Here is a 64822-nt window from a genome sequence, read left to right as displayed (position 1 = left end):
CCCGAGCCCCTTCAGTGTGCCTGCTCTTCTCTTGAAAACGTTGCCTTGGTTGAACTTCCGAAAAATCCAGCTGCTAAGCTGTGAGACATGAGTGTTCGAGAGATCATTATTTCCTAATTAGAAATTAATTTATCAAGGCAGGCGAAGAATCAAAAGTGCAGTTGTGTTTTGGGGATGGGGTTGGAAAGAGAGACTTCACTGTCTCTAAATTTGCATTTGCCTCCTTTGGACTTTCGCCATATGGATTTGATGCCCATTCAAAATGCCCTGGACAATTTAAAGGCTCTGCAGAATGCTCGTATTATGATATTTCTATGCTACACACGGTCAGGGAGGCCGACCGCTTTCTTTTCCAGGGTTACCCACTGAAAAGCCTTATTTCCCATTCATTGTCTTAATCCTGCTTTAAAATGCTGCAGTTTCTATACTATGTTTTAAATAGAATTAGAATAGTTTTAAGAGATCGGGCCTGTTAAATTTCATTCCTTCTAAATGTGTGTTCAGTTCAGTCAGCATTTTTTTTATCTTTGTGTGTGTGTGTGAGTGTGAGTGTGTATGTGTGTGTGTTCCTATATTCATTTCTTAAATCTTCCTGCTGCTTCTTTCTGTTTCTTCTGTGCTTGGCATTCTGTGTGGTCATTTTCACTAGACTCTAAGTCAGGTGTGTAAGCACTTTTAACTACGCTCTCTGCACACCTGCCTCATGACAATAATGGGAATGTTTTCTGGAAACGTGGAAAGTAAGTGCGGCTTAGACTGTTGAAGGAGGCTGCTTGTTGGTTCCCGGCTGCTCAGTCCCAAAATAACCACATTGAAACTGTAGTAATTAAATCAGTTCTTGGCCCATAACTCTTGGACGTTTGGTGAGCCTCCTGAGTACTGGTATTACAAGAATGTGTCACTGTGCATGGGATATTTTATAGTGCTATTCTTTATAAATTTTATTTAATTTTCTTTTATATGCGTTAGTGTTTTGTCTGAATTCATGCCTATGTGAAGGTGTCAAATCCCTTGGTGCTGTAGTTTGACAGTTGTGAACCGCCATGTGGTTGCTGGGAATTGAACCGGAGTCCTCTGGAAGAGCAGCGAGCACTCTTAACCACTGAGCCATTTCTCCCGCATTTTGGAAAATCGCAGGGGTCAACACATCCAGAGTGCAATGGATAAGCCTAGCCGTGGGAAAACCTCCTTCGTGATCATGGTGTCTCCCCTGCCAAATAAGTATGCTATTTTTAAAATATGTGTGTAATACGTAAATTTTAGGCAAAGAGAAGCCTTTTTTTTCTATTGTACAGCTTGTTTTTTGCATTGATCACCACTAGGTGGCAGTAATGCCTTCCTAGGCAATAAGAGGCTTGAAGACGTTTGGGAAAACAGGAGCTCAAAGAATTTGAGGTCAAATGGTTAAGCTTACTGGCTGAGGCTAAACGCCTTTAATCCCGGCACTCGGGAGGCAGAGGCAGGCGGATCTCTGTGAGTTCGAGACCAGCCTGGTCTACAGAGCTAGTTCCAGGACAGGCTCCAAAGCCACAGAGAAACCCTGTCTCGAAAAAAAAACCTAAAAAAAAAAAAAGAATGTGAATTATCAAACCAGCTGAATGACGAGACTAAAATAAAAGGGAGGACATGATTACTCCGAAGGGGTGAAAGTGAAGGTTTATTATAGATACGAGGAAGAAAACAGACAGAGGCAGAGGAATCTGGAAGAGTTCACAGTGAACAGGACTGGCTAACTGAGCCGGACCATGCCAGGAGACAGGGAGCGGGAAAGGGAGAGAGGGAACCAGGAGCAGCAGCCAAGAGGGTCAGAGAGCAAAAAGGCCGAGTAGCCAAAATGTTTGTGTTATATAGGGAAGAGCATCTGAGGGGAGGGCAACCCAGCCCCTGGGCAGGGGAAGTTTAGGGTAGAGGACAGGGAATGCCATCCGGGAGGACTCTGAAACAGGTAGGGGCTGAGAACAGCACAAATGGGCTTATGTCTTCCCCATTTGGTCCTCCCTGAGTCCTAGGGAAGTTAGATAAGCTATTCTTAATGTTCCCGAGCATATAGTACCTGTCTGTCTCACTTCTGATTGGCTCCCTGCAGAGTACAGTCTATGGTTTTCCTGGTTGTTGTAACGGTGAGGCCTGGTCCAAGTGTGGTCAGCCTGCAGCCTGTCATGGCCTCACTGATGCTAAGTTAGGCCTCTTCACAGCCCACGTCTGGCCACCAAAGGCCAACACTGTCCTATGTGGTAGCTGAAGATTTAATGTTGTCCCATATGACAGCAAAAGTCCTACAACCACTGACCCCAATGGGGCTATCAAGACCACCCGAGTCTAAGGCAACCATGTAGGTAATGGGTTTCTGTCGATTTAACTGATACACAGGCCAGTCAGAGTATGGTTCCTGCCTTTTCAGTTCTTTGGTTGGGTTAATGGCTAACTATAGCTTCATCAATGCAGCAACTGCCACACATTAAAAAAAAAAAAAGGCCTTACTTTCCTAGAGCTTTTAGGTCACTTGATAAAAAAGGAAAACTCTCAGACAGCTTTGCCTTACTACCAGGCTCCATATTAAAGGCAAAGAGGTTTCAGATATAACTTTTACTATTTAAGGAATTTGTTTTGCAAATACTGTTAAAACAATGGCATTGAAGCAGGACATGATGGCACATGCCCTTAATCTCAGCACTTGGGAGCCAGAAGTAGGCGGATCTCTATGAGTTCGAGGCCAGTTTGGTCTACGGAGTGAGTTCCAGGACTTTGTTACACAGAGAAAAACCTGTCTCAGAAAATAAATAAATAAATAAATAAATAAATAACCTACTCCCTCCCACAAAACACAAACAAAAAGCAAAACAATGGGCCGGGCGATGGTGGCGCACACCTTTAATCCCAGCACTCGGGAGGCAGAGGCAGGTGGATCTCTGTGAGTTCGAGGCCAGCCTGGTCTACAGAGCTAGTTCCAGGACAGGCTCCAAAGCCACAGAGAAACCCTGTCTCGGAAAAACCAAAAAAAAACCACAAAAAACCCAAAACAATGGTATTGTAAGTTTCATGGAGTGAAAAAAAAAAAACCCATAAGACTTAGATCCACCTCTCACAGGTCGAATGGACTCCAGATAAATGCCCTGTCAATCAAAAGTCTAAGGTCCCCTGCTTCTTGCCGATTCCAGCGGTGGGGAAGCTCCACATCTAAGTTCCCCTTTAATTCATTCACTTTCACTGCTGTCCCTGTGTAGATCTGTCGTGGCAGAGTTCCACTAAGCTGGCAGACACCATCCAGAAATCACCTGCGAACTACCAACACCTCCAAATGCGATCTACATCGCCCAGGTAGTCCTATGAAACTGGAACCCCGAGCTTGCTGAAAGCTGATGCAAGCCAGTCTAGTCCATGTGGCTGCTCCCTGTCTCTTCAGCTGGGTCAGCAAACCGGAGGCTTCTGATGAATGCATTGCCCACATCCCCTCCTGGTTGTTGGCTGATATTCCAGCCTTCCTGGGCCCTGAAAAAGCCATCCTAATTTCAGCCGGAGGTAGTTACAGAGGAGAATACATCACCCCTTGTCCTCAACAAAGGGCTGGAATATTAGGTCTAAGGAAATTTTCTGGTCAAGGGGACAAAATGGCTACCTCTAAATATACCAAGATTTTGAGGCCTTAACATTTGTTCTTTTTATGCCAACCAAAAGGTACAATTTGTAGATGAGCAATGCATCTTTTGATGCATTTTTTGTTTCCCCCCAAATAAAGAATGCTTAGACCCTATCAAGGGTTTACCAGGAACACATAAGACAACGAGGAAATGAAGATCCAGGCTATTTCCATTTTAGGCTTAAAAGTCATCTAATTGTAAAGACAAACTAGGTTCATGCCTGCTTATGATTAAACCCCTCTTTCCCAAAGATAGGACTATGTTCTGCCTGTAACTTTTTCTTCAGTTTCTCAAGACAGGGTTTCTCCGTGTAACTGCTGTGGCTGCCCTGAAACTCACTCTTGTAGACCAGGTTGACCAGGTTGGCCTTGAATTTACGGAGATCCACGCGCCTCTGCCTGGATTACAGTGCCGGGATTAAAGGCGTGAGTCCCCACTGCTGGACCACGCCTTAACTACACATGGCTCTGCATGCCTGTCCCAGGAATGGCGATCATGTCTTTCTTTCATGTTTATAACCATGTTGCACCCCCATCTTATCTACTACTTTCTCTGCTCTGGACTCTTCCAGATGCATCTGGATGTTTTCATCTTCATATCTACAATAAAAGAACCTGCTTGCTGGGCAGTGGTGGCACATGCCCTTAATCCCAGGACTCAGGAGGTAGAGGCAGGCGGATCTCTGTGAGTTCGAGGCTAGCCTGGTCTATAAGAGCTAGTTCCAGGACAGCTAGGACTGTTACACAGAGAAACCCTGTCTCGAGAAACCAAAAAAGAAAGAAAGGACAACACCTTCTGCTACCCATAACTTGGAGCAGTTACATCATCAGTCTTGGTGCTGAAGATGGAGTCCAGGACCCTGTACCAGCACCATGTCCTGAACCGTATTTGGTGGTGGGGCACAAGTGTGCAAACAGCTGCAACCAAGCCAGCGTGTTGCAATGTTGAGACGCTGCTGCGTGTTTGTGAACAGGCAAGCCCAGGCCACTGTACCGTGGTGCAGAGACGTGGCAGGAATGCAAACATGCATGTTCAGGCCACCAGGTGGTGGCATGGGGACATGAAAGGCATATGAGCAGGCATTCTCTCACAGCCACGTGACAGTGCCAGGACGATGCCTGACTGTAAACGGGTGTGCCCAGGCCACCCTTGGTGACATCGGGTTACAGCAGGCATGAGAAAGTGCAAGCCTAGGTGGCCAACTGGCACCAATGAGATGCTGCTGACATCCGGGCCCAGAAAAGTCCGGAACTCCAGAGCTCAGCCTGTTTATCTTGAACAAGTAAGAAAGAAGGGCCTACAAAGGGTGGTCTCACCTAGGTCCTGCAGGGCTCCTGTTCTCCCTCTTCAGGACTCATTTATCCAACTGCACACAATGCTGGTGGCTGATAAAACCAGGAATGTGGCTTGTGTGAAGACAGCCCAAGAAATCAGGATAGGAAGCATGTACCTGATCAAGCGGTTCCACTGCACGGAGCCCCACGCCTGACACCTACTGAACTTCATCACACCCAGCACACAAACTTGAGACCTGTGAGAATCAGCTGGAACAGGCTAGGGGTAATACACACACATCCGGGTGCACCGTATAGTAATTGGTAAGGATGTGCATGTGTCAATTCGCCCACAGTCTACCCTCAAGGAGATGGCCAAGGGCTTGTGGCTTCCCCAGGGCAGGTAGCTGAGCTTTGACTAGAAAAAGCAGCCTTGTGCCTTTCCAAGCCTTTATGTCTAAAGAGACTGCTAACAACCCTAAGACACAGGACAATCGTGGTAAAGACGGTCAGGACTTGGATTTGTGTTCCTGCTGCAAGTAGTTACCTTATGATTTATTGACCTACAATTTCGTACATGTATATAAGACATTTTGATCATCTTCACCCATTTACCCCTCTCATTCCCACAGCTGCCAAATAACCATTTCTCTAAGTCAGAAAATGTGCTTGAAGGGGGGAAGTTAAGGAGCAGGAGCCCTGAACATAGGGCCAACTGTGACGGCTTGCATAGGTGCGAAGAGCTTGAGACGGTGTCTCATTGCAGTCCAGAGGGGCTTAGACCACGTTGCCCAGACTGGCCTCAAACTCAAGGCCATTCTCTGGCCAAAGCCCTGGAGCACAGAGATTACAAGTACGAGCCACCATTAGAGATTTTAAGTACCAAGTATTTATTGCAAGAATGGCTGGACAGCTTTGAAATGGGAACAGTACAGGGATGTGACCGGTTAGAGCTGTGCTCCCAACTTCTTGTTTTTGTCTACTTTGAAATGTAAAATTTCGCCGGGCAGTGGTGGCACACGCCTTTAATCCCAGCACTCGGGAGGCAGAGGCAGGCGGATCTCTGTGAGTTCGAGACCAGCCTGGTCTACAAGAGCTAGTTCCAGGACAAGCTCCAAAAAACCACAGAGAAACCCTGTCTCGAAAAACCAAAAAAAAAAAAAAAATGAAATGTAAAATTTCAGAAAAAGCGTCAAGACCCTTCTCCCCGCCTGAGCACTCATTGCCCTTCACACCGATCCCAGACTGCCGACACACACACCTGCAGCCTCAACTCAGTGAGCTGTGGAACACCAAACCTAACCAGGGCGTTTTGTTTTGTTTGAGACGAGGTCTCACTCTGTAGCCAAAGCTACCCTGGAGCTGTACAGTTTAGGCGAGCCTGGAACTCCTAGCAATCCGGCTGCCTCGGCCCCCACATGCTGGGATTGAAGACATCAGCCATCATGCCTGGCTTCAGCTGGCTCTCATTCACACTCGAGGACTCGGCTGCTCTTTAGACTGAGTGCACTCCTTAGCTGAAGTAAACGGGACAAAGTCTCCTCCTAAACCCTCAGGTCCACAGATCCTCAGTACTAAGCCGCGTAGATCTCTTACGCAGCCGCAAATCGATCGGAGAGGAAGGGGCATGGTCCTGAGCGGAAAAGCAAGGCCCCAGAACGGAAGTAGCGGGAACTCGGAGGCGGCCGGAACGGGGACCAGTGAGAACGCGGGACTAGCCGGAGCCCGGAAGTGCGGACTAACTCTACGGTCGTTCCTGAAGCTCAGGTCTCAGCATGGCTTTGGGAGGGAAGGCACCCAAGAGGAAGAAGGGCCAGGAGCGGAGGTGAGCGGAGCGCGGTGTTGGCGTGGGTGCGGGGTGGCGAGTGGCTCGCGGCCTGGAAGAGACTGTGCCTGTGTTTGCAGACAGAGCCCTGAAGATGGCGTGGGGGACGCGGCCGCCAACTACCAGGTGGGACAGGTCGCCGACAGCCTGTGGGGCGGCCAGAGACTTTCCGAAGGCGCGACGGGGCGGCTGGCAGCTCTCTTCAGCGCCGCGGAGTCACAGGCTGCACCCGTGTTTGTGCCTGTGCCCCAGGTGAGTCCCCGGACTGCGGCTTGAGTGTCCCCTTAGAGCTAGTGTAGAGGGTAACTCGCCTGACAGACAGCATTAGCTGTCTGTCCGCCCCTGGAGCAAGACAAGCCTTTCATCCCCAGCCCTGTTTATTGGTTGACAGGGTCTCTTATAGCTGTTTAGGCCTCAGATTCTGTAATGTACCCGAGGACGGTCGTCCTCCAGCTTCTTGTGCTTAGATTGCAGGACTGCTCCATCATATCTGACATTACTTTTTAGTTTGAGAAAGGGTCTCAGTAGTTGCCCAGATTGACTTTTAGCACACACTGTAGCCCAGATGCCATACTGCTGCCTCAACTTTGCAGTGAAAAGTGGAATCACAGGTGTGTGTGTGACCAAGCCCATCAAATCTGGGTTCACGACTAATGAATGTCAAGAATTCTCTGCTTCTCTTTAACCAGTGAGGAAGTAGTATCAATCTAGAAAGAGCACAGTGTTGCTCAGGGATTTGGAGACGAGGACTTTGCTATGTAGCCCTGGTTGGCCTGGCATAGCTCCTACCGCCTCCACATCCTGATAGCGGCATAGGCCACAACACAGTCATAGGGCCAGAATTCTTAAGAGCTTGACGTATTAAGTGTGACTTGAAACTCTTGAAAGGAAACCCCTAAGAAAAGAAAACCTGATGATGAAGAAGAAAGTACATCCCAGATTAAAAGGCCAGTTGTGCCAACCCCTGCCAAAAGGATGAAAGTGAAGAAACTCTCTGATGCAGAGGAGAGGCTGGCAAACAGGTTGGTGAAGTTCTCCTTACTGGGTTAACTACATCAGGCGGTTTTGAAAAATTAATGTTCATCTTAATTTTTTCTTATTGCATAGTTCTCAAATTAAAAAAAATACATTATATAAAGTCTCATAGTATAGATAGCTAAAAAATACAAAGACCCCGTTTATCCAAAGTGAACAGCCTTTCAGGTCTTTCCTTTCCATCTCTGCCTCTTGTTATTTCTGGGCCATCCTTGGTAGGTCTTTACCCCCATGACTGTAACCCTGTGTTTTATGTCTTCAGTGTTTCAGGTGGCTATCAAACATGAATTTGGTTTTTCATGTGGAAACCAGATTTCCATCATTAGCTTAAACTTTTTTTATAGAATATTTGAGTTAGTATCCAGATAGCTACACCAGTACTACTTTTTCAGTTATTGTTTCTCGCTGTTTTGGGGAGGTGAGTTAGGGCAGGGGTTTCCTTCCCTTTCTTCCTTTTTCTTTTCTTTTAAGATTTATTTATTAGGGCTGGAGAGATGGATCAGAGGTTAAGAGCATTGCCTGCTCTTCCAAAGGTCCTGAGTTCAATTCCCAGCAACCACATGGTGGCTCACAACCATCTATAATGCGGTCTGGTGCCCTCTTCTGGCCTGCAGACATACACACAGACAGAATATTGTATACATAATAAATAAATAAATATTTTTAAAAAATTATTTATTATGTATACAGTGCTCTGTCTGCATGTGTGCCTGCTGGCCAGAAGAGGGCACCAGTTCTCATTACAGGTGCTTATGAGCCACCATGTGGTTGCAGGACTGGCTTTGTCAGCTGCTGTTGTTTTTGGTATGTTGTTTTGTTTTTGACTCTTTTCTTTGGTTGTTCCTTAAAAACTAGGGAGAGTGCCCTAGCAAGTGCTGACCTAGAAGAAGAGCTTCATCAGGATCAGGGGCAGGAAAGGAGAAGGTCTCAGTCTCGTGGTAAAGCAGCAGGTGGAGAAACACTTGGTGTGAACCTCAGCCACGATGGAGACCAAAGAAGAAAAATCCCACTCAACCCTGAAGAAGAGCGGTTGAAAAACGAGAGGACTGTGTTTGTCGGCAACTTGCCTGTCACGTGTAATAAGAAGGTGAGCGGGAGGGGCAGTTTAAACCTAGGGGAGTTGTCGGCTGAGGTTGCTTTTTTATTGAGCTAATCATTGATAACTTGCTGCCGTAGCTTCGCTGTGCTTCCTGCTCACCACACCATAGATGGTTATGGTGCCGACACCTCCTTTTTTTTTTTTTTTTTTTTTTTGGTTTTTCGAGACAGGGTTTCTCTGTGGTTTTGGAGCCTGTCCTGGAACTAGCTCCGACACCTCCTTGATCCTAGAGTCACAGACACAATCTGGGCTGTGTGTTTGTGTATGTGTGTGGTCTAATTCATGTTTGAAGCAGCAGTAGCTTTTCCTGGCTTTTTTCTCTTCTGCTTCCTTTCTGTTAACGCCACTAGGATGTAAACTGGATCGTTCTCTTCACTACTCTGTGTGGAGCATAGGAGAGGACACCTGACACAGCACAGGCTCAGTGATGCCTGCTGTGTGGAAGAGTGAGCACCCAGGTGCCTTTCGTGCTGCAGGCTTCACTGAAGCCGTACCTTTGCCTTCTATGAACATGTGGTTGGTCGTCACTGCCTGAGCAATCCTCAGGCCCAAATCCTGCTCACCTTTGGAAGGATGGGTTTATAGTCTCCTTCCTTAAAAGCAGCCTAGGAAACACTGACTTTTATTCTGTCCCCTAGTGTTTGATTCATAAAGATATCATGTACTATCTTTTAAAAAAATCTTTTCAGATTTGTTTCATGTGTATGAATATTTTGTGTATGTATGTGTACTAATATGTGCCTGTGGTGGTCAAAGAAGTAATAATCAGATCCCCCGGAAGGTGGAGTAACTTGATTGTGAGCTGCCATTTGGGTGCTGGGAGTCAAACCCAGGTCCCCTGTAAGAGTAGCAAGGGCTCTTAACCACTGAGCCATTTCCCCAGTCCTCCTTTCTGTTTGTGAGATAAGATGTCTTTATGTCTTCACTCTGGCTTCTAACTCATGGCAGTCCTTCTGCCTCCACCCCCAAAGTGCTAGGGTGAGACACCTGCCCAGTCGTTTTTTGTCAGTTGGGTACGAGTCTCCCTGAGTCACCCTGTGTACCCTGGTCCAGCCTTGAGATCAGGCATTCTGCCTTAGCCTCCTATATACATTTTGCTGTTGGTTATGATCTCCCCTTTATGTCATAAGAACTCAAAGGAAAGGTACTCTGCAAAAATATTCCTACGGTTTAAGTTAGAATTATTATAGAGATTATTGTCCTACCCCTTAAAAATGTATGTTCTTGAGACTGAGATTCTCTTGAAGTAGTGTTCTGAAGTAAACAGTTGGCAGATTTCCCTGTGGGTTGGCGTCATTAAAAGGCAGTTTGGGTTAGCCAGTGTAAAAAGATCCGAGAATGTGTGCAAGACACAAGTCTGACCTCAGTTTAAGTGTCTCACAGACTAAGCATTGGAGCCTACAGCTAGCACCGGCCGTGAGTAGATGCTAATGTCAACCTCAGTTTAAGTGTCTCACAGACTAAGCATTGGAGCCTACAGCTAGCACCGGCCGTGAGTAGATGCTAATGTCAACCTCAGTTTAAGTGTCTCACAGACTAAGCATTGGAGCCTACAGCTAGCACCGGCCGTGAGTAGATGCTAATGTCAACCTCAGTTGTGTTCTTCTCCCCAAGTTTCTGTAAACTCTTCTTGTCCATCCCGCTGAGTAGTCACCTGCTTTTCTGATGTGCTCTTTGGATTTTAGATGCCGGATGTGAACACTAATCTCGCTTCCACTTTGTGTTTCTAGTGCTGGGATAAGAGACGTAGACTACTATAGTTGGTTCTGGAATGTTCTTAAAGTGTAGCAGTGAACACAGATGTTCAAGGTATTAACTAACATGTATGTGTTTATTGTTTATTTTAGAAGCTGAAGTCATTCTTTAAAGAGTATGGACAGATAGAATCCGTACGATTTCGTTCTGTGGTAAGTGTCTTCTCCCCCTGAAAAATGCATGTCACTGCGCTTTATCTGTAAATCAAAACTGATGGCCTCATGGTGCCCAGTGTCTGCTACATTCAGATGATTGTCTCTGCTGTCAGTAAAGTAGACAGAAAGGTTGCTCCTCACCAGGCAGTGTCCTTCAAACTGCAGCTAGCCTGATTTGTGTCGTGTAAACAGAGATTTTTGTCGGGACCACCAACTTTCCGATAGCCATGTGACTTCCTATTAATCATAAATGCTTGACCAGTAGTTAAGTCTTGTTACTATCCACCCTGACAACTTACCCCATATTTTTAATTTATTCTCTGCCACATGGTGGTACCTTTTTTTCAGCCCAGCATAGTCATCTTGCCTCTCTATGCATCTTCTGGCAACTCCATCCTTCTTCCCAGAGTCCTCTCAATTTGGCCGTCCTGCCTGACATCTTTCTGCCTAGCTATCGGCCAGTCATTTCTTATTAATCCAATCAGAAGGCACCTTGGCAAAGACATATCTTCACAGACTTACAAAAAAATTAATCCAAAATAGTGTGCGGTAGATGAGTGTGACTGTTCTAGGCAATGCGTAGGCACTTGTAGAAGGCATTGGTATCTACTCATTCTCAACCAATTATGCTAGCGTTCTCAGGATGAAATACACAGTATAGTTTCTGTTTGCTTCCTCCCTACTGTCCTGGAACTCTAACTACATAGACCAGGCTGGTCTAGAAAGTGCTGAAATTAAAACTGTAAGTCATCACAACCAGTAATGTGTATTTTAATATTTCCAGTGTAGTTAGCATGCACAGGTAGTGTTTACCTTCTTTCTTACATGATTCTCTCAGGGCTTCTCAGGGCTAAAAGCGTAGATCAGCGGTGGGAGGCTTGTCTAGCATCTGTAGTTTCTCAGTCTCCACACTGTTAGGTGTGGGCTGGGTAGTTTTGTTGCTGCTGCCTGGGATGATCTTTAAATGCCTGCAGTCTTGCCCCATCCAACAAAGGCATCCCTGAAGGATGCCAAGTGTCCCGTGGGAAAAAACTGGCTTCTTTAAAAGTATACATTTTCACGAGCAGAGTGCCCATCTTTAATCCCAGCATTTGGGAGGCAGAGTTAAGCAGATCTCTGTGAGTTTGAGGCCAGCCTGGTCTACAGAGTTAGTTCCAGGACAGTCAAAGCTACACAGGGAAACCTTGTCTCTAAAAAAAATGAAAAAAAATAATAAAGTAGACATTGTCTAAGATTTTGACAGTCTTCATCATTTCTGTTGATGTGTTTTTTTCCCCCACAGTTATTATCACCTATTTTATCTGCTCTTCTGAGCTCCATTTCCCAATATGGAGGTCTTATCTGACCCACTAACTGGGGTGTCTTGGCCCACACTCTAGTTATGGGATGCCTGTTTTTAGCCTCCAAGATGTGGCATTGCCTTTAACTTCTTTGAACCACCTGGCCTGTTACTTACTCTGTTTGCTTTTCACATGAGTATAGTTAGAGTTTTCCCATCTTAGCAGCTGCTTCCAAATTACCACACAGAGACTTAGCATTATGTATGAATACTTGGCCAATAGCTCAGGCTTATTACTAGCTACCTCTTACATTTAAATTAACCTATTTCTATTAATCTATGTATTGCCACATGGCTTGTGGCTTTCCCTCTCCTATAGCATCTCTTGCTCTTTTGGCAGCTGCCTGGAGTCTCTCTCTGACTCCATCCTTCTTTCTCTCTGTATTCTCAGTTTGATTACCCCACCTATACATTTCGCCTGGCATTGGCCAATCAGCTTTTATAAGCCACTGAGAGTAATACATATCAATAGTGTAGAAAAGGGTTGTTCCACTGCATTTCCCTGTTTTCGTCTAATTAAGGGAGGTTTTAACTTTAACATAGTAAAACTATATAATAAAAACAGTTATTGGGCTGGAGAGATGGCTCAGTGGTTAAGAGCATTGCCTGCTCTTCCAAAGGTCCTGAGTTCAATTCCCGGCAACCACATGGTGGCTCACAACCATCTGTAAAGAGGTCTGGTGCCCTCTTCTGGCCTTCAGGCATACTCACAGACAGAATATTGTATACATAATAAATAAATAAAATAAATATTAAAAAAAACAGTTATTAAGCAAGAATTACAGTAATATCCGATCTATTTATTTGTATTTGGCAAATTAGAGAAAATACTCTATTATCTATTTTATCTTGGTGAGTCTTAAGTTTTATATCTAATTTATCTTTCATTATAACTAAGAAAAACTATAACTGACAATTTAATCTTCAATTCTGTCAAAGACCCCAGAAGATGGTGGGGCAGCCAGCTTTGGCCTACAGGCCTAGCATATCTGACAGACTTTCCTGTGAAGCAGGGAACTTTGAAGGACTCTCCAACTGTGTCTTGGCAAAGTTTGGCAGTCGCCTTTTTGGTGTCCCGCTGGTCCTGTTTCAACAGTGACTGTTATAGCCTTGAGGCAAGGGCAGTTTCTTTGCCCATGTGACTAGGTTTTGCCAGAAACAAAACGAACGTCATACAGAATTTCTTCAGTGCCCATCATCTTTCTTTGAAGTAAATGTGTGCTTTTAGGAGCAGAGGTGACTCATTGTCATGAAAGCCTTAGGTTATTAGAACATTTTAAATGCCATATTCGGTCTTTGAAGTGTTTGAAGACCACCTGTCTCATCGAAAATGTATGTTTGACCTTGAAAGCACACCTGACTACATTTGATTGTAATAAGTGACTAACTACTAACTGGTATTTTTTAAATTATACATTACATTTTTAAATGAGCTATATAAATACAATATTCCAAACAAGAGTAGAAACATAACACAAATAACTAAATTAATAATAATAGTTACTATTAATAAACTAAAATCTATAATAATGTGAAATACTTTGAGATTAACAGTTGTTTTTTGCATTAAAGTAGATTTATTAATCTACTGTTTTATCTCATCTTTTCTATATCCTAGCCCCCTTTTCCTTTAGAAAGAGATCTTTAATTTTAACTCCTTTGTTTAGCTTTTTTCCTGACTATGACCCATAACAATTTGTAACCAAACCCCCTAAACAATGACAAATACCCATAATTCATTTTGGAGGGATGTTGGCATTGTTCTCCAAACTACTTTCTGTTCTTTTGGGGGCACTGAGGGACACTGAGAAAATTTAGGGTTATGATCAAGTGCTGATTGTAGTATTTTGTGTAGCTGGATCATCTCAGCTAGTGGCCTTGAAGCTGTCGTGGACGTCGAATCTGGGAGCTGTATCAGAGGCTCTCTGGGCCATCTGCTCCCATTGGAGATTTTTCAGGGAGTCTTTCTTGGTCAAACCCGATTTTTTTTCTTTTAAACCTGGAACAAATCCATAACCTTTCTTTCCCTGTGCAAACAAAAGTATAACCTCTCCTTAAAAACAACATATCTTTTGACTTAAATTTTGAAGTCAAGATAATTTAAAAATATATAGACTGGTTTTCATATAGTTTTCATAATCAAATCTCTTTTAGCAGTTATTTGCTCATTAACAGTCAAAAAAGCTAATGACAAAACAGTAGCATACAGATCCAGACTTTGTGTATTTCCCATATTTACATGGTTTATATTTTTTATTACTCTATTTCTATTTAAGGACTTTATTTTAAAACTTTTTCTTTGTTTTTGCTTTTGTTTTTCTTTCTTTTTTTTTTTTTTTTTTTTTTTGGTTTTTCGAGACAGGGTTTCTCTGTGGTTTTGGAGCCTGTCCTGGAACTAGCTCTGTAGACCAGGCTGGTCTCGAACTCACTGAGATCCGCCTGCCTCTGCCTCCCGAGTGCTGGGATTAAAGGCGTGCGCCACCACCGCCCGGCCCTTTGCTTTTGTTTTTCAAGACAGGGTTTCTCCGTAGCATTGGAGCCTGTCCTGAAACTAGCTCTTGTAGATCAGGCTGGCCTCGAACTCACAGAGATTTGCTTGCCTCTTCCTCCTGAGTGCTGGGATTAAAGGCATGTGCTACCACCACCCAAAACAATATATTTTTAATCCAAGACTGTATATATTCTTCTTCTCCCTTCCAAGCCTATGCACATTGATAAACACATAATAGATTGGTTAGAGGCTCTTTTTGTCTGAGTCTGTCCTTATTGTGTATCTGTAACTCTGTAACCTTTTCTGTCTGCATGAGCAGAAACCCTAAGCCAGCCAGGCAGTGCACAGCTGGGAGAGGCCTCTCTGTACCACAGCCTGTGTGGGCCTGTGGGAATCGGCCATGCGACTTAGCTCAGGGTGAGCTGGCAGTTACCAGGAGCTGTGTCTCTCTACTGCAGCAGGCCTTGAGAAATACAAGGCTAAGGCGTCGCTCCAGGCTCTGTTTCTGTGTGTTTAAGATTGTTTTTGGAGCTTTGTTAGGTCTTATGTGGAATTCCAGTCCCACCTTGAAGTGCCATATGTAGGCAGAGTTTCCCATCCCAGCAGCCACTTCCAAATTACCACACAGAAACTTAGTTTTGGTTTTTTTTTTTTTTGGTTTTTTGAGACAGGGTTTCTCTGTGGTTTTGGAGCCTGTCCTGGAACTAGCTCTTGTCGACCAGGCTGGTCTCAATTCACAGAGATCCGCCTGCCTCTGACTCCCGAGTGCTGGGATTAAAGGCGTGCTCCACCACCGCCCGGCAAACTTAGTATTATTTATAAATGCTTGGCCAATAGCTCACGCTTATTACTAGCTAACTCTTACATTTAAATTAACCCATTTCTTTTAATCAGTATAGTGCCACAAAGCTTGTGGCTTTTCCTGTCCTCTAGCATCTCTTGTTCCCTCAGCAGCTGGCGGGAGCTCTCTCTAACTCCACCTTCTCCCATATTCTCAGTTTGTTCCTGCCACCTGTTTGTTTTTCCTGGCCTTGTTCAGCTTTCATAAGCCAATGAGAGCAATACACAGTTGTAGTGTTCCACAGCTCCTGGGGTTTTTCCATCGTTGAGTCATTCCTTTCTTTTCTCCTGGCCTATCTCTACTCGTTGCTTCTTTTTAAATTTTTTATTTTTATTGGGAATCTCTTTTTTTAAGATTTATGTGTATGGGCGGGTTGGTGTTTTACCTTCAGTTATATGCATGCAGTGCTCGTAGAGGCCAAAAGAGGGCAGCAGATCCCCTGGCAGTAACTGGGATCCAGGGCTCATGCTTGTGTTGGGAGACCAGCCTGGGTCCTCTGGAAAAGTAGTGAGTGTTCTTTACTGCCGAGCCATCTCTGCAGCCATCTTACCGATTCTATTTCCTCATGTTAGAACAGCTGACCATGCTGTGGCTCTCCCTTCAATCTTCCTTTGTTGATACAGCACCCCATGGTCTGCCGCATGCGTGGTCACCCTGTGGGTTCTTCAGCCTCGTCTCAGTGCACCACTTACTGCCCTGAGCTGAAGCCACTTGTTCTGTTGAGCTGCTCCCTTGTCACTTTGCTTATTGCTGTGCTGCTGGTATTATGTGCTCGTGGGTCTCAGGGACTGTGTTCCCAGGACCAAGATCATCCTCAATACACACTGAGTCCACGGCTTGCCTGGGCTACAAAGGCCCTGTCTAAAACAAAGACTCCAAAATATTTTGGGGGCCCGGTGGATATATAATCTCTTAGATGCGAAGGAAATTACATTTCCTCCTAACCAGTTCAGACGTTTTAAATACAGAGAGCGGAGAGGAAGGTTTAATTTATAAATGCTGTCGTGTCCCCCCCCCCCCATTTGCTTTATAAAACTGTTTTCATCCTGTTTCTCGTGACTCTTCGCTGTGTTGGAGTCATCCTGCAGTCCGGGCACCCAGTGTCTGTGCTTGTGCTGTGTCGTCTGTGAGTAGCTGTGGACTGTGAGGCTGTCTGGGAATTCCTTGTCTCTTCTCCCTTCTGTCTGAGATAGGGCTTCCTGTATCCCTGTGCAGCTCAGGAGGGTAGCTGTATTCCTCATCTTCTTGTCTCAGAGCCGGGATTACAGGACTGTAGAGTGTGCCGCAGCTCCTGGCTCACACGCATTAGCATGATTGTCTCTGATTCAGTTTCCCTAAGGTGTTTTGAGCTGCATGTGGTTAGCTACACAGTTTGGCTTTTACTAAAATGTAACTTACGTGGCTGGAGGTGTAGCAGAGGTAGACCACATGTTGACATGTATGAAGTCCTGAGTGCAGTCTCCAGCCCTGAGAAAGGGGAGGAATAAAAGTGTTAACCAGTTTGAAAAATACTCCAAAATCAAATTTGTAATGTTTCTTTTTTCTTCTTAAAAGATGCCAGCAGAGGGAACACTAACCAAAAAATTGGCTGCAATAAAGTAAGTTTATAATTAGATTACTTTCTTTTTTTAGACTATCCTAGTGTTCTATAAGGTCTACCCTGATTTATTTCAGTATACCTGCTCGTGGCTAGTTTGTTTGTTTTCATCTTGTGGTCATAAATAAGTGGAGTGAAGGAATGGTTTGGTTTGGTTTTTTGAGACGAGGTCTCATTATGTAGCCCTGGCTGACTGACTGACTTTGAGCTTACAGAGATCTGCCTATCTGTGCCTCCCAAGTGCTGAAATTAAAGGTATGCACTACCGGGCCCAGCCAGACCTTACGTTTTTAAGACAGTGTCTTGCTATGTAACTCAGTAGGCATGGAACTCCTGATTCTTCTGCCTTTGTTTATGGGTGCTGAGCATATAGGGGAGCACCACACATCTGGCCACTTTTAGGACTGTGACATTTGAGCCTGGCGAAAGCATTGCCACAGTCTGCATCCTGAATGCCTCCTTAGCCCAGTCTGCTGGTGTGCCTGTGCGGTGCGTCTGCCTCTGCTGTAGGCAGTGCTCTCTCGCCTACGTTCTGAGCTACGTGTGCTAGTGTGTTTGTGAGCAGACCCCACACTTTATGATGCTCCTCCCCCTTGATTCTGGGGTGGCACGTGGGGCCTGGTTTGTGCTAAGCACTCACACTACCTCTGAGCACACTCCAGCCCATTCCGTCCTGGTCTGACTTTCCTCAGCAGGGTTTTGAGATCTGTGCTATGTACATCAGTGATCTGTTCTTTGTCAATACTGTTTCCTCGTGTGGAAAGTGAGCATTAAATTTGGTCATTCACTAGCCCTTTAGCATCCAGTGATTCCAGATTTTACCTTTCATGCATAAAGGACTAAAACCATTTGTGGACAGGTAATATCTCCAAAGTCCCTGAGGGAGAATGTCTGTGCCGTACAGTCAGTGTGTTTTAGCTTCCTAAAAGGTGGCCCCCTACTGCCCGTCTTGCATGGTTTTCATTCCACCAGCACTCGGTGAGAACACCACATGTCCATGTCCTCCGCAGCCGCAGGACACTAGGGTCAGCCTTTCTGAAGACTCCTTGCTATGCTTTTGTAAGATAGCAAACATCTTTTTATGTGCTTACTGGGTTTTTACTGTTTGGTCAAGTACTGGAAAACTTCACCTGTTTACTGCTGTCTTTTTTCCCTCGTTTCTGAGGGAGAGAGAGATGGACGGCGTGGGGGAGAGTTACATATTCTGCATGCAAAAGCTTTGGTGTCTTTTAAAGGATCAAAAGGATAAGAAATTTCACATCTTATTGAGGATCCAGTGTGGAGGGCTGCCATTGTTAGTGAGCTGTAGTGTAGTGGGAATGAGGGCGCCAGGCTGTGCTGTGTCCCCAGGCTCCCCCGCTGTAATGTTTATTTGTAATGTGTGTGTATGGGCGTGCATGTGCAGTGTGCGTGTGGGAGCTGCTCTCTACCACCAAGTGGTACTGGAGGACCAAACTCAGCCTGTCAGTCTTGGTGGCCGGCATCTTTTCCCACCGAGCCATCTTTTAGGCTAGACTTGGCCTTTTGCCTTTGATGGGTCTTAATGTACCGTGTTGCTGACAGGAGGTTCCCTTTCCTCTTCTAGCCCTGGAGTCTTGGCTCTGCCCCAGTGGCAGGCTGACTGTTCCTCCCCGCAGCATCTTCACCTTTTCCTTCACCTGAGGGGAATCCAGGTGGGCTTGCACACTCTCCTCTAGCCTGTTGTCAGTGTAGATGTTCTCTGGGGCTCATGTCCAGGTTCCGTCTTCTGTGGATGCCAGCTCAGATCTGAGTACACCCATAGATGGTCCCCTTGCAGCATCAGTGAGACTGAACCATGCGGGTATTGTCTCTCTTTGGAGAGAGGAGCCTGGCCTTAGTGTCCAGGTGCTTTCCTCCAAGACTCTTGCTCTCTGGGTTCCACCAGTTGTGATGCTGTGGATTAGCTGCTAAGGACAGGAGAGATGGTGTTTATGGCTTCTGTGCTGTAGTGGAGAGATTACCTGCCATGAGCGGTTCATAGTCCCCTTTAGTCTGATGTAAAAGTCCACTGAAGTAGACCCACCTGCTTGCCGCTCGTATTCATGGGACAAAGATCTTTCTGTTCTGTGTTGCTGGGGTCAGCGTTGGCTTTGTTGGCAGCTGTGTCCTGTAGGGCGAGTTAGGTGCTGGAGAGCACTGACTGTCTGTCTGTCCTATAGCTTGTCAGCCTTTTGACCACCATCAACACTTCTCAGACCTCAGTTTCTTCATCATGAAGTCAGAAAACAACACCCACGCCAGGTGAAAGGTCTAGGTTAGTGCTGGGCAGTGTTTTGGGTCTAGTAAAGCATAGCTGTTTTCCTCAATAGGAAGGTATCAGATTGTGCATAGGAAGTCACAGAAACCATGACAGTGCCGAGGTGGAGAACGGGCATGCGCCCCGTCTCTAACCCAGAAGCTGTCTATGGTCAGCTGGTCACAAAGGAAAAATTGTTTTTTTCCAATGGTGTCTCACTGGATATACCACATTTAAGTGAGAGCCTGTGACTAACACAAAACAAACTCAGTGGCATTTTTAAGATTTTTTTGTCTCTATTTTGTTTGGGCATTTTTTACCTTACTGGTTTTTTGCTTATATATTATAGTTTCTACACATCTCTCGTGCTTTCTTTCTTTTTTCTGTTTTGCTTTACTTATCTATTTTTTTTATTTGCCTGTTTGTTTTCCAGAGAGAGAGAGAGAGAGAGAGAGAGAGAGAGAGAGAGAGAGAGAGAGAGAGAGAGAGAGAGAGAGAGAAGGCATGGAGTTGGATGGGTGGGGAGGATGTATAAGTCCTGGCTGTCTTGGAACTTGCTCTGTAGACCAGGCTGGCTTCGAACCCACAGAGATCCTCCTGCCTCTGCTTCTTGAGTGCTGGGATTAAAGGTGTGTGCCTCCATACCTAGCTTGAAAAATAATTTTTTTCAACAACAATAAAGAAAAGACTCAGTGTGCTGCAGCACGCTGTGTTCATGCCTGGCCCTGCTCACTGGGGTATCTTCCCAACAGTTCTCATTCGTGTTTTTGCCTTTGATGACCTCAGCAGCAGGCTGGCATCTTTAGGCAAGGACCAGTGATCATTACTAAGTCTATTTTACTGTTTTGTCTAAGATTTATTTATTTTTATTTTTTATATATTTGATTGTTTTGCTTGCATGTGTATATGTGCACTGTGTGTGTGGTGTCAGAGGAGACCAGAAAGGATGACAGATCTCCGGAACTAGAGTTGCAGATGGTTGTGAGCTGCCTTGTGAGTGCTGGGAATTGACCCAGGTCCCCTTCAAGAGCAACAAGTGTTCTTAGCCACTGAGCCATCTCCTCAGCCCTCGTCTGTCTTACCACTATCATTAGTAGCTATTTTCTACTGAATCGCATCCATATTATATTACCCTTTGCAAGTGTAGGTCTTGAGCAGCAGCCATAATCACTAAAGGTGAAAAGCCAGCCTGGGGAAATGGCTCAGTTAAGTGGTTGTCTTGCAAGCATGAGGACTTAAGCTTGATCCCTTGTAAAAAAAGCCGGGCATAGTGGTTGGCACACTTGTAATTCCTGTGCTGGAGATTAAGACAATGACCATGCAGTCTAGCCTGTGTGGTGAGACCTAGGCATGAGAAACCCTGTCTCAAAATGTAGGTAGTACCTGCAAGATGGCTCAGCAAGGAAAAGTGCCCGCTTCCAAGGTCAGTGACCTCGGTTCAGTCCCTGGAACCCACATAGTGGAAGGGAAGGATTGACTCCTGTGAGTTGTCCCTGCCTCCACCTGAGTGTTTGTGCTCCCCTACCTACAACTAAACACGTGTTTTAAAAATACACACAAAAATGGCAGACAGCACTGGAGGGGTGACAGATGAGGTTGACTCTGGCCTCCACACATGCATGCACGTATGTGTAAGCACACGCACACACAAAAGTGATGAGCAGCTCTTACATGTCTTGCTTAGAAAGAATAGCCTAGACACTTACTGTGGTCCTGCCATAGGGGCCGTGTCTGGGCCAGATCAAACCTTTAGACCCAGTAGCAAGTTTACCAGGTACAGAAGACAGAGGCGCACGTCAGACTGTTTTCTCACAACAGCAAATTCAGGCTGTTGGAAATAATGCAGGTCCAACAGATTTGTTTGAATGGACAAGTGAAGTGTAATGGATAGCAGTAGATAGGGCTGTATCGTGAGAGAGAGAAGCAATCGTGTGGAAGTCGGGATGGTGGTGCCCATCAGCAGGATGGCTGGGTTGCTGGGTGGGTGGTGGCTGTTAGGGCTTTTGCTTCTGCGCTGAGCTGTTTGTCGATGTGCACTTCCTAGGTGTGTATCCTACAGTGAAAAGGAAGAGTTTTTCTAGGTTCGGAGTTGGAGCCAGGATGCTGACACTTGTGGGAGTCCTGTTCTCACCGTTCCCTCACAGTGATGACTCCTGAGATGATGTGGGCTCGTTGCTCCTTTTGCTATCTTTATATATCTCTGTTCCTTTTCAAACTACTGGATCTTTTCTTGAAAATGTGGAACTTCCAGTCTGCAAATTTTATCATGTATTGGTTATAGAAAACAAAACTAGATTTTTCTCCTGAGTTTGAGGTTAGCAAGTTTTACATGATCTGTTTTTCCTTCTGTTCTCTCTGCAGACGTAAATTTCACCCTGACCAGAAAAGCATCAACGCGTATGTAGTGTTCAAGGAAGAGAACGCTGCTGCAAAGGCGCTGCAGAGGTGACCCTGCTGGGGACAGGGGGACCGGGCGGTGCTGGCCTCTTCCCGAGAGGGCTTTACATGGGCTTCCTTACGGCAGACGCCCCATAGCTAAGTGCTGATTTTCAACAGCCACCCTCACTTGTCTTTATATTAGAAACGGGGCCGAGATTGCAGAAGGATTTCGTATTCGAGTTGATCTCGCATCTGAAACCACCTCTGTAAGTAGAATGTGATTTGTTTAAGGATCTTAACAAGACAGCTAGATATGGTAGCTCATGCCTGTCATTCCTGCATCAGGAGGGTGACAGGAATTACAGGCTCTCCTGGCATGACAGTGTGAGACTGTCCCAAAGAAGTGGGAAAGGAAACAACAAAAAGATCTTCACATGAGCCTTGTGAAAAGGTGGACCAATGGAGGGAGCAGGGGGAGAATGGGAGAAAGGAACCTTTGTTCTTTAGGGACACGGTGTTGGTGTCCAGGGGGTCACAGGACTCAGGTGAACATTATCTTCACAAATAGGCCACTTTCCATTTGAAGATACTCTCCCATGACCAGCTCTTTAGAGAAAGTAAGAGGTCACCAGAGACTAAAGTCAGGAAAGTTGTTACTCATTTAGGCTGCTTGCTCATGCCTATGTCGGAGCTGGGGAGGCAGAGGCAAGAGCAGCACATGTTTTGGGCAGTGCTGGGCTGTACAATGAGACCCCGTCTCAGAAACCAAAAGCAGAGTTGTTATTTGTTAGAGGTAAGGAGCAGTCTGAAGACTCTGTGTGCTTGGTATGTTGCTGGAGACGCAGAGGGCCAGGCTGTGGCTCTGTTTTATGGTAAGTGCTGTCATCTGCACAGGGGACTTTGTCCACTCAGAGTGGTGCCCCTGGGACAGGTCGACAGGAAAGGACAAGAACCGTTTGCAGGAGAACAGATTCAATGAGTCTTGAAAGATTTACCTGGGCAGGAAAGTATTCTCAAAGCACAGTGGCAATATCTGTGAGGTGTTATGGGAGGCCGCTTGTTTGCTCCCGGCTACCCAGAACTGAATTAATCACACAGAAACTGTATTTAAATCACTGCTTGGCCACTTAAGCATATTGCTAGCTAGCTCTTATATCTTTGGTTAACCCATTTTTATTATTTTATATTTTACCACGAGGCTCATGACCCACCAGCAAGGTTCCAGCTGGCAGCTCACCTCTTTCCCTTCTGGCAGCTACTTGGCTTCTCTCTGACTCTGCCTTCTTTCTCCCAGCATTCAATTTTGTTTTCCCCACCTAGCTCTGTCTTGCCCTGCTACAGGCTCAAAGCAGTTTGTTTATTCATTAACTAATAACAGCAGCACATATATAGAAGGACTCCCCACATCAGGGGTGTGTATGGCAAGAGCTTTGTGTGGTCAGTGGGTGTACGGTAGCTAAGAGAGCTGCAGGGTAGATAGGTTGGCAGGCAGACTATGAAACCCTGCTTTGCCTCACTTCATGCAATGTCTGGGTCTTGTCCAGTGTGGGTTCAGGAGCATTCAACATTTCAGTGCTGGAGCAATGTGACCAGACTGCACATGGCAGCTGCATCTTCAGACAATAAGAGAACTGTAGAGTTAGCCTGCAGAAGTGTGCTTCTCTTAGATGAGAGAGAGCAACAGTCAGAGTCAAACCTCTAGCTGGACCACAGAGGGTCAGCAAGCTGTGGTGCTTGGGCCATATCTATTAATAAATTTAACTGCAGGGCTGGAGAGATGGCTCAGAGGTTAAGAGCATTGCCTGCTCTTCCGAAGGTCCTGAGTTCAATTTCCAGCAACCACATCATGGCTCACAACCATCTGTAATGGGGTCTGGTGCCCTCTTCTAGCATACACACAGATAGAATATTGCATATAAAATAAATAAATAAATAAATTTAACTGCATACAACCCACAAGTTTGTTTTTGTATCTTAAGCTATTATAGCCGGATGAGACGTTGCAGTGGAGATCATGTAGCCCTTAAGCTCTAAGTCTCCTTCCTAATGCTGCGGCTTTTAATGCAGTTCCTCATGCTGTGGTGACCCTCAACCATAGATTATCTTCATTGCTACTTCATAACTGTAATTTTGCTACTGTTATGTATCATAAATATCTGTTTGCTGATGGTTTTAGTCATCCCTGTGAAGGATCATTTGACTACCTAAGGGGTCACGACCCACAGGTTGAGAACCACTGCCTGATGTGGTTGCTGATTGGCCTCTCGCAGGCCTTCCCTAAGCACTGCCTGTGAGTGCTGCTGTGATCAGGTCTCTCCTGGTGCTCACATACTATGCAGCAGGAACATAGGAACAGACGAGGGCAGGGTATGATCAAATCAGGGAGTGGAGACCCTCAGCCTGTGGAGGGGATGCGGCAGTGGGCGGGGTGGGCTAGCTCCTGTTTTCTAGTGTACTGACTGTTTCTGTTCATCGCTGTTTCAGAGGGACAAGAGATCGGTGTTTGTGGGGAACCTTCCTTACAGTAAGTGTGCTTTAACAAAAGTATTGTTGTTACTACATGATAGGGAAAGGAGCGGGATGTAGTTCCGTGGCCAGGGGCTCACCTACATGCCTGAGAGCAGTAACAAGTACAGTAGTTGAGAACAAAAGGAAATGGTGGCATAGTGAGTGTCTTTAATCCCATCTAGTTGAGGCCAGGCAGGAAGACTGGAAAACGAAGGCCAACTTTAGCTGCCTCTGGGGAAAATTTAGAAAGAGCTCCTCCCTGGTGCTCGTGCGGCTTTGTGTTCCCTTCCCTTACAGCAGAACCGTAGAAACAAAGCTCGAGTAATGTGAGGATTGCTTAGGACAGCTTTTAGAGGCAGGCTGTGTAGTGCTGTGTTCTCGTGGGCTTCGCTAAGCGTTATCACACAAGGACAGTCCACACGTTCACCTCATTTGTGCTTGGATTTGTTTGTAGAAATTGAAGATGCTGCTTTGGAGAAACACTTTCTGGACTGTGGGAGCATTGTGGCGGTGCGGATCTTGAGAAACCCACTCACAGGAGTCGGTAGAGGGTTTGGCTATGTGCTCTTTGAGGTACGGGGACCAGAGAGAGCGCTGCTGCTCTTGGGAATGAAAGCCTGTGCCCCGGGGAGGTCGTCAGTGCTGTGTCGTGATTCGAATTCCCAGCTTCTGACTCAGGAAAGCTCAATTCATAACCACCACAACAGAATGCCATGGCTACAGCTGTCCAAGCATCCTTGTTTGTGCATGCTAGCAGTACTGTATAATACTCTAGATGCTGGGTGTTAGAGGAACCTTACCTTCTGTAAGATGGAGCAAACACAAGGTTCCTGCATTGAGTTCAGTGACTACTAGTCAGTGTCTCCTGACATTCCTAAGCAGTAGAGGATACCTCTGCTGGATAGTATGTGGATTTATTGTTGCTATTTTTAATGTGTATGTGAGTATAGATACCCATGCCAGGCATAGGGGGTGCCCTATGAGCTGGTGGTCATGAGCCACTTGGCTTGGGTGCCAGGAACTGAACTCCAATTCTCCTTAAGAGCAGTCTGTACTCTTAACTACTGAGTCAGACATCCGTCCAGTGCCCAGGCTCTCTGACTCTTGGCAAGTATCCCTGGGAGATGTTAGAAGTCTTGTGTGTGAGGTCTGTGTTGCTCTACTGCACTGATCTTGTTACTCTGTCTAGATGTAACTCACCTCTTTGAGAAGTCTGTAGAGTTCTTTCAGCATCTCAGCATTCAAAATAGTATTAGTCATTCTGTGCTGGAATAGGAGTTTGGACTCACAGAACGTTCTAGAGCCTCTAGTCCCACATCTTAGGGACTATAGGAGAGTTTTATGTCTTCCACTTACAACAGAAATTTTACAGAAAGTTGGCTTCTGAGCTGTTTTCTGTTTTAAAGAAACCTATGATGACAGAAGTGAGCCCGTGGTTGTGGCTGTTAGCGTTTGGGGAGGTGACCTGAGTGTGACATGAGCAGCGGGGGCTCACACAGGGCTGGGAAACCACAGAGTAGAACTCAGACTTTACCGATCTCGTTACATAGGAGTTTCTGGTGGAAATTAATGTTTTTTTATTATTATTTTTGTTCTTACAGAATACAGATGCTGTTCATCTTGCTTTGAAGTTAAATAATTCTGAGCTAATGGGAAGAAAATTGAGAGTCATGCGTTCTGTTAATAAAGAAAAACTAAAACAACCAAGTTCAAACCCAAGCTTGAAGAATGCCAGTAAACCTAAGCAAAAAGTTACTTTTTCTTCCAAAAATGCAGGATGTTCCAAAAATGCATTTATTGGAGAAAAGGCAGTTCTCACAAAAAAGAAGAAAGGACAAAAGAAAAAAGTAAAAGCAAAGAAACCAAAAAATCAGCAGTAAAGACAGAAGCTGCCTCCTTCGTTTCTATGCTGAACACTTGGAATGAGTGTCTGGGTTTTTTACGAATTGTGTGGAAAATGTGGAGACTCACACAGTGGTGTTTTGTACTCATATGTAAGGCTTTTTTTTTTAAAAGCATATTCTTAGATATGAATTTATAGAAAATAATAAACATTAATACTGATTACTGTGGGAACACCGATTCCAGATGTGGTCGTGAAGACAGACTGTGAGCTGTCAATCCATAAATATTTTTTTAAAAAAGATATATTAGATTGTGTGTTCATATATGATCTGTGTGCATACATGCATACTTTGACTCCTGTGAGTGAACAGCTTAAAGCATAGTAGATATTGTATATACATATATTGTAGAGGACTGGCCTCGACAAAAATACCTCTTGCCAGGGTAGGGGCGTGGGAATTGAAGAAATGTAAGTAAAGAATATGAAGATGCATAAAAATAATAAGACAGAAAACAAAGTGTTGGGAGGGCATTCCAGTGACTGAAATCCTCGTTTATTTTTTCAGTTTATTTTTTATTTTTTTTTTATTTTTTTATTTTTTATTTTTTTTTATTTTTTTATTTTTTACACCCAACATAAATGGGGGTGGGGGAAGCAGGTAACAAAGGACTTTATTAACATGATACAAAGGATAACTCACACAGCCAATGGCTTTATCACTCTGAGACATCCAATCATTAGCATTCTGTTGTCTAGGTAGTAAAGGTGCTGACAACTACCTTTCCCCAGGTGACCTCATAGTTGCAAAGAAGGAGCAGAAACTACACTTGCATATCCTGACCACCTGTCAGGGTGGCATGGAGCTATCTTAATTTCAAGCAATCACATCCTGAGTTTGGACAGACAACTATGGCCTGTCGATCTCCAGACTCTGACGGTCAGACAAGGTGGAAATGGGCGTGCACAGCTTGCACAGAGCTCTGAGAACTCAAGCTCTCTCCCACAGCGTGCACTTCTATTCACAGCCAGCTCACAGGCCCAGGTGTTCCGGAATTTGTTACTGTGTACTCGCTGAACTCTCCTTTCACAAACAGAATATGTGTGTGGTATTTACTGTTTAAAACATGAAAAAAAAAAAAGGATTTTGTAGAACATTTTCCTTAGACACTCTGTAACTCTTCTTTCAACCTGGACAAATACTTGCCTTGTTATATCTGGGTAAATACTTACAGCCACAAGACTATGAGTGGCCAACAGTGGTTAGAAGTAGGTTTTTAGTAATAATAAAAATACTGGATACATGCTTTTTAATCATGAGAATTAGTCACTTTTTTTTTCTCATGAACAGTTTTTCCCTAATTTGTCCTCAAATGCTTTCTGCTGGGCTTACACGTTAAGGAGTTCTCAGGATGAGAGGCGTGGGGAAGCTCTGGCCGCCTACCCTTTGCCTTGTCACTGCGGACAATTCTGAGTGACTGCAGCAGAGCTTGAGTGTGACCCAGGTCAGTGACTCTAACGTTAAGCACGTCTCCCAACTTCCCTGTGAATACCTCCCTCCCTCTGTTGGTTGATGTAAGAGATTGGATGTGGAGTCTGATGGAATTACCTTCAGATTGCAGAATTCACTAATAATTATGAACACATTTAACCGAAATGAACTTTTCACATGCCTGTTTGTGTTGCAGACATTTAATTTAAAAACCAGTAATGTGGCAGAGCACCAACCTAGCGTGCCTGCCACTCCTCCTTTAATCCACAGTACCACAAGTTAAACTGGTTTCCATTCAAGTCATCCGGAACCCACTGTCACAGCTACAAAGACGACCTACTGTCCCGTGTTCAAGGCCTCGCATGCCAACTTCATGGATTTGAGTAGCTGGTTTCTGTTCTGTGTACCCAAGGCTCAGGCGGCTGAGGCTCACAGGTAGTTTTAGGGATGAGGAAAATCACAATGTGTGCTGGGTATAAGAAAGCCGCTCTCCTGCTCTGTTGTATGTGTCTTGTCTGGGTCCTTGGTTCTGCTGTATCTGCACTTCTCTATCCTTACCCCCTACCTTTCCCCCACACATACCTTCAGGGCTAATTCCTGTTCTGACGGAGGGCTTTCCCAGGCTGTGTTAGGTCCTCCAGTGACGTCTTCTGGTATTGTCTACCAACTACTCAGACCAAGTTTCATAAGGGAAGGGTGCAGTGTTCGACCAGATTGCCTTTCCTTCAAACGCTAGCCAGTGTGTGGTGTGTGGGCCTCACCATTGCTAATGAACTGGCTGGCATTCTTTTGCTCAGATGGAAATCCACTAGGCAAGGAATAGCTTCTGTGGAGTTGGTAGCTCTAAGCCCTGAAGTGCAGACAGCTTCTTAGCTGGGGCTTACTGATCCAGAGGCTTCTAGTTCCAAGTCCCAAGAACTGGAGATTAGGGTTTCAGGCCTTGCAAACCAGATAGCTCTGACTTCTGATTGCCAGCAGCCCAGCGCTAGTGAGGCGGCAACACCTTTTATTACCCCTGGGAGGACCTCAGACCTTGGGACCCTCATCCTCATGCAGTGTTACAGCTCTGGGGTCTCGGGTGTCAGGATCCTTGTCTGTAAGGTGTGGGTGTTTCCTGGAACTCTGGCAATGACCAGAGGCAGCACCTTCATCTCTCCACAACCTTCTACCTTCTGCTCTGTCATCCTATTTCTCGCTTGCTGCTACTGCCACAGAAGGGTGGTGGTGTGGGCACGGTCGCCGCTGTCACTCTCTACTGCCACCCCTCTCGTTGCTAGCTAAAAGAAATCAGTTGGGAGTAGCGTTTTTATCGGGTCTAATGTTGCAATACTAGGCACCAATACAAGGCAGCATCTCCTGGCTGACTCAAAAATGGAGCTGTCGGGTGGGTGCCTGGTGCAGACCCGGAACCGCAGCAAGCGGAGACTGCTGGGGCTTGCTGATTAGAGAAAACGCCAGCCCCAGCTTCATGGGGTGGCTGGTCAGCTGAGCCCCTGGTTTCTCTGCACATACATTTAAAAAACACAACCTGGGGCTAGAGAGATGGCTCAGAGGTTAAGAGCATTGCCTGCTCTTCCAAAGGTCCTGAGTTCAATTCCCAGCAACCACATGGTGGCTCACAACCATCTGTAATGGGGTCTGGTGCCCTCTTCTGGACTGCAGGCATACACACAGACAGAATGTTGTATACATAATAAATAAATAAATATTTTTAAAAAAACACAACCTGGTTGTGGGAGAGGAAAAGGGATGAAGTGAGTGCTTGCACCAATCATAACTCTTCATGCAAAAGAAGCCTTGTGCTTTGCACTGACTCTGGAACACGAAGGGACGCGTCTCACCCTAGCCTTGGTGGGAAGTCATCCAGAGTCCCCTCTGGCTCTCGGATAGTAAAAAGATTGATACAATTGCTCTAAAACAGAGCCTCCCGGTGCTGAGTCGGTCTTCAGCAACAAGAGGCTACAGTGTGTACTGGGGATAGCAGGGGTGTGTTTAGAGCGTGCGGGTGGCTTCGCTTCATTGACAGAAAGTCCCAGAACGCTGTCTACAACAAAGACTCACTGAAAAGTCCGCACAGAAACACCCATTCGAATAGCGTTTAACACAGCTCCACAACATTCAATAGCGCTCAGCTCAGGTCCAGCTCCCAGGGAAGGCGTGGGTCCCTGCAGTACAGATAGGTAGCCTGGGTTTGGGGCTTTCCCCATTATTATTTAATTTCACTTAAAATGTCAAAGAATTGCTACTCTTGGATTAATGACAATTAATGACAGCCCAAGGGCACAAAGAGCAACCACCCCCATACTGTTTTTTTTCTGCCTTTCTTTCCTTCAAGGTTAACTTTTGTTTTGCTTTTTGAAGAATCACTCCATTTTTCTTCACTACGAATTAAGATGGGGGTACATCCTAAAATTATTTTGAAATCAATCACTGTGTCCAAGTTCGGCCACAGCTCAAAAAACAAATGCAGCCAAGCCGAGTAGTGCAGGCCGAGGTGGGAGGGTTGCAGGTTTCAGGCCAGGGCAGACAGACAACACTGCAAGTCCCAGGCCTCTGGCTAAGTCACAAGGGGAGAGCCGGGCTCAAAAAATGGAAAAAGGGAAGGCACGCTCTTCACGTCGTGGGCTTCCTGACGGGCACGGTGGGGTGGGGTGGGGTGGGGTGCTGTGCTAGCAGGCTCGCACCTCTGTCCTTCACGAGAGACGATGGCGGACAAAGGATCCTGACTCAGCGCGCCACCACCACGTGCAGCCACCAAGCCACCGGTCGTGCAGGGAGAAGGTTGGGGCAGAAGGAGCGCGTGATGACGCACGAACCCTTCCGCAGTGCGCGCCCCTCCCCCAGCGCGGCCGGCGCGGGCGACGCCGTCTGCGCTTGCGCACCAGGCGCTTCCGCGCAGGCACCGCCGCGGACGCCCCCGGGAGGGGCGGAGTAGGGAGAGCGGGGGGAGGGGGCGGGTCCTCGCGCGCCGGAAGCGCTGGCGCCGGGCCTCTTCCGTCCGGACGCGGGGCGGCGAGCGGCCGGCGTGCTCCGAGCGCTCGGAGCGAAGCGCTGCCTGGCGGCCCTCGGCGGCCCCGGCCCCGGCCCGCGCGCGCCCCCGCCGAGCGAGCGAGCGGACGAGCGAAGATGGTGGGCCGCAACAGTGCCATCGCCGCGGGCGTGTGCGGCGCCCTCTTCATCGGCTACTGCATCTACTTCGACCGCAAAAGGCGGAGCGACCCCAACTTCAAGAACAGGCTGCGAGAACGTGAGTGGGCCCGCGCGACCCCGCTTCCCGACGCCCGACGTGACCTCCGCAGGCCGCCCCGGCCGCGCGCTGCGCCCGGGGTCCCGCCCGTGCCCGCGGGCCTCCATCTTGGAGGCGACCTGGGCTCCATCTTGCAGGCGACGGGATGGAGGCACGCTTGGCTCCCGGGAGGGGAACCGTGTCCCCTCCCACCCGTCTGTAATGTTTTTTTTTCTTTCTTTTTAAGATGGGTCTTTAGTCCTGGGTGGGCTGGAGGTCATGGCAGTCCTCCCGCCTTCGCCTTCCAGTATTGTCACAGGCATGAGCCACCTCGCCCAGCCTCCATTAGACTTGTGGACGGTGTGTGCGTGTTTGAAACCGGGGCCTGCCGTGTCGTTGAGCCTGGCTTGAATCACTAGCCCAGGCTATCCTCGACCTCGTGGCGCAGCCGCCGTCCTTCAGCTCCTCGAGGGCTGTGCTAACAGGCACGAACCATCCGTTCCTCCTTCACTGTTGGAAGAGATTGTTCCCGTGTGTTTGCTGCAGTTTGGAGGCTGGCTTCGAACTCGTGGTGCCTCCCATTGCTGGCTTTACAGACGGGCGCCACCACATGGCTAACCCAATCCTTACCCCGAAATGGTTGCCTCTTGTGTGCAATCGTTCGCTAGAGCCTCAATCCGCAGACTCTGCGGGATCATCCTTGCATTCTTAAACCCTCTTGGCGGCTTTGCTCCGGTGCTTCCAAGATATGAGTGAATGCTAGAGAAAGTGCGGGGGAGTCCAAAGGGCTGCGCTCCTCACGTGGTTCAGCCTTATTTCATACCTGCGACATCTTTTAGGAGGTTTGCCGGATGGAGATAGCTAAGCGGGTTAATTCCTTTGGAAATCTTAAGAAAATAGTTTTTGGTTGAAGAAATTGAAAATTGTTTCGGGGAAATTTGGGTTGTTTGGGGTTTTTTGTTTTGAGCCTGGTTTTCCATCTGTAGACCAGTGTGGCCTCAGAGTCAAGAGATCAACCTGCCTCGGACTCAAGTGCTGGCATTAAAGGCTTGGGGCACAGAGCCCTGCTAGCCTTGTTTTCAGAATAACCTTTCCGGCATTTCCTTTTAGCCCTTCTGGCGATTGAATCCACGGCCTTTTTCAGACTAGGTCTTCCACCACTGCCTCTATCTATCACGTTCTGTTATATCCGCTTTGTGTTGTTGGTGGGTTTTTTTTTTTTTTGGTTTTGTTCTGTTTTTTCCTCCTAACTTTAGTCAGGACCTAAGTGAATTAGTAACTGTAGCTATGGCATAAAAGGCAGGAACGAATCCACACTTTCGGATCTCTAGTACTGCTGCTGACAACGCTATTAATGAATGCCAGAATTTCTTACATTTTTGCAAACAAATAGCGAGTAGTTCCAGTCTCTTTAAAGCCGTCTGCAGTTGAGTGAGCCTTAGGAATCTGAATAGTTGGTTTTGACTCATTTACATCTGCAGTAAAAGACTAGTTTCTCCCGTCGTTTTCTTTTTGATATTTAATGAAAAGGAGCTAAAATTGAGTGTTTGAAATTGGATTAGGTGTCTTAACCCCGACTTCTGCTTCTGTAAGCAGCTGATCCTCACTTCTCGCCCCGGAGGCTCGATCGGGCATCTAAATGGTGGGAAAGATGCTCCATTGAGGAATGTGTTAGAGAGGCAACTTAGATGTTCAGATAATGTCTTGGATTTGGGGTGTGTCTGAATTTTTGCACGGGTTTTTTTGTTTTTGTTTGTTTGTTTTGAGACAAGGTCTCTAATACCCGCTGTCCTTGAACTCCCTATCCTTCCTCCTCCCCAGCACGGGAGTGCAGGTGTGCACCACCTCTGCCACCCAGCACCCAGTGGATATAGTTACCGCAAGTTTACGAGTGCCATTTGAGATTAAAATCAGCAAGTAAAAAGCAAGGCCCGATTCTGCTGATTGGATGTGTACCTTGTTCCTGATGTGTTTTTCCCTGTGTCACAGAGACCCTTGTATGAAACCACGCCCATGCACGTGTTATGGCTGTGGAAAACTAATGGAGTTCATAGTCTTTTTATTTTCTCAAAATTCTGGTTTAGAACATTGTATTATTACACAGTTTTGCTTTGTTTTCAAGGTACTTTTTGTCTGAATGGTGTGTGTCTGTACAGTGTCTGAGGGCAGGAGATCTTGAACAGCTGCTTTCACGTCGTAGGAATTGACCAACAGGTCCTGTAGTCATGCGTTGTCCTGGATTCATAGAGTACTTTAAGGTTTTTAGAGGCTTTTCTTAATTTTCTTTTCTTTTTCTTTCTTTCGGGGGGGGGTGTTGGAGAGATAGGGTTTCTCTGTGTAGCTTTGGAGACTGTCCTGGAACTAGCTCTTGTGGGCCAGGCTGGCCTTGAACTCTCTGAGATCCTTTCACCTTTGCCTCCCAAGTGCTGGAATTAAAGGCGTATGCCACCACCACCCGGCTGAAGTTAGATTTTTCTAATTTATAATTTACCCAGTTAGTGCATAGAGAGCCCTTCACTTGGGCCACCTAGTTACTGTCCAGGTCATAGTATTGAGTTGATTGTTACTTTCTAGGTTTGAATATTTAACTGAGGTGCCAAGGCAGAATGTGAGCCTAGGCACTCTTGTCAGATGTTTGCATCTGTCAACTCACAAGCCTGGTGGAAGCCCCATAATTATGAGATCAGTTTGAATGAGGGCCAGGTTACTGTACCTTACTTTAGTGTAGATCAGTACAAAAAGGGCTGTGGTCCCCACACACCAATGCCCTTTCTTATGGAGCACACCATTACAGAGCAGTGAGGTCATTTTTATTTATTTATTTATTTTGTTTTTCGAGGCAGGGTTTCTCTGTGGTTTGGGAGCCTGTCCTGGAACTAGCTCTTGTAGACCAGGCTGGTCTTGAACTCACAGAGATCCGCCTGCCTCTGCCTCCCGAGTGCTGGGATTAAAGGCGTGCGCCACCACCGCCCGGCTTGAGGTCATTTTTAAATAAGCAGCCATAGGCAGCAGAATGCATTTTGGAGCATGACCTCTTACCCCTTTCTTTTATGACCAAACATAAATGCTACTGGGACCTTGTTGCATACCTGTAATCCCTGCACTTGAGCTGGAGCAGAAGGATCTAGAGGTTAGGAGCCTCCACTGTAACAGATCAGATCAACCTGGATTCACAGGACTTGTCTCAAAAAAAAAAACCCACTGAAGTCAAATATTTTATTTTTACAAAATCATGCTGTTTAATAGTAAAGCTAGAATCTAGTATAACTCAGTAATAAATGCTTAATTCTTTTACCTTGAAAAGGGAGCTTTGTTCTGCTGGGGGGCAGCTGTTGGAACTGTCTCTGTCCTGTGCATTGCTAGACCTGGTGATGGGGGGGGAGCTGCTGTCCAGAAATGCCGGTTCACTCACCATGGACCAGGGAGGCAGGGGTTCTAGGGTCAGGACGGTTTGTGAATTAATGATTGCTGAGTAGTCAGATGTGTTGATCCTTTTGACGATAGCCAAGTGAAATTTTATTTATTTATTTATTTTGCAGGAAGAAAGAAACAGAAGCTTGCTAAGGAGAGAGCTGGGCTTTCAAAGGTAATAAAGTGGTCTTTGTGTTTGTAAGAGCAGGTTATCTAGGCCTGCTAGATTTTCTTTGGTGGTGGTGACAACAAATACCTTACTAGAGAAGCAGCAAGATGGGGGTCTCTAGAGATGTGGGCACCAAGAGTTGTGTTCTCAGCCACTTAAGAATGGTTAAAATGCAGCATTTGAGTCCTTCCTCTGGTGTCCTTGGAAAGAGCCACACCTTGAACCCTAGTGTGGAGAGAGGAATTCACAGGCCAGGCATCCTGGGCAGCCCAGTGGACCCTCTGCTGTGGCAAAGGGAGCTCTGTGCATTAATCCCAAGACTCTTTAAAGTTTTTAAACCTATGGACCAGAACTGTACCAGATTCTGATGAATTTAAAAAAAAATCGTAACTTGTAGAATATAATTTCATTTTGGGTCCTGTGTTACTAATTTTTAATGACTACATAAGATTTTTTTTTTAATCTACTTGATTAAAACTCGCCTGGGCTGTGTCAGTGAACTGAGCAAATGTTAGTTCAGCTACATGTGGCTTTCCTTCTTGCTGACATTACTTCTTTGTAGAACATGAACTATTGGATCACGAATCATTCAGGCAGGGAAAATGTGATCGAAAAGTGTTAGACTTTGTTATTTTGAACCAGATGAGTGATCAGCATAGCTGGTAGTATATGGTTCTAGCGAATAGAAGCTGGGAGCTGTTTTCCTGCTGTGTCCAGACTACTTTTCCAATCTGTGGGATACAGATGAGGAGGTAACTTGAAATTGTGTGTAAGTGTGTGGGGCTGATGGGAGGAGTGTTGGTTAAGAATGGAGAGGTGGAGCTGGGCATTGTCTGCCTGGCACGCTCTACCACTGAGCTCTGCCCTTTCCCTGTCAGTTGCTTATGGTTCATTATAAGAATGAGAAGTCACTGAGATGACCAGCATCTGCCCTCATCCCTCAGAGTGTGTCTGGTGACCTGGGGCTCCCTGAGGCCGGAGGTTTGAAGCTTTGTGGCCACCCTGGTAAGATGCTGTCAAATATAAAGAGGACTGGGAATGTAGCTCAGTAGTAGAGTGCTTTTCTAGTACGCAAGGGGCCCTGGGTTTGGCCTTAAGTCCAACCAGCAAATGAGTGGATGATAGTGTTTATCTATAATGGCTACAAAAAAGCATCGTATAGATGATACAGATAGATATAGGAATAGAGGTTTGTAAAGATGGTATAGACAACATAGATATTTGTACTTTTTAGATTTCTGAGCTTTTTTTTTTGACTAAGTTTTTGTTCTTAGAATCGGTGCTCATTTGTTGTGCTACCACTGTCATTTTTAAATTTTATTGGCTTTCCGTGTGGGTTGTATTCTCTCGGTTTAATTTCTAAATATTCCTTTTCCAGTTACCTGACTTAAAGGATGCTGAAGCTGTTCAGAAGTTCTTCCTTGAGGAGATACAGCTTGGTGAAGAGTTATTAGCACAAGGTAATAGTCATTCCAGGATTGAGAAAGTAGAGTGAATTATTCATATTGATAAAAATTTATGACAGGATTTTCTTGCATAGTTGATGTTAGAAAAAGGATTCTAAACATTTCAAGGTGAGTTTCTCGGTGCTTTGTACTAAGGCTGACTCCGGAAAGACAGACCGTAGGCTGCCATTGTTCGGCACTGGGTTTTATGTGCGTCTTAGGCTCGCGTGCTCTGTCACAGAGCAAGTGGAGGATGAGGCAAGAGTTGAGTGGAGCTAGGTGAGAGCTTCATTTTTACAGGTGACTCTGAAGTCATTTAGAATGTGTGTGCGCGCGCGCGCCCGCACACACGGGCGCCCGTCCGTAGTGCAGTGCAAATAGTGATTGAATGTGTCCCAGTTTGCCAGCACGCACCTAGTCATCAGGAATAGTTATGGTCTGACTAATCCCAACACTGGCATCTCGTCACAGAAAGGCCAAGGATCTGTCCTAGAGAGCTGCCGGTTTTCAGTCCACGTTGTAATCATGAAGTATATTCTTTTTTTTTTTATTTATTTATTATGTATACAACGTTGTCTGTGTGTATGCCTGGAGGCCAGAAGAGGGCACCAGACCTCATTACAGATGGTTCTGAGCCACCATGTGGTTGCTGGGAATTGAACTCAGGACCTCTGGAAGAGCAGGCAATGCTCCTAACCGCTGAGCCATCTCTCCAGCCCCCATGAAGTATATTCTAACACTGTCAAAAGACTTGGGATAGCTGAATTTGCCGGTGAGAGTGAGGGCAAGCAGAGAGAAAGGCACAGCTTTCTGTCATGTCTGTGGGCTGCCTCCAGGAAGTGTGGCCAGGATTTAGGGTGGGTTTCCAACCTTAGATAGTCCCACCAAGAAAAAGAACTCAGATGTGCCCAGCTACTTGGATTTCAGTTAATTTTCCAATTTGTCTAGTTAACAGCCAGAGTAATCACCATACCAGGTGTTCCTTGCATCTCCGGTCAGATCTGATCAGTTACATGGTCCAGAATTTAGATACTTAATTACTTTGGGCCTCACTTATTCAATCAGAAGGTTTGTTTTTGTTGTTTGGTTTTATTTTTCATCCTTATCTATTATCTTTTTATTTTTTTTCCTTTCTGAGACAGGGTTTCTTTTGTGTAGCAGCTCTGACTATCCTGGAATTCAATTTGTAAGCCAGCCTACCTCTGCCTCCCGAGTGCTAGGATTAAAAGGCATTTGTTACCATGCCCAGCTACTAAATATCTTAATTGGGTAACATTTTGTTCTATACTATAGGATGTGTAGTGATATTTTATTTGTATAAATACAGCTTGCCTGAAGGTCAGAGTGCAAAGCTAAGTCACTAGAAGCCAGAGAACGGTGGCACCAGAGAGCGGCTTCTAGTGCCACACACGTTTAGGCCCATGACTCGGGAGACAGAAGCAGATGGATCTCTGTGAGTTCAAGGCCACCCTGGGCTACACAAGATCAATCCAGAAACAGATCCAGGTGTTGGTGGCTCACACTTTGAATCCTGGCACTAGAGAGGTGGAGACAAATTATATGGCTGGGTGGAGAAAGAAATATAAAGGGGAAGAGACAGGACCTCACCCTTTCTGTCTGAAGATTTGGTAGAGGTAAAAGGTGTCTCTAGTGGTTGGCTGCTTTGCTCTTCTGATCTTTGGGTTGAGCTCCAGTATCTGTCTCTGGGTTTTTATTATTCATGCTACAAGGATGGTTCCTATTCAAAACTTTTTGAAGTTGTTGCTGTCATTAATAAAATTGGTATTTCAGATTTTATGCTGGATTCGGTTAGAGTTGAATTTCATGCATAATGTGTTATTGTGTTTTATGAGAGAGTTTATTTATGGTGGCGATCATCTTAACCCTTTTAAAATTCAATGTGTTTGTGGGAGATGCACGTGAGTTCCACGTGTTGGTATAGGGTCAGAGAAAAACTTGGAAACAGTCCTCTTCCACCCTTAGGTGAGGCTGGGAATTGAACTAAGGTATCCAGGCTTACTTTATTTAGCTTTACTTGCTGAGCCACCTCACGGACCACAACTTCTTAGATTTTTTTCCTAAGAGAAGATTTCACCAAAAGTCAAGAGATGTTCTTGTATTCAAATAACTAGCAAACTTATTTCCAGACTTTTCCTAGATTAAAACCAATTTGAGTAGGAAAACTTAAAAGAATAGATTTTCCAAGGTGCCCTAGGGAGGCCCAGGCACTGTGTGTTCTTTGCAACAGGGTGGTGCTTCAGCCTGGAGTGAATTAGTTCCTCTGGTCTGGCCAGCTGCAATTTCAGCACTGACAAATGGGCAGAAAAGGTTATTGCCAGAACTGGTTCAGAAGAGGCCTGGTGTGTGCTGGAGTAGGAACTGAGTAAGCCAGTCATTCAGTCAGCTTCAGCTCTACGTCCCACGGTCTTGGGGCCTGGCCCTGGGTAGGGTCTCCTGATGGGCATCATTACATCTTCTCATGCCCTAGGAAAGGAACTGGTCACGCACGTCAGAGTGGTGGCTGCACAGTCAGCTGGTGTCCTGATTGTACGGGTGGGATAACCATAATTCCCACGAGGGCAGATTGTACGGGTGGGATAACCATAATTCCCACGAGGGCAGATTGTACGTGTGGGATAACCATAATTCCCACGAGGGCAGATTGTACGGGTGGGATAACCATAATTCCCACGAGGGCAGATTGTACGGGTGGGATAACCATAATTCCCACGAGGGCAGATTGTACGGGTGGGATAACCATAATTCCCACGAGGGCAGAGACTGAGCTATTTCTGACCATGCTTGGGGTTCTGAAACGCTAGGTGCTGGTGCCCCACTCTCCACAGCAGGCAGCTGGTGAAATACGTCCATTCCGTGGGTGCAGGGAAATTCAGTGCCGGTTGTTTTACTTGTCCCCGATTTGATCTGTTGGTGCCTATGTTTTGACGGCCCCAGATAACATGTGGTTCTGTACACTCTTGCAGGTGACTACGAGAACGGTGTAGACCACCTGACAAATGCGATTGCTGTGTGTGGGCAGCCTCAGCAGCTGCTGCAAGTGTTACAGCAGACTCTCCCACCACCAGTGTTCCAGATGCTTCTGACCAAGCTTCCAACCATTAGTCAGGTAAGTGCCTCAGAGTAGCCCATGAATTGATTGGTCTGAGGACTAGATGCTCAGGGGCAAGTCTACTGAGCATATTATAATATTGGATATGCCAGACCTGGAAATGGTTTTCCTAATGATACATTAAGCAGGTGAGTAGCATAAGGTCCAGACCTGTATCAGATGTGAATCATAAGTGTACATGGTTGGTGTTGAGTGTGAGGCCTTTACATTTGAGTCCCTAAGTTCAGGCCAGCTGGCTCGTGCTCGGGATGCAGTGCGTTTTAGAGCCCTCGCCCATTGTACTCAAGGCTCTGGGCACACTTGTCAGACATCGTATCAAGCTTTTAGTTTAGTTAACATAGGGGATACAGAAGTCAAGATTGCATAACCTGGGCCATCCTGGTTCCATGTGTCAGGCTTGGTACTGTCTGCCTCCTGGTGCTGTGTGACATACATTCCTCATTTTCTCCTGGGAGGGACAAAGGGCATGTATTAACTGTTAATACAGCTGAGTGTGAGCACACACCTGTCATCCCAGCACTTTTGGGGTCTGAGCCATGGCTATTTAGTGAGATTTTTGTTTCAAAACATTAAGTACAAATTGGCTAAACTTTCATTACCATGCATTCTTTCTAAGGAGACCAAAATGAGTCTCAGATCAGCTACTGCATGTGCTGATTGCTAGTTCCATATGGATCAGAGTTAGCAAAGTGATGATGGCAAGCAAGTTTTCACAAAGTTTTTCAGTAACTTAATAGTTTTCCAACTTTTTTCTTTCATGGTTTTGTGCCTTACTCAAGTTAGGCGCAGGCTTCATCATTGAGTCACAGTTGTAGCTCCTTTGCACCGATGGTTAACTCAGCTAAGTTGGAAGAGGCCTGGGGAGAAATTAAATTTCCCCAAGATTTCCAGAAGATTTAGAATACCAGGAACTCGAACTACACCCAGCAGTGGTGGTGTACGCCTTTAATCCCAGCACTCTGGGAGGCAGACACAGGTGGATCTCTGTGAGTTCGAGGCTAGCCTGGTCTACATAGTGAGTTCCAGGACAGCCAGAGCTGTTACACAGAGAAAGAAACCCTGTCTTACCCTGTCTTGAAAAACAAAACAAAAAACTGATTACAAGAACTTAAACTTAAAGGTTTTTTTTTTAATTAAAGATTTTTATTTATTTATCATGTATACAACATTCTTTCTCCATGTATGCCTGCAGGCCAGAAGAGGGCACCAGATCTCATTACAGATGGTTGTGAGCCACCATGTGGTTGCTGGGAATAGAACTCAGGTCCTCTGGAAGAACAGTCAATGCTCTTAACCACTGAGCCATCTCTCCAGCCCTTGAACTAAGTTTTAAATTTAGATGAATATGGTTCCATTCTGTCCTCACCCCAGTTAACGTTATGTGCTGTTGAAGGGGTAACTTCTGTAGTTTGTGATGCTGTAATCAAAGCCAGTTCTGGACATTGATTTAGCTGTTGTATATCAGTCCAGGAGCCACCTGGCTATGTCACAGTGTGACACAGAATTGGAAGGGGAACCAGCCCTGTGTGGAGTGGGCAGTGAAGAGCTGGGAATCGGGTTAACTGTTCTTTCAGGAACTGAGTTGGAGAGCGGTACGTGGCAGATCTCATCACTGTCCCCTAGGCCTTACCATCCCAGATACTCAGTACTGCCACACTGGCGCCTGATCTTCCAGTCCAGGGACTGTTGAGAACAAAGAAAGTCCAGGCCAAAGCAGCCTAGAAGAGTGTCGTAGGTTTGCCTGGTTAGCATCTAAATTCTCAACAGGTGTATTACTCTATTACCTGTTTTTGTCAGTTAAATGTAGATTTGAGGGGGAGGGTGTTAATTTTGGAATGCAGTATTGCTTCTTGTAATGGCTGGGGGCTGGAAGGGAAATGACCTGTAGGAACACAGCTTGGTAAGAGCGCCAGCTGCTGTCCTTGGTTTGTGTGGGGTGAAAAGTCTGTAGATTACTACATAATTGACAGAGCATTCTGCCTTGTACTTCATCTATTCACTTGGGTTCTGGTGTGAAACTGAAGCTTGTGTGGTGACACCCCAACACCACCACCAGTCCCCTCCCCTCAGCAGCCCTGGCGCTGAGATTGCCGGGCTGTCTCCATACCCAGCTGGTCTTGTCTCAGATAGCAATGTGTGAAGTGTGGGGTCTGTGTCAGGATGGGGGAACTCGAGCAAGGGTTAGTGTAAGCTGAAGTTAGACCATTCTCATTAATTTTCTTTTTCTTTACAGAGAATTGTAAGTGCTCAGAGCTTGGCTGAAGATGATGTGGAATGAGCCAGATATCAACACTATAAAATCTGTTAAAAATGATTTAACCATTAGCTTGGAAGCTGCTCAGCTCTGGGGGAATAAGGGCAAATGTGCTTGTCATGAACTGTCCTACACTGAAGTCTACCAAAGTGAATGTGTGCTTTGAGTAGATCCATTGTCTGTTCTATTTATTTTTTTCCAGTGAAAAGTATTTTGATAGGACTTTTCATTTTATAAATACACTGAGTTAACCAAAATATCATGGATTTCGTTTATTCTTATGACATGGAATTCAAATATAAATACAGTAAGTAGAGTATTACTGAGATAAAAACACCCAGTGATGAATTTTGAAAGATTGGAAGAGAGTAAGAAGGATAGTTGAATAATGCCCATTTTTAAAGACTAGTACACTTTACTACTGTAAGTCATAAAATTGTATAGAAACATGTGTTTGTGAAAACTGAGCATTAAAATCTTACAGAGACCGTTTCTTTCTGTTTACTCTTGAACATGTGAAGTGTGCTGGTGTGCTGTTAGTGATCCCATTCCTCCCCGTGTTTCCTTAAAAACTTAGTCCACATCTGTGGCTTAATGTTAGTTAGGGCACTAACTCCTAGTATTCCAAGCACCTGGCTGCAGGTAGCTTTGCCTGCTGTCCGCTCATTCAGCTCTGTGTGGACTGAGAATGTCGGTCTGCTCATCTGGGGGTGGCTCTTTAGTGTGGAGCCTGATTGGTTCCGTTGAGTGTCTTCAGGTCCATCTCCAGCTGTTGACTGATGGTTATTTCAGAACAACCAGGGCTTGCACTTGTTTATATTCTGAATTTGCGTGTTTGCCTGGCTTGGTGTTTCTCAGTTAAACCTCTCAGTAGGATAGCTTCTTTGTCAGTTGTTGGCTGATGTGATCCTCTTGCTACCTTGTCAGTTAACCAGGAGCTTGTCTGTGGGGCAGTTGTGAGGGTCGACGTGTGCGTGTCTCCTCCCTTTCTGCCTTTACCAGTGTGTCTCTTCAGTCCCGGGGATGACGGTGTCATCTGGACAGATGTGGCTGACTCAGCAGATCACCTGGTGACGTGGGCTGTTGGTGAGCTGAGGGTGAAGGCCTTGGGGTCCGTGCTGGTATCTGTTCACCGAGCAGCATTCTCAGGGGCAGCTCGTCGGCCTCCATGCCTTAGACTTGCTTGGCTTTCCTCACCTTTTCCATGGGTTTGTTGTGATGGTCATGTGCATATAGGAAGAACCTGGAGTAAGGCTTAACTAGTTTCTGCCTCTGATTGGCGTGTACATAACAACTTTGGACAACTCCCTTCATGTAAGAACCTTGCTCTAGTAGTTTCTGGTGGAATGCCAGGCCCAGAGGCACACATTTGAGCCTGTCTATAAGCCCTTGCCAGGCCTTTGATCCTGAACCTTTTAAAACAGTGCTTTCGGGCTGGAGAGATGGCTCAGTGGTTAAGAGCATTGCCTGCTCTTCCAAAGGTCATGAGTTCAATTCCCAGCAACCACATGGTGGCTCACAACCATCTGTAATGAGATTTAGTGCCCTCTTCTGGCCTGCGGACACACAGAGACAGAATATTGTATACATAATAAATAAATATTTAAAAAAAAAACAGTGCTAGGTAGACATGTACGCTGGTAGGGTATAGAGCCACCCCAGGGATGAGCATCATAACGGTGACTGGTCAAGACATTGTCCTGCATCAGCCCAGATAAGGGGAAGGTGGGGTGGGAACGGGACTGGTAGGGCACTGCTGGAGAGGTGTCTTACAGTGTGTGTTGGGTGGGCTGGCTCCTCTGCAATGACAGTGGAGAGGGTAGCGATGCGGCCTTTTTTTTTTTTTTTAAGTAATGGATGTGGGGCATCAGCGTTGTCGCCTTTGAACACTAGCTATGTGTGAAGGACTGCTTTCCTCTACAGAAGCAAGTGTTGAACACTATTCTCGAGCCAGAAAGCCTTGGTGCTAGGCAGTGATACACAAATAGTATTAGAACAGCAGCTCGAGTGTTGCAGGGGGTAGTTGGGTATGAGCATGTTACAGCATGTTGGCATGCTGCCTTGGCCAAAGGTGTATTGTTGGGTGCCCCTGTTATTCCATAACTAAAAGCATTTTAAATAGAGCTGCCTGGAAGGTGGTGTAAATGCCCTTAGTGTGCACACTTAGGCAAAATCCAGGTGTTGGTGTTCCTTTTATCTCATTGTCCACCTGCCTTCATGACCTTGAGTCTACCTGTGGACCAGAACATCCACTTCAGTGTTCCTGCTGAAGAAATGGGGAATTTGGTGTGTGATCATGACAACGAATCTCCCTTCTAACAGAGAAAGTGTTTATTGCTTGTGACTCAGCTGTATTAAAGGGTTTGGAGAGCATGTGGCTTGGTATGTATTTGCAGAGCTGAATGCGGTTGGTTTTGGTGACTAGAAAGCACACCAGCCTTTTAGGTTAGTGTTCTTTTGGAAAAGCTGTGTGCCCTCACCCGCTCCTACCCCTCAAAAAAAGCCCATCACTCCCCGACTTCCAGTGTGGAAAGTATCCAAATTCCAAGTTACGAAGCTCTGCCTTAATGCCAGTAGGTGAGGGCTTCTGTGTAGTCTGGGGTGGGGGCAGTGTCTGGCAGCCAGAGTGATCGTAGTTATTAGACTGCTGTCTCTAAAAGGGACCATGTTTCCTGGTGACCGAGACACCAGATACTTGATGACAATACCTAGTTACTGTTGAAAGTCTGGACCATAACAACTCAGTAGCATTTTTGAAATATTAAAAAAAAACTTCTATAGCTCAACTTGATGGATTTATTTACAAAATCGCACTAAGCAGTTTCTTTTTCTGCTTTGGGACGCAAGAATTGTGTAATTTTACTGCTACCAATACAAGTAAGGTACTGTCTTATGTCTGTACGTGTGTGGGGGTGGTGGGGCACACACAAAAAGTGACGGCATTGTGAAATGAACCTTTTAAGGCCATTTTAGTACATTAGGATCCTGGCAGCATGGTGAGGCTTCATGCAAAAACTGCCGAGAGTCAAATTTTACCAAGAAGCAGGGGGGCTGGAAGGCAAAGAGTTGACTCTGGAGGATGGTTTAGCAGGCCTTCATTAGGGGGTGGGTAGGTGGGCCTGGCACGTGCAGGTGTGATCTGAACGTAGTGGAGACGGACTTACTGGGCCTCGCTGGGCTACACGCCATGTTGCAGGCTTTGATGAGTTAACCTCAAAGCAGTTTAGGGGGTGACAGTTAACCCCTGAGGGATAAAGCCTTTCAGAGGCTAGGGTTGGCACAGTGTGTGCTGGCGATGCTGTCCGGATCACATTCCTCAAGGCCCTCCGTTTCCTGTGTTAGGGCTCCACTGGCAGAGTAACCCCCTTTCAGTCTCCACTTTCTTGCCTTAGCCTCTCAAGTGCTGGAGTTGCTGAATGTATCACTCTGCCTATTAGTGCATGGTCATAGTAGAACAGCCCCCTTGCAGCCATCTGTCGTGGGGGGGGGCACTTGTGCTCCCATCATCTGGGTGACAGAATTGTGAGTTTGAGGCCAGCTTTGGACCCTGTGGAGGCTGGAAGGATTTGAATTAGAATAAATTGATAAGGCTGAGCTCATTGGAAGGGAGCTGGGGTTGTTTCACTACTTTGTTTTCATTTTGTTTTTTAAATAACTTTCACGCTGATCCTCTTGTGTTCATCTGTGGAATGCTTGGTTTACAGGTGTGTGCTTCCATGCCTGTTTATTTAAAACGGAGTCCAGTACGTAGATCCAGCTGCCTGTGTCGTTTCCCCTGCCCCCTCCCCCCAAGTGCTCAGTGTCAGCGCCAGGATCAGACCCTGTCACTGATGGGTCTGGATCTTGTCTTGGTCCTGAGATAGCCTTGAGTAGCTCAAAGAGGCTGTAACTTCCAAGGCTGGGGCCACAGGCATTTATTTGCCTCTATGCTTTGCTTTTCAAGAGTTTGAGTTTCATGAAAAAACTTGTTTTTGACTTGATGTTACAGCAGAATTTCGGGCACTTTTGGAATGATCCTAAACACTTCTTCCACGTCATGCTGTGTTTATGTAGAGTGTTCTGAACTAATTATAAAATTGGAATACTGACCAGCTGTGAAATTCTAAAGGCGCTCTCCAGGATCAGATGATACTCGCCTAAAATTATATAATGTAAGAGCACATTCATCTCATTCATATGCACCTCATCGTTTTGAAATAAATGCCTTTATGATTTATTACCAGTAATGTTTAATTTGTCTTTCATGGACCCAGTACCTGGGGTCATGTAGAAATTTCTTGGGTTAACAGGTTTGCCAGTGGGAAGTTAAGCTTCTGTATAAGTAAATATGACTCCTGCCTGCAGATTTGCCTATCCGTTTCCTGCAGGCAGCACTGTCTTTTGCTGGGAGGGTGGAATGCAGTCTCGACACCCGCTTCCTCCTCCAGCTAAACCTCTTACCTCCATTCACAGACCTTGAATATATTAAAATACTGAAACTGCCAAGTACAGAATCTTCATAGGTCAGGATAGCACCCTTGATAATTCTGCCTAGTGGGCTGTGATGGTGTGCGGCTGTCATTTCTGACTGGAACCGAGGCAGGAGGATTACCCCAATTTTCAGGCCAGCAGTGAGACTGTCTTGATAAGATAAATTAAGAAAGGTTCACTTTAGGCTACCCTTGGGTCTCTGCCTTGCCCACTCAGTGATTAGTGAGAAAAGGAGAAAGAGACTGGCTACTGATCTGGGCAGATGAGGGAAGTGCAAGGCCACGGCTTTGCACACCTGACCTCCGTGCTGCTGGGAGAGGGGAAGGCAGAAGAAGACATGGCCTCTCAGCTCCGGTGTGGCTGTGAAAGTTGCTCACACTGGAGAGTGTCCTTGCATGAGAATCTCACTGGGTTGGCCATGCACAGTGAAGCTGATTGTTCCATAGTGTGGATGGATTTCATCCAACCCAGTGAAGGCCTGCATAGAGAAAAAAGAGAGCTCCCTAAGCCAGGCTGCACTGTTTAGAAGGCCCCACCGTCTTTTGGGCACTCGGATCTGGACCTGTATGAGTGAATGTCCCACGGGGTTTGTCTCTGGAAAACCTAGTGATTACAGTGTGTCCTGCTGACAGCCATTTTTAAACCCTCTACGGAAATGACAAGCCTTTCTTGCAACACATTCTTTGTGCCACCTAGTGTCACCTGTAGGAACTGCAGGGTGCTGGCCTTCCCGCCTCCCTACCATCCCTTAGGGACACCTAAACACAGTGGGTGTCCATATTTCGGTGCACCTTTTGTTTTTTATTCAGTTACCTAACAGAGCTTCCTATGCACAGGACATTGCAGCAGACACACAGACGATTGGGCTGTGTCATCTCGTGTCCCATCCCCTTGTCCTGTTTTCCCCCCTCCAGCCCATCCACACAGTTAGAGACAGAAAAAAAGCTAATTCCAGCTGTGCAAGGACAGGGCCAAGACCGATGAGGAGCGAAGAAGGTGATCCAGGATGGGGGACTGATAGGTGGTTCCTGTTGCTTGTTTGCTGTGTTCCAGGCTGTGAGCTTGGGACTGGCCATAGCCCTGGGCAAAAGCATCTTTCTAAGGGACAGCCCTGCACTCATAAGCTTCAATCAAACAAGGGACAAAGGTCTGGTGTTTTAGAAGGCGGGGTGTGGGGGGAGGTGACCAGACCCTGCTGTACCAGGCAGGGGGGAGAGGAGCGCTGGGACTGCTGGTTTGTGCATGGTAGATGGCGTGGGAGGACGGTGTCTCGTTTCTCTGGTCCCTGCCCTGCACTTACCAGGACAGGCTGTCAAGGGAAGGGGAAGGCTGGGATGGGACTGGCCTAGGAAGTAATCCGTGTTTGGGATGAAGCTCTCCAGCAGTTGTCCGGCCTCAGAAGGGCTGAATTAGGGCAGATAAAATGCAGGAATTTAGATGGACGGTGGGGGTAGGATCTGAAGCAGAACCAACTCAAGGGTCCACCACATGCGAGGCATCAGGCGCTGGGTAGATCCACCCCCTTTCCTGGTGGTACTTCAAGGTAAAGGAGCTGAAAACAACGTCACAGGCTACAGAGGTCACAGAAGGGGTGGGTGCTAAGGGGCAGGCAGATTGGCTTGAGGTCCTCCGTGCTGGTGGGGTAGGCTACTCTTTACCTGTCCCTCTTCAAGATGGCCTTCCTTACAGTCAGCCGCTAAAGTCACTATAAGAGCTTGCTATTTGCCTCTTGGACTCAGTTTCTTTACCACAAAATGGAGCGTCCTTTATCTATTTTTGAGACTCTTCTGTAGCTCGGACTAGGCTTGAACTTGCCATGTGGAAGAGAGGATGGCCTTAGACTTTTGTTCCTCTTGCCTCTCCTTCCCGACTGTTCTGGCTTATTAACCAAGCCTTGTGTCCTAGGCTCTACTCCTGAGTTACATCCCCAGCTGGGGTGCTGCTTTCTTGCCATCCAAGGGGGGTGGAATCATTGCAGATGAAACACATCAGGCAGATGGAAGTCAGGGTCTGGGACCATGCCACAGCTTCCTGAATCCAACACAGAATGCAAGTACCATGAGTGTAGCAGCACAGAGGAAGAGCTGGGGAGGACTGTCCCTCTTCAGGGAACCACAGAACCAGGGCATTCAAGACAGGCGTGGCCTTCGGTGTGGAAACTTCTTGGTTTCTAGGGACTCCTTGACCAGCTAAGCTGGGCTCAGCAGGCAACATCCTCCAGCCAGTGCTAGGGAGCTCCTGAATAAAACCAAGAGTCCACATCCAGCCTTCCTGCTGTGACTTCCTGAGTCTGCAGATTCTTACCCCCTCTCAGTTTCTGACAGCTTCTGACGTTTGGGCTTGAGAGTAACCCTTTATTAGAGGACAGCAGAGTCCCAGGTGGCTGCCCTCACCCCACTTCTGCCTCTTGGCTTCGTTTTCTTGCCTCATCTTTCCACATAATTCATTTAGACATTTAAAAGTTTCCCAGCATGCTCTGAGTTGCCACAAACACTGCCATTGTGTGCAGGGCTCTGGAATGCTAAGAATCCCAGGGCACGGAAACATGGGTCATGGCCTTTGTGGTGGTTGGTGGCTGAGCAAGGCCCAGAAGCTGCTGGCTTCATATGGTGTGTGTGTGTAGTTGCATCATGAGTGCTGGTGTGTACCACTCTCCCTGGCTTCCTCAAATTACCCTTGCACCAGGCACTCCCATCCGTTCTCCCAGGATCATTAACACCATCTATTTAGGGAACATCTCTTTGCCACACTGTGTGTGACAGGCAGGGTTTGTCAGGAGATGTCAGAGAAGACAAAGCTTGGTGTATTTGATCTGCAGACACAAGGGTGTGCTGTGGTTTAATAAAAAGCTGAACAGCCAGTAGCTAGGCAGGATTTCCAGGCACAGGATGTGGAGAAGGAGTCGCAAGGAACTAGATCCATCAGGATGGGCACTACGGAGATGAGGTAATAAGGAGACAGAAGGTAAGTTAACAAAAATGGGTTAAATTTAGCTAGCTAGTTAGAAACAAGCCCACCCTAAGGCCAAACTTTCATAATTATAAGTCTCCATGTCGTGATTTGGGAGCTGGCTGGCGGGACAAAGACTCACAGTGAGGTGTGCCTTTTTACTTCCTATTCAGAAACATGGAGTCCATTTCTTCAAGATTCCATGCCCAGCATGTTCAGCCATTGAAGTTGTCCAAGTACATGGTGGGCCCACAGACACCTGCTGATTGGTTCTGAATTCAGCGGGGTTCACTGCTGCAGTCTAGGACTTGAGCCTTACTGAATCCAGTAAGGCCCCTCCAAATGCTCTGCTGCCTCCTGCATCCTTCCTTTAAAGGGACACTTATGCATGTACAGGCACACTTAGAGGTCCTCTGGAACTGGAGGTACAGGCAATTGTGAGCATCCTGGTGTAGATGCCGGGAACCTGGTTCTCCGTAGGATCAGGAAGTGCACCTAACAACTGGGTCACCTCTCTTGTAGGGTAAAAGGGACAACTGGAGCAGGAAACCAACCAATCACTGAGCACCCTGGCTCTGAACCCAGAGCCAGTGAAAGAAACACCCTGTATTTGAGACCTGGGCCAGAAGGAGAAAGATCTTTATCCCTGAACCCAGAACTAAAGACATGTGCCCTGGCTCTGAAACTAGTGTCAAAGAAACACACTTTGCCCCTAGAGTTGGAGCCAGTGAAAGAAATATGTTGTAATAGGAGCGGTGGGCTATGTCTCCGGCACCCGGCCGCCCGCAGGGCTAGCTTTACCCGAAATAATTACACGGAAACTGTATTCTTTTAAACACTGCCTGGCCCATTAGTTTCAGTTTCTTATTGGCTAGCTCTTACATATCGATCTAACCCATTTCTAATAATCTGTGTAGCCCACGAGCTGGCTTACCAGGAATGATCTTAACCTGCGTCTGCCTGGAGTGGGCAAATCATGGCGACTCCTTGACTCAGCTTCTTTCTCCCAGCATTCTGTTCTGTTTACTCTGCCTACCTAAGGGTTGGCCTATCAAATGGGTCTAGGCAGTTTCTTTATTAATAAGAAATCACTCCCAATCCCAGCACTCGGGAGGCAGAGGCAGGTGGATCTCTGTGAGTTCGAGACCAGCCTGGTCTACAGAGCTAGTTCCAGGACAGGCTCCAAAGCCACAGAGAAACCCTGTCTCGAAAAACCAAAAAAAAAAAAAAAAAAAAAAAAGAAAGAAATCACTCCCACATCAGAAATATGTCCTGGTCCTAAGATTAGACTCAAAAAGCTAAAAAGGACCAGTAAAAGAAACAGTTTGACCATGAGGTCAGAGCCATCTCTGCCCCTGACCAATCCCCCTTCTCCCTGGGAAAACTCCACCCCTAAGAAACCCTATATAAGCCTCTCCACCCCTTCAGTTAAGAGCTGCGCTTAATCCCTCCCTGGCAGAGGCAGCCACCCTCCTGAATTTCTTCCCAAATCTCTTTCTCAAGAGTCTTGGGTGAGAACCTGGCTGGGACATCCTTTAGGGGACCGAGCTGAAAAACCTTGTTGAGATGATCCCTAGTGGGGGCCTCAGCAAGGTGGAGCAGAACAGAAGATCCTTGCTAGGACGCCTGAGCTGGAGGAGATTGCTACATTTCTGCAGGGGCTTCTCTTTAGCAGAGAGTTAGCAGAAGAAGCATCTTGGGCCGGAGAAGAAGCAGATAACTCTGCTAAGACGCTCCCCAAAGGAACAGAGCAAAAATCAGCTGTAGCCCCTCTCCAGGAGAGGAACAGGATCCATATATCCTTCGGGAAGACCATCCCCCACCACATACCAGCTTCACGTAGCCTAGCTTCCTGATAGGACACCTTTCCTCCAGGGCTGAGCCGTCCCATTGCAGCTCCAGCCTCTAGAGCTGTCCTATCACGGCTCTGAGTATATCCTGGCTTCTCGATACGTCGGGATATCCCATCACCACTACTGTACCACATTCCCCTACATCTCTAGCCCTTTTTTCTTTCTGGGATAGTATCTTACATAACTCAAGTTGGCCTCAAGCTTGCTATATAGCTAAGGATCACATTGAATTAATTCTGTCTCATATCCACGTGCTGGGGTCACAACATGGGTGCTCCCCCTTTGCTTTAGAGGGCGCCAGATTTGACAAGGTCCTTCTGTTGGACAAGATTCTATTGACCTTGCTTGTATTAGCTGCTCCCCACATGTGGTAAAAAAAGGAAAAGTGCAGAGGAGGTGTAGTTACTGATCTTATTTGGCCTCACAAAGACATGAAACAGGGGAGCCCCATCACTCTCACAACCTAACCAAATTATATCAACACATGCACATACCACCGCTCCAGGGTCCTGGGGACTGAACCCTGAGCTTCACTTAGCTAGGAAAACACTGAGCTACATCCCCAGTATTAAAGGCATTTGCCACCATACCCGATTACTTTTCCATTTATTTACTTACTTGAGATGGTCTTGCTAAATGTAGTCGAGGCTAGTCTCAAGTTTATGTTGTAGCCCAGAAAAGCTTTGCTTTCAAACCTCCTTCTGCCTCCTGATTACCTAAGATTGCAGGCATGTGCCACCAAGCCCGGGACAAAACATTTTAATGACAGAATAATGGTAGGAAGAGAAGCTAGCAGAAGATAGTCCTGGCAAGCAGAGATCTATCAAAGCGTCACTGGATGCCTGGAGGGGCTGCTCCATCCAGACCCGTGAGTGAGTAACTCTAGCCAGATAGTCCTGGCCAGGCCCGACTATGTGTGGTAGTCATCTAGGGTTCCTGTTCATAAACACGATTTATTTATTTATTGATTGATTTTGAGACACGATTTCTCCATGTAGTTTTGGAGCCTGTCCTGGGACTAGCACTTGTAGATCAGGCTGGTCTCGAACTCACAGAACTCTGCCTGCCACCGCCTCCCCAGTGTTCCCATTAAAGGCGTGAGCCACCACCACCTGGTGGCAGATACTCATATTACATCCAGAAAGGGCTGCTCTTGGCTTCTACATGCCGTGAACAGCAGGACCCACTCTATGCCATGCCAAAGACAGCCCTAAGCACGGGACAATGAGTTGTCTGGGAAACTGCTCACAGGTCAGCCAGCCCAGCCTGCTTCCAAAGTCTCAGGCCACTGAGAGGTCTCAGCGAAAAATAAAAGAGTAGAGCACCTGAGGAACGACCCCTGAGGTGGTCCCCTGGCTTCCACATGCATATGTATATATCTGTATATACAAACATACATGTAGTAGGAGGCTGCTTATTCATTTCCCGGCCACTCAGATTCCTGAAATAACCACAGAGGTACTGTATTAATTAAATCATTGCTTGGCCCATTAGCTGTAGCTTGTTATTGGTTAACTTTTTTTTAGAGTTGCTCTTTTATTTTAAGATTTATTTATTTATTATGTATACAGTATTGTCAGTATTCTGTCTGCATGTATGCCTGCAGCCAGAAGAGGGCACCAGACCCCATTACAGATGGTTGTGAGCCACCATGTGGTTGCTGGAAATTGAACTCAGGACCTTTGGAAGAACAGGCAGTGCTCTTAACCCCTGAGCCACTTCTCCAGCCCCTATTGGTTAACTCTTACGTCTTAATTTAACCCATTTCTATTAATCTGTGTATTGCCACGAGTCTGTGGCTTACTGGGTAAAGTTCTGGCATCTGTCTCTGTCGGGATACATGACTTCTCCTGACTCCGCCTTCTTTTTCCCAGTGTTCAGTTTCGTTTTCCCCACCTAGCTAAGTTCTGCCCTATCAACAGGCCAAGGCAGTTTCTTTATTCGCCAATGGTATTCACAGCATACAGTGAGGAATCCCACAGCACATATGTACCACAAACAGACATGGTGGCATATAACTTTAATCCCAGCAGAGACAGGTGATCTCTGAAGAACAGCCTGGTTTACATAGCAAACTTCAGGCCAGTCAGGGCTACTTATTGAGACCTTGTCTCAAAACAACAACAACAAAAAATAAAATGGTTATTTTGAGTCTAGTAAACAAAACCAAAACATTTTTCAAATAAATTCTCTGCTGTTGCCTAGACATGGCCATTACTACTAGAGGCCACTACTGTCATTTTAGGGAACACTCAGACAATGCCTGGTGCCCCTTTGTGACCTGTGAGCTAGAAGGAGCAGTGGCTTCTGGGTAGCTCCCTCTGTCCAGTTCCACGGGAGCACTAGCATGAACAGGCAAATATTTTCTATTTCTTTGATAAATCCAGAGCACCTGAGTAGAGAAATTGAAACTTGGTTGCTCACGTCTTCAGTCCTGGGCCAGCTTTAGATACATAGAAAATTTGAATCCGGGCTGGAGGGATGGCTCCGTGGTTAAGAGCACTGACTGCTCTTCCAGAGGTCCTGAGTTCAATTTCCAGCAACCACATGGTGGCTCACAGCCATCTGTAATAAGATCTGGTGCCCTCTTCTGGCCAGCACACATACAGACAGACAAAACACTATACATAATAAATAAATAAATGTTTAAAAAAAAAAGAAAATTTGAATCCAACCTGGGCAATATTGTCAGGAGCCAATTTCCTCCTAAAATCATTACAGGAACCATCACCCTGGGGAGTCTGCAGAGAACCCCACACCCCTAATTGTGTTAGGAATCAAAGCCTACCCCACACCCAAATTGGCTGTTAATGAGAGCTATCTGTTAGTGGAACCCACCCCACATTCCAAACTATCTAGGGACCTAGGTGTGTCAACTTCCAGGCCTACAGTGACTTGACTGAAGATAACCTCCTGCCTACGTGACCAACTCGGACCATGTGACCAACGTGAACCACGCGGCAAGAGCCCAGGCCCCTGTGCCCATCCCCCAACTCTTTACCATATATAAAGCTGTACCCCATCTGTAATAAACGGAGGCTCTGACAAACTTTGCATGGCCTTCTTTCTGTCTCCTAGCCCATATCTTCCAGGTAGTGCCTCTCCGGGACCCTGGAATAACTGAACTGCCAGGCGGGCTACTAACCCTAGACTAAGTAGCCCGCCAAGGCAATCAACACAATATGAGATCTTGTCTTTAAATAAACAAATAAGAAAAGGAGCCGGTGAGCTAGGTCATGAGTGAAGAGGTTCTTGCTGCCAAGCAATCTTGAATTCAGCCCCAGAACCCACATGGTGGAAGGAGAGAGCTAGCTCCTAAAGTTACCCCTGCCCCGTACACGCTATAAATGAATAAATAAACAGTGAAATGAGAGGAAAAAATAGATAAATGTTCATACTAATGAGCCATTTATAGTCATTTATTACACATACAGTCTCTGCCTGCGTGTACACCTGCAGGCCAGAAAAGGGCACCAGATCTCATTATAGGTGGTTGTGAGCCGCCCTGTGGTTGCTGGGAATTGAACTCAGGACCTCTGGAAGAGCCGCCAATGCTCTTAACCTCTGAGCCACCTCTCCAGCCCTAGTTAAGTTTTTTTGAATGTTTATTTATTTCCATGTGAAGCGGGGAACATGCTAGGGCTTGAGTGTGGAGGTCAGAGGACAGCTTTCGGGTGTCATTTCTCTCCTTCCAGGCATCAAACAAGGATCAGTTCAGCAGCAGCTTCCTGTGCCCACTGAGCCATTTCACCACCCCCATTTACAGACCTTTACTTCCTTGGGTGAAAAGTTTAGGACAGACAGGTGTTTAATGCTTTATTAGGACATTATTAATTATACATAGTGACATTTTAATATGCATACATAGTATATTTGATCAGATTCAACACCCGTCACCCTTTCTTGTCCCCTTCTGACTCCCGGTCCTCTCCGCAGCTAGTCCACTCTACCTCCGTGTCTTATGTGTGTTCCGTAGGCCATCAGGGGCTGTTTACAGGAGCATAAGAACCTCGTTAGTCTCTGCATCAGCACCCCAGCACTGTTAGCATCCTAGAATCATAGGAGGCGGGGTGCAGTCCCATGAGCCCCTCTCCCCTCCACGGCAGGGTGTTGGCTAGCCTCATTCATCTTGGGGGAACAGATAAATCTGAAGAAAGGCATTGGTGTAAGCAGCAGGGTGTGAGATAAAACTGACATCCCAGAGAACAGTGATTGAAAAGGTAGAGCTAACAATTAGTCATACTTGCTGACACTTTATGTGCTGTTCTGTGTTCAGCATTATAGTTCATAAGGCTGCAGTCTCTTTAGGAAGGACCCTTTATTTTCTGAAATAGAATGTGGCCTTGGGAAATGAGGTGTACTGTGTGGGATCAGGTGGATCTAATGCCTTAGAGCTGGGAAGACCTTTAGGACAGTCTGCTTAATGTTTTGTTAGTTTGAGGCAAGGCCTCATTTTGTACCTCTGTCTGAGCTGGAAGTCACTATGTAGACCAGGCTGACCTTGAACACATGGAGATCCACCAGCCTCAACCTCTTAAGTAAGTGTTGGGGTTATAAGTGTGTGCCAACGTGGCTTGCCTAGTGTTTTGAAATTAACATGGGTGCTGGGGACCTGGACTCAGGTCCTCATGCTTGTGCAGCAAGTGGTTCACCCGCTGAGCCATCTTATCCCCTCCCTTTCATTTTTGAGACAGGGTTTGTTACATAGGTCAGGCTGGCCTTGAACTTGTGATCAAGATCTTCCTGCCTGTGGGGTTGGAGAGATGGCTGGTTCCATTCCCAGCACCACAGGGCAGCTCACAGCCGTCTGCTCTCCAGTTCCAGAGGACCTGATTTCTCCTTCCTGTTACCATGAACACACATATGGTGCACAGATATAGATGCAGGCAAAAGCCTCATAAAATACCCATACAGTAAACATAAAAGATTCCTCTGCCTACTGAGATCATTGGTTTACGTCACCATGCCCAGCTGAGACAGTGGCTTTTGTACTGATGCATCCAGAGATGTCTCCACATCTGGCAGGAAGTCCACAGGATGTGCCTAGCATACACACTGCACATGCCCGGAAAGGCCTTGTACACATCTCTGCAGATGCTGCTAGGGATTGCTATTTACCACACTGCTCAGTGCTCTAGGCTGCTCCTCAGTTCCTGAGGGGTCCTTCTAGGCCCCTAGGTAAATAAGGCCCCACCCCGTTTCTTCCTCCGGGTGCCTTAGGCTGCCTCAGGCCTCCTGCACTGCCTCGCTGGGCCACTTGATGGCAGTGTAAGAACTGGGAAAAGAGGCTCCTCTCTGACAGCGTTTCAAATTGCTGCTTCCACCTCTGCAGCTACCCTGAACACACAGAAGGCTTCTCAGTTCAGTCCCCTGCTGTGCCCTGCCCCTTGGCCCAACACAAGCCTCAGTCACCCCCTCTCCTCTGCCTCCTCCCTCCCCTGGTGTCAAGCTCCCAACAGTCCCTCCTGGTTTATTGCGGATTTTTATTTGTTTTAATTTTAATTTAATCTGGAGTCAGAATCTCACTCTGTGGCCCTGAACTCACTGTGTAGACCAGGCTGACCTTGAACTGACAGGGATCCACCTGCCTCAGCCTCCTGAGTGAGCGAGTGAGCGCGGGATTGACAAGCACCAGGACATCCAGCTGTTTGTTTGTTAAGCTGTGACAATCCCAGTGTCTCAGAGTCTCTGGGCCCCCAAGCAGTTGGCATGAGGGAAGAGGTGCAGAATAAGTTATTAGGAACTTGTGGCTTTAGAAGAAAAAGCAGATGTGCCTGAAATCCTTCTGGCCCTGGGGTTGTTTTCTGGAAGAAGGACATAGTGGGGGTTGTGGGGTTGGAGGGGTGAGAGGGCAGAGGGAAGGTGGGGCAGGGGTGCAGAGAGGAGAGGGGACACTAGGACACTATAGGATTGTGCAGGCGGGCAGGAGGTGGGGAATCTGATGCTGGGGTGCATCTTAAAGGCGGTCTGTTCTTGGCTTCCAGATGTGGTGTCAGAATCCTGGAAGGGTCGAGGGTGCACGCAGAGCATGGTCACAAGGGCCTTTCCCTCCTTCCATCTCTGTTGTGGTCTCTAACTTCTAACCCAGCCTACCGGCCTTCCTTCCTTATTTCCTTCCTTCCTTCCTTCCTTCCTTCCTTCCTTCCTTCCTTCCTTCCTTCCTCCTGCTTCTTTTTTTGAAACAGGGTTTCATGTAGCCCAGGCTACCCTTGATCTCCTGGTTTTTCTGCCTCTCCCTCCTGGGTGCTGGGATGATAGGCATCCACCATCATGCTTGGCCTAGCTTCTTAGTCTCCCACAGACAGATGGGATGACCAGGCATCCCAGGAGCCTGAAGCAAGTGGATTGTGAAAGGTTAGCCTGGGCTAGACAGTGAGTTCAAGGGCCCACCTGGTGTTAATAGTGAGACCCTGTCTCAGCCATCACCTCTGCCCTCGTTAAGAGCTGTGGGACAGTCAAGGAAATGCACAATCCGCTCGTATCTCTTCCCCCAGTCTTAGGCTGGCATCTCTTCTTCCCGTTCACCAGCGATGGCTAAGGATGTAGGAGAGAGAGAGAGATGGGTCGTGGCTCACGAGGAATTTGCTGTGGGAAAAATGGTTTTCCCAAACAATGGCCAGGAAATACTGTCTTGATCAAGATTTGCTGCATACGCTGTCTCCTTGGCAGCGTGATCTGAGGGCTTCCGCACGCACCATGTGAATTTCAGTAGGGCCGAGTTTTCAGGCTCAGAACAGCCTACCCCACACAGGCCCCCAAGACCTCTCCATCCCCCTTAGTTGGTACTGCTGTGCCCTCCTGTGGGACAGTCTTGACCTTGAGCAGGACCTAGGCTGGCTGGCCCAGCCTGTATACAGGTGGGAAGCCATTCTCAGCTGACTCAGGCCTGGCCTAGGGCAGGTGCTTGCCTTCAGCCTATGAGTAACACCGGTGTTTCATCTTCAAAGGGCCTTCCTAGGATTAACCAATTAGTCACCCCCAGGGAGCCACAGTAAAGGTTACCTTTGTCTTCACTAGACCTGAGCTGAGGGAGGGGAGCAAGGAGGATCCCTGCAGGCCAGAAGCATCAGTGGAAGTGTGTATAGTCAGTGTAGGATGTCCCACGATTCAGGACGGGCAGGAGGAGACAAGATCCCCAGTGTGAAGCTGGAGCTGATCACTGGATGGGAATGAGTGACACCTGGGGGAGGTTACAGACTGGGAGTCTTGGTTCCATGCAAAGAATGTCTTTCTTGTGACTAGGGAGGTGGCTCACCAGGTAAAGTTCCCGCTGAGCTAGTGTAAGGACCTGAGTTTGGACCTCTCCCCCACCCATATAAAAAGTTGGACTTTTGGGTCAGCTGCCTGTGACCCTAGAGTTGGGGTGGGGCCATGGAAGCAGGGAGAACTTTGGGGCTCTCTGTTCAGCTAGTCGAGCCAAAGCAGCACAGTCTAGGATCAATGAGAGGCCTTTCTCAAACAATAAGGTGGTCAGCAATAGAGGGAGAGCCCTGGAGTTAATGTCTGGCTTCCAGCCATACACACAGAGATGAACACACACACACACGCACACACACACACACACACGCACTCGCGCGCGCACACACACACACACACACACACGCACACGCGCGCGCACACACACACACACACGCACACGCACACGCACACGCACACACACACACACACACACACACCATGCGGGAAGGCAGAGGTTGGCAGGATAACTGACCCATGGGGGCCACCATGTTCTCACTATTCCAGTCCAGTCTTACTCTGCCCCGCTGAGCCTTCCAGGCATCTGTAGCATAAATCTTAGAACAGTTTTTGGGGTGTATGTGTGAGAGAGATTCTTTTGGGGGTGGGGCGGGGAGGAACTTTGGAGACAGGATTTCATATCTCCTAGGCTGGTTTCGAACTTGTCCTGTAGTCCGGGATGATCTTGAACTCTTGATCCTCCTGCCTCCACCTCCCAAGCCCTGGGATTCCAGGTGTGCGTCATCAAATCCAGTTGAGCATGAGGCTCCAGGGGACTTCTGGGATGATAAGGACCTGCCGCTCAAGTGCCTCGAGCATCACCATTGCGAAACCTAGAAGAGTAAGAGGCGGAGCCGCACACTGGCTGCACGTGTATCCCTCTGGGGTGCCTGGTGAAGAAAGCGAGAGTCTTAAAGGTAAGTTTGTGTCCTGGAAGCCAGATAGGGACAAGCCTTTCCATCAAGCCTCTCTGCAGCTGCTTTTTATAACCTTGGCTTCAGCATGTGCTTGGCAGTGCCAGCACAGTGTATTCGGAAAATATCTTCTGCCACTTGAAAACACACACATACACATACACACACACACACACACAAATGCACACACATGCACATGCTTGGAAAAGGATAGAAGGAAGAAGAAAAAACAAAACCAGCCAACAACAAACAGAAATTGTGCAGGATACAGAATGTCTTCACAGAGTGGTTCCCGCCTGTTACTTCTCCAGTTCATTTCCCTGCTGCCAACTTCAGAAGGCCAGAAGTCACTGTTGCTGTTAAACTCTGCAGTCAAAATGTCACTCTAGGAGGAGAGTCATGTGGTAGGCTGTGTCAGAAAGCCTCTGGAGAGCCGCCCTGGTGGGAGGGAGATGCACCTTCATCCCTGAACCGAACCCATGTGCTTTGTGGTATGTGTTGCGCACTGCGCTCTAGAGTGGGCCTGCACTCAGGCGTTTTGGCCTAGGACGTTCCCGAAGGGCCTCCCTGACAGGAAAGAGGCAATGATGCACCAAGCTGTCATGGTTTGCTCCATGTGGCCCAGAAACAGAGTGGGCGCCATGTAGGGCAGCCTCCTGCAAGATTTCGATATCACAACCCCTACCCTGCGGAGCAGCAAGCAAGGGGCCAAAAGAGAGTGGCTGGATTTGTTGAGGCCTGACTTCCTCCCTCGTTTGGAAGAGCTGAAAAGCCAGGAATAGGAGGGGCCACGTAGCTTTGAGACTAGCAGGTTGGCCATTTTGCTGGCCTGGAAGACTGGAGGCAGGTAGGGCCCTGGGATCTCATCGAGCAGGTTCAATAACAGTCAACAAACAGACATTACAAATGCCTGTGCTTAGGAACAACCAGGAAAATCCAAAGCCCAGCAGGGTGCCTGAGCTTAGTCAACCCTCAGGCTGGAGGATGGTCTCACCTCTTTCCAACCTCTCTCCAGCTTCTTGTTTACTATTCTCCCCACCCCACCCCTGCAGGTGGGGGGGGGCCCTGAGGGTTGCAGGGGAAGGCAGGGAGAAAGGAAGGTTTTCTTGGTGGCCAGGTCCCCAAGCCCTCGGCCTGGAGTAATCTCTGTGAGCAGAGCCAGAACTGGAATGGCTGCTCCGGAAGCTCGATTGTTGTTTTGGATCCGGCATTAAGGGCGGCACTGGTGTGTCCAGGCCCAAATTCTGCCCCAGTTGCTGAGCTGACGGCACCATAAGACCACCCACTTTGTTCTAGATGCTCTCTCTGTCCAAAGGGGCTCTGGCTCCCCACACTTGGTACATGAGAGGATCGACTTCCTGACCACCCACGCCATGCCTTGGTGGAAAATGTGGCGAGGATCCCCCAGCTGCCCAGGAGCCAGGCTTTTCAGACATGGCTGGCTCAGACCAGAGAGGCACATGGTGTCAGTTTTCAAATGTATCAGGTGGAACATGACTGTAATCTTAGTATCCAAGAGGAGGTTGAGGCTGAACAGAAAATTTGAGGCCAGCCTGGTAAGACGTCTTTCGGTGAAATACTACTGAACCAAGCCCCAGGACCCGAGTTCAGTCCCAGCAGCTCTTGTAAAAGCTGGGGACTGGGTGCATTTGACACCCAACATGGAGGCAGAGAAAGGATACCTGGGGCTGGATGGCTAGCCTAGCTGGATTGGTAAACTCCAGGTTCAGTGTGAGGCTCTTCCTCAAAAACAAAAGCAAAAACATGGAGAATGCTAAAGGAAGACACTGGGCACCAACTTCTGGCCTCCACATGCGTGTTCACATGTACCACCCACACATGCACCTAGAAGATAATAAAAAGCTCACCAAGTATGTGCTCCATCATACAGGCAGCAGTGGGCAGGCGATGGACGGAATTACGGCCGTGGTGCGTGGGTGACACAGACCCCAAGGAGAGCCGACGTTGAGAGCACCATTGGGTCTGCGGTGTCAGTGCAGTGGGCTTCATGGGATGCTGTCAGGGTTTTCCTGAAGAGCCAGGGACAAGTGTGACAACCCTGGGGCTTCTGGGCTGTGCCTGTTCATCCCGCTCCTGGGTCTGGTTCTGATTTCTGTCTTTGATAAGCTGATTTATTTGTTCATTTTCACCATGTACATGGTATAGTGTCGCACGAGAATATTTCTATGCACGTACAGACTACACATTGAGCATGTGTCTCACATAATCCCACCGTTCCCCTCAACCATCTCGCCTCAGTTTTCACGTCATATTTACATACGTGAGTTTATGTTTCTGTGTACATCCAGAAACTATAAGCCAGAACATGTATTTGCCTAATATGATTATCTAGTTGCATCTGTTTGCCTGCAGATGGTGTAACTTTTCCTCTTCCTGTGGGCTGTGTGTTCATGATGTCCAGGGACAATTCTGCCATGTACACTAGCCAGATTTTCTTTATCCGTTCCTCTGCAGTTGAATGTCTACATGGGTTCTGAGCTTGCCAGTTGTGATGAGTGCACAGCAAACGTTGATTAAGAGGTGTGCTGGCCTGGAGTGCTTTGGGCAGATCATCTGGGGGTAGACGATCTGAGCCACATGTAGAGCTAACTTAGCTTTTTGAAGAACCTCCATACTGAATACTGATGTCTGTACTGAAAAACAGGGTCTTGCTCTGAAACCCAGGCTAGCCTCAAACTCATGGCAATCCTTCTGCCTCGGTCCCCTGAGCTCTGGTATGTGCTGGCATGCGTGGCTTGACTAACCTGATTTAATAATCCAGTCCCAAAACAAACACCCTGGGAAACCCACATCCCAAACTGGCCTTAAAAATATTGTTTCAAGCCTAGAGGTGGTGGTGCACACCTCAGGAGGCAGAGGCAGGCAGACCTCTGTGAGTTTGAGGCCTGCCTGGTCAACAGAACAAGTTCCAGGACAGCCAAGGCCACACCAAGAAATCACGTCTCGAAAAACAAGCAAACAAAAAATTTGTGCTGGGTGTACACCTGGAATCCCAGAACTCTGAAGGCTGAGGCAGCAGACTAGAGCCCGAGTTTGAGGCCAGCCTGGGCTACAATGGGAGTTCAAGGCCAGCCTGGGCTACAATGGGAGTTCAAGGCCTGCCTGGGCCACAATGGGAGGAGTTCAAGGCCAGCCTGGGCTGTGTAGAACAAGACCAAGAACAAAAAGCAACTATAACATTTTTTTAAAGGATGGGGTGGGGTGAGAAGGAGTGGACGCTGCTGTCTGAGTCCCTCAGTACTGTCTGATTGCTAAGTCAGCTTTCCTGCAGACGGCTTGCAGGGAACAGGCGTGGGGGGACAGGCGCTAATTTCCATTTGGCACGCAGTCTGCCCAAGACCTCTCTCTCCTCTGACCGTAGGTCCTGATGATTTGAAAACACTCAGGAAATGAACTAGAATTTTAAAAATTCCCTCTTCTTCCTCTTCCAAGCTAGAGATGCCTTCCTGGAGGAGACAAAACAAAAGAAGGTGACTGCCTTCAAACAGACTAAAGAGCCCGGTCTGCATGCTGGGCTCAGGAAGCCCCTCCTAGGAGGATGTGAAGAGAAGCAGGGCGGCCATGGGTCCCGTAGGAAGCGGCAGGGGAGGTCCTGAGGCAGCTGTGTGTACCAGACACAGAGTGAAGGATCTACATCCGTGTGCCTGAGGCCCATCCACCTGCAAGTGGTCAGCACCTCTCCACGGCCGAGACACATTGGCCTACATGGGGTGACTCTTTGGGGCTTCTAGGTGTTTGTGTGTGATTTGTGATGTTGGAAGGGGTTGTTAATAAAAACTTGTCTGGCAGTACAGAGGCTGGGGACGAAGCTCTCTAGTTCACTTATCCGGGCTGAGAACATTGCTGTCCATGAGGAAAAAGCTTCTGCTGTGTGGCCGCCCCTCCCATTAAGGTGGCAGCAGCCGCTGGCCGCCATCCCTGTGCAGAACACAGCGCTCAGCTGGGCTCTGAGGCCAGAGTCTCCTCCCTCTGTTGGAGAATACACTTCCTATTGATTGTGACTTACGTGAGATTCGGGCACCAACTCAAAGAGACACCAGGCCAGCGTTTACCCGTGGCCGTCTATACCTCGGGTTCTGCGCTGGAGGCAGTGGTCACTCCACAGGCTCCCCCGGGAGACAATACTTCCACCATCATAACAAGAAAGGATGTTTTCCTGACTCATCTTCAGAGGACTCCCCCTCCCCTTCTCGTTTGACTGTAAAATATAATTAGTAACCAGCTGAGCTGACTCTCTTACCCTGCAGTTCAGATGTCTGCTGACTGTGTGTGGGCACCTGCAGGAGTGACTTTAATTTTGAAGCTGTTCCAAGGACCAAGGGGCAGATATGCTTATCAGTCTTGGTGCTGCCTGAGCCTCAGTTTCCCCTGTGTGCCAGGGATCCCTGGAATACGTGTGGTTCATGCTGGGGCCAGTTCCTCTCGGGGCCAGAGTATGGTTGATGTAGTAACGAGGCGGCCAGGGCCATTACTGCTGGCTCCTGCTATTACTGCTGGCCCTGAGCCTTGGGGCTATGAGGGGCACCTGTGTACCTGCAGGTCAGATCTGTCTGTCCCAGGCTGGCAGCCAAGACCAACTGCCTTTGTTGCCAGGTCCCTGCTGGAGAGGCTGGCATGGAAGGGTAGGCCCTCCCGCATGTCACTCAGGCAGCCTGCCTGATGAGAGGGGAGACTGACCAGCTGGGGACCACTGTCCAGCCGCGAAGAGCGTGCTTCCTGTTGAAAGCATGAGTGCATGCCCAACTCATGGGCAGCTTCTGGGATGAGAGCCGGGTCAACGGGCTTGATGTCCTCCCTGGGGCAGGCAGTGGTAACCATACGGCTGGCTGGCCTGGCCTTCTCTGGCCTGAATCAAATGCAGCCGGCGTCATCGGAGCCCTAAGCACCTTTCCCCAAGTTGCCCAAAGTGCTTTCTGAGCAAACACTTGTTTCCTCACACCGTGAGAAGTAGGTGGGGTAACAAGGGTGTCTTTGTCCCTGTCTTTGGAAAGCTTGCCTGGCCTGGTGGGGAGGCCAAGGGAGGGAGAAGGCACTGTCCCGCCCTAGGCTCTGGAGTCCGGAGGACTGGGCCAACTGTGCCCAGTCACCAGTTCCTGCAGGGAGGAACAGGGTGTATGAGGAAGGAGGCGAGAGGTAAAAAAGGCAGGCTCCTCTCTTTGCATCAGAAGCGGTGGTGGAATCTCTTCCTGGACCCTGTGGCCCTCGGTGTTGATGTTGGCTATTGGTGACGATGGGAGATAGCAGAATACCCTGGCCTGCTTGGATTGCTCGAAGCTCCTGGGGTTACCAGTGACCTTTCGGGTGCCTCCCCGTGTCTCAGGAATGATTCCCAGCACGGGGGACACAATAGTGAATGGGTCATGTGTGACTTTGCCACTACAGCGCCCACTGGCATCCCAGCTGATGTAAAATCATGGCGTAATCATTTCAGAGAGTAGCTGTGTCGTAAAAATGATTCAAAGGAATAAGACAGGGCTGGGGAGATGGCTCAGTTGTGAGAGTGCTTGCTGTTTAAGAGGGCCTAAGTTCAAATCCCATGTACCCATGTAGAGAGCCACGGGTGGTTATGCGTGTCTATAACCCCATTGCTGTGGAGGGCTGGGACAGGAGGATTACTGGAGCTGTAGGCAGGCTGCCTGCCTTGTTCTAATGAGAGACCCTGTTTCAAGAGAGGAAGGTGAAGATGTAGCAGGACACCCAGTGTCCTCCTGTGGTTTCTGCACCCCGACACCCAAGTGTACATATACCATGCATATATACCACACTATCACACACTCTAAGCTTCCACCCTCCCTATACTCACACACACACACACACACACACACACACACACACACACACACACACACACGGTCTCTCCTACATCCGGGAGCAGAGGGAAGAGCAAAGGATTGAAACTTCAGATAGAGGCTCAGAGAAGGACGAGGTGGGCCCGACCCGGGAAGCAGGCTTGGGGTTGGGGGGAGCGGCAGGTGCAGGAGGTTCTCAGAAAGAAATGGGGTAGCCTGTCCAAAGGCAGGGGAATCTCTGTTCTTAGATGGTGGTGAGAGATGACCCGAGGACTGTGAGCAGGGCCTTGGTAAAGCAGAGAGAACCTGGTGACATGGGTGTGTATGATCGTGACTGCAGGGGCAGGGGAGGCTGGAGGATATGGGATATGGGTTTTCAGTACAGTGCTTACCCTGCAGGTAAAAGGGCCCGAGTTCGATCCCCCAG

General features: G+C 47.3%; 2 protein-coding genes, 1 non-coding gene and 1 pseudogene across 3 annotated transcripts; 3 read left to right on the top strand and 1 right to left on the bottom strand.

The window, feature by feature from the left end:
• Positions 1 to 1077: 1077 nt before the first annotated feature.
• On the bottom strand, positions 1078 to 1225 carry LOC142853166 (U1 spliceosomal RNA; annotated as a pseudogene).
• Positions 1226 to 6601: 5376 nt separating this feature from the next.
• On the top strand, positions 6602 to 26257 carry Rbm34 (RNA binding motif protein 34). Its single transcript, XM_075977714.1, has 11 exons — positions 6602 to 6737; positions 6818 to 6989; positions 7626 to 7759; positions 8628 to 8859; positions 10719 to 10778; positions 17007 to 17050; positions 21668 to 21751; positions 21888 to 21951; positions 24170 to 24209; positions 24648 to 24766; positions 25795 to 26257. The coding sequence occupies exons 1-11, from the start codon at positions 6688 to 6690 to the stop codon at positions 26071 to 26073; spliced, it is 1278 nt and encodes a 425-aa protein (XP_075833829.1). The 5' UTR covers positions 6602 to 6687; the 3' UTR covers positions 26074 to 26257.
• A 4240-nt stretch (positions 26258 to 30497) lies between these two features.
• Positions 30498 to 41651, top strand: Tomm20 (translocase of outer mitochondrial membrane 20). The gene is made up of 5 exons (XM_075977712.1): positions 30498 to 30775; positions 34294 to 34340; positions 35713 to 35794; positions 38764 to 38906; positions 41143 to 41651. The coding sequence occupies exons 1-5, from the start codon at positions 30655 to 30657 to the stop codon at positions 41185 to 41187; spliced, it is 438 nt and encodes a 145-aa protein (XP_075833827.1). The 5' UTR covers positions 30498 to 30654; the 3' UTR covers positions 41188 to 41651.
• LOC142853213 (small nucleolar RNA SNORA14) lies at positions 31455 to 31588 on the top strand. The gene has a single exon (XR_012911133.1). It is a non-coding gene; the product is annotated as a small nucleolar RNA SNORA14 (small nucleolar RNA).
• Positions 41652 to 64822: the final 23171 nt, after the last annotated feature.

Source organism: Microtus pennsylvanicus, chromosome 6, assembly GCF_037038515.1.
Source record: "Microtus pennsylvanicus isolate mMicPen1 chromosome 6, mMicPen1.hap1, whole genome shotgun sequence".
Classification (NCBI taxonomy): Eukaryota; Metazoa; Chordata; class Mammalia; order Rodentia; family Cricetidae; genus Microtus; species Microtus pennsylvanicus.
The sequence above is the reverse complement of the archived record's forward strand: the minus strand, read 5'-3'. Positions and strand labels throughout refer to the sequence as shown.

Bases quoted from the DNA above. Each gene is read 5' to 3' on its own strand.
- Tomm20 (XM_075977712.1), top strand. From the start codon at position 30,655: ATGGTGGGCCGCAACAGTGCCATCGCCGCGGGCGTGTGCGGCGCCCTC. The intron at 30,776-34,293 runs GTGAGTGGGCCC...TTTATTTTGCAG, and splicing joins CAAGAACAGGCTGCGAGAAC to GAAGAAAGAAACAGAAGCTT. The intron at 35,795-38,763 runs GTAATAGTCATT...ACACTCTTGCAG, and splicing joins TGAAGAGTTATTAGCACAAG to GTGACTACGAGAACGGTGTA.
- Rbm34 (XM_075977714.1), top strand. From the start codon at position 6,688: ATGGCTTTGGGAGGGAAGGCACCCAAGAGGAAGAAGGGCCAGGAGCGG. The intron at 17,051-21,667 runs GTAAGTTTATAA...TTCTCTCTGCAG, and splicing joins AAAAAATTGGCTGCAATAAA to ACGTAAATTTCACCCTGACC. The intron at 21,952-24,169 runs GTAAGTAGAATG...TCGCTGTTTCAG, and splicing joins TCGCATCTGAAACCACCTCT to AGGGACAAGAGATCGGTGTT.